At 38.6% G+C, this 72,089-nt stretch overlaps 1 non-coding gene and 1 pseudogene across 1 annotated transcript; both read left to right on the top strand.

Moving 5' to 3' along the window:
• The first annotated feature begins 19,205 nt into the window (after nt 1–19,205).
• LOC129249520 (U2 spliceosomal RNA) lies at nt 19,206–19,391 on the top strand (annotated as a pseudogene).
• Nucleotides 19,392–66,535: 47,144 nt separating this feature from the next.
• Nucleotides 66,536–66,642, top strand: LOC129249623 (U6 spliceosomal RNA). Its single transcript, XR_008582676.1, has one exon. It is a non-coding gene; the product is annotated as a U6 spliceosomal RNA (small nuclear RNA).
• The last annotated feature ends 5,447 nt before the right edge of the window (nt 66,643–72,089 follow it).

Raw genomic sequence — 72,089 nt, 5'->3', positions numbered from 1 at the left:
CGGCTGAACTTCGGCCGCCGTAGCCGAATGGTTAGTACGTGTCTACTATTCGGGAGTGCGTAGGTTCGAATCGCCGTGCATGAAACAGCGAAATGATAGAAAAAGCTTTTTCCGAGTGTATTTTTACATGAAAAACAACTTTAAGACGCACGCCACAAATAGGAGGAGGAGCTCGACTATAAATCTAACAGAAGTGAACGTGCCATTTATTTATTTTTTCATTTTAATTGATCTTTTTACAAAGTTATCTTAATATAAAATTCTATAGTTGCTGCTTAATAAGCGGAATAGTCTGTTCAAATGTTGACGTTAAATAATGTTTTTGTGATGCTCTCGATTTCCAATAAAATTTCAAGCAGTTGGTATTTGAACTGGTGAGGAGGGGCTGTAGGGTGATTGCCTACGATTGCGGACGATGCGGCATTAATTGTTAGAGGAAAGTTTATAGATACCCTGTACGATGTACGGGCAGCGGACTGCGGCTTATCGGTGAATCCTCTTAAGACGGAGCTCGGCCTTTTCACGAGGAAATATAAAATACCCAGAGCTCAACTCCTCTCGATGGGGGGCGCTCCGTTGGTGCTTTCTGGCAAGATGAAGTACCAAGGTCTAATCCTTGACAGTAAGCTAACGTGGAAGTCCAACATTGAGGACAGAGTAAGGAGGGCAACAATTGCCTTGTGTGGATGCAAGGTCGCAATTGGCAAAAGATGGCACCTCTCGCCTAGAGTTGTATTTTGGCTCTATAATACCATAATAAAGCCAATCTTAATATATGGAGTCGTTGCCTGGTGGAAATGACTGGGGAGGACGACATCAGTTAAAAAGCTAGAGAGAGTTGAAAGGTCTGCACTCATTGGAATCAGTGGGGCGCTTCGAACTACCCCTACTCTAGCGTTTAATGTAATGTTAAATGTGGTACCTATAGACATCGTAGGTAGAATTGCCGCTGCACGCATCAGAATTCTTCGATATAAAGATAATTTGGTTACCTGGTCACAGTGACATTGCAGGAAACTGCGAAGCCGACGAGCTGGCCAGTCAAGGGACCTGTGAGGCGGTGTGCCCGCGAAAGGAGAGGATCGGGATCTCCTTGACAACCTGCGTTCTACTCCTGGAAGGATGGGCTTTGCACCAACTCAGCGAGCGCTGGGTAAGGTCGCGAAGTCCTTCTGGCCACGTTTGGATAGGAGGCGTTCGAGGGATATTCTGAGGATGACAAAATCTCATCTCTCAAATTTCGTGAGTATCCTCACAGGGTACTGCCCGCGGGGTACACATGCCGTGAGACTCGGAATTACTTCGAGTCCTTTTTGCGTCAGCTGTATGGAGAATGAGGTGGAATCATTTCAGCACCTGCTCCTTAGCTGCCAAGCTCTGGCGGGACTAACATTCAAGCATCTTGGTTCACACTTCTTTTCTGCGCCTGCTGATATAGCAGGTATTTAAAAAACAAAAGTCTTCATCAGCACCATAAAGAGGCTAACACAACCGCAGACTAGTCACTGTTCATAGTCCACAAACACTCAACCTTCCCCATCCATTTCCCTTTCGTCCTTTTTTCCTTCACCTCTTTTTCCCTTCTTGTAATGGTATCACAAAGGATGAACCAAACTTCTTTCGTCCAAGTGGGCCCACTCTCTGGGCAACCATCACTACCTAACCCAACCTATTTGTTAGTTACTCACGCTAGGTGTTGAAATTTGTACAGTTTGTGTGCTAGAAGCTCCTTAGCGCTCCTCGCATTTCCAGCAGGGCTTAAACTCGTATGCATACGTATATGGGGCAAGTTGTGTGGCACGCTACATACTTACATATGTATGTACACTGCTTGTATATGACAACCGCCTAGCGAATATATTTTTCCCTTGCAAAATATACTCGAATCGTTCGATCCGCTGCGTTGGCGTTCGAGTTCGACTATTACGAGTACGCAGTGACCATTCACCGCATACAATGAGATACAATTTCAGCGCCATTGACAAGCCACAGCTTTTCTTCCTTACTTCCATGGCTCTCTTTTGGCCTCACCAATCTCGATTTTATTCCTGAGTTTTCTTATTTCTTTGTAGGTTTTCTTCGCCAATTTATTTTCGTGATTTACTAGTTACGCCGACTGACGCCACGTACTAGATGTGTGTGTGTGTGTGTGTCCACGCGTGTGTATATGTGTTTATGTATGTGCATATGCCAGTAAGTAACAGTATTCACCTATGTATGTATGTGCTTTCTGCACGCACACATATATTCGCTTATGCATGCTTACAATTCATCCATCTTGTATTCTGCGCCATTGCTTGTGCTCTGCTAGTTGTTTTTTTATTTTATTTTTATTATTTTTCTTTTTTTTATTATTTTTCTATTCATTTACTTTTCCACTCACACGCCTTGCGATTTCTTTGACTCGCCACTATTCTTTTCACATCTACCACACCACCCGCATACTTGTTCTTCTTCTTCGTTTTTTGGCAATACATAATAAAATTATTTATATCAAATAGTGGCATCAACGTACACGCACAATCACGCACAATCATACTCACACAAAACCATAATCAATTCAATTCAATTCAGCCAGACAAAGTGTAAGAAATAATACTCAAAGCCACAGAAATGCAGACACTTACATTTTGGCAAATTATTTCCAAAGACTTACAAATGTACGCATGTGTGTGTGTGAGTATGTTCGCATGTGAGAGGAAACACTCACACCCTCCACCTACACTCGTGCGTTTATATGGAAAATGTAGTGCATTTTCTCATATTTATCATGAAGCCACTCTGCTAATGTTCATTGAGTGTGCCTTAAAGCCTCAACGATTCCACTATTGAGTAGTGCCCATTGTGCAGCCAAATGCATCAATAGATTTCATTTATGATCTGCAAATTGAATTAGAAAGTTAAGTTTCTTTTCTCACTAAAAGTATTTCTCAATATAATTTTGTTTTACACTCAATGCACATCAGAATGAAGCGCAAGTTATGTAAAAGCTTCTGTTAATAACAGAGCTAATGTTACTAATGTGATGCCAATAACACAACAGTGATGTTAAACAAATGTTAAACAATATAAACGATGTTAAATGTTAGGAAGTTGAAGTTAAGAAGCGTTAACAGAAAAACAATGTTGGGGAACCTAAATTAAACAGTTCTTGTAACAACAAATAAAGACATAGTAAAAAGGAATGTTGGATGGAAAAATGCCATTGCAACTTTGCTTTTAGGTGGCGTGATGCTTTTTGTTTAACTGTTGTTAAAGCACAGCTTTGTTTTTGGTAATAATTAATTTGTTTTAGAATGCACAAATAAGTCTTAAGTTGACGTTGAAGAATAAAGTCATATACCACTATTTTATTTTAAATATATTATTCGCGCAAAAAAAACTCATTTAATATTTTCCAATAATAACCAACAGTGCTCGCAGGTGCAATACTAACAAAGTGAGCTCGCCATTCATAGCTAAATTTGGATTCTAAATTCCTACAAATAATTACCCACAGGTGTTAAATTAACAGAGATCTGCAAATGAGCCCATTCGATACTTGCTTTTGTGGTTCCACTGGCTAGTTAATAACATGATGGAAAGAATAATGAGATGGCGCCTATCGTTGTCCCGTTGCTTTGCTCTCAGCGAGTTTGACAACGAGTTACGTGATTTTAGCTCCAGTATGGCCAGGTTACCATTTTCGTAACTTGATTTAGCATTTTTGTTTTTGTTATTTCGCCTCGGAGTTTTAGTTCTTTCTTCATGACATTTTTCTAGCCTCTTCTAATTAAAAGTAATGTTTATAATTTTGTAAAATATACATTTTTTAAAAATTAGTTCAACAATTCACTCAGTTTTACTTAGCTTTATTTTTTTTAACATCGGGTCGCATTGCCCGCGATTTCAGTTGTTGTTGGTGTTCTTCTGCTTTCAGCAGTCAAATCTCTCTCCCGCTACTGCAGTGTTGCATAGCTTTGGATATAAAAACGCACTAAAATGCCCATTTAAAGAAAATCAAATACCAAATTTTTATTGAATTTCTTAACGAATTTTGTATGCGTGACAAATTGTGTTTAGAATGTGCGTTTGTTTAAATAAATGTGTTATGCTTATGTACAATTTAATTCATGAGTTTTTTTTGTTAAGCGAGACTCTTTTGCTAAGGAAACGACTTATTTGCTATAATTGAGATTAAGTAACTAGATGAGGTACTCTTTTTGAAAAACGTTAGTATGGTTTTTTAGTATTTTGTGGTATTTTGTGGCTTATTTTTACTGTTAATACACCTCTTGGTGCCTTATGTCCCACTAAGGATTGAGGACCGGACGAAACGATTACACCTTTATGGTTTGAGTTCGCATTCAGATGTGTTTTTAAAATGTATAAAAAGGTTTTCAATGTTAGGAAGAGTTAAGAAAAAAGACCTTTTAATATTCTTGCATTAACTTAAAAGGAGCAAAAAATTAAATTCACACTTTATAAATATCAAACTTTACAAGAATCACAAATTTGTATTAGCACTAAAATCTTCTCAGAGTGACCTTATTTAACATTCTTTTGTTTAATAATACAGTTTGTTTTAACTTACAGTTTCGGTAGCTTTAAATTGAAAACAAAAAGAAATAAACACTAAACTTAAAAATTTCGCATTTTGGTTATAAAAAAGCACTAAATTTATTGTGAAGAGTAAATGGTTGGCAATACTGCACAACTCGGGAAAACGGTGACGTCACGCACCCTTTGATGGGCCCAATCTTCTTTCTGTCATTCTTGATCTACATAGTTATTTATTACTTACTTCTTCTTCCATTAAGGCACCTTTCTAGTATAGAATTTCGAAAAAATCAATTTTGATTTTAATTTTCCAATAAACAGATAAACTAAATATTTACAATAGAATTTTTTTTGTTTTTGTAAATCTGCTACCCACCATAGCAACATATTTCCTGATGAATAATCGACCGATTTTTTTTTTTTTCAGACGTACCTGAACAGCCCAATCACTTACGCCAGTGGCATGTGTTACGTCTGAGGAAGCAATTTTTGAAGTGAAACTTCTTTACGCGCGTCAGAGTATAAGTTCAAGGCCCCTATACACGAGCTAACGTTACGGAAAACCGTCACGAAATGTATAAGTCTACGCCATACAAGCTATTCTCTTTCTCCGCTTTGTGCGGTGCTTCGTAGTCTCCCCCTGTGTTGTCGACCGCTTGCCACTCGGCGGTGCTTCGGTGAAAAATGTGTGCTACATGATTACGACGAACATTGATGTAGCCGATGGGTTAGCAAATAGCGCCGTTGGTAAACTAGTGCATATAGATTATGATAACGCTGAAGAAGTGAGTTTTGTATGGCTTGCCTTTCCTGATGCTCCGAAAACAGGACAAAAACTTCGAAAGAAATGCAGTGCACATATGATAACGATATTAGTAAAACAGCAATACCGATAGCTAGACGATCAGCTACAATATTATTAAATCCCAATAAAACTATAAATGCAAAACATACACATTTTCCTGTAGTTTGTGCCTGTGCCAGTACCATACACAAATCTCAGGGCGGTACATATTCTGAAATAGTCTATGAACATGATAAAAAGCAGTCACACTTGCAGTGTATGTCGCACTGTCACGTGTTACTTCCATTGATGGGTTGTTTATAATTACACGCAATGATGGTTGGAGATTCTACCATGGCCGGAGATCATCAACAACAAAGACATCATTGCAAGCCGAATTTCGAAGACTGTCGATGAATTCTTTGGAAACTCTTGATCAACAAATGATTCAATTTAGACAATAAAGAGAAGGATTGTCGATATACTCTTTTAATCGCCAAAGTCTACGTGCTCATGCTACTGACGTGTTGAATCCAGTTACGGAAAAATGCAGTATGGTAGTTTTTCATGAGACTTGGTTGCGTGCGTGAAGACGAGGAAATCAGTTTACCGAATTTTAAGTGCATCATCCAGTGTAAAAGAAGTTATATTCGAATCGGAGGAGTCGCTATCTACCACAACAAAAGTGATACCGTGAATGTCCTCACACCACATTTACGATTTACCGCTGTACAGCCAACAGCAAATGCAGCTATAGCAGAAGATGTCGGTGATATTTGTATTTCTGCGTGCTCTGCGATAAATGGACAAAACATAGTAATTCTGGGGGTCTACATAACTCCGCATTCACATATCAACGACATTATCGCATTTTTACATGGTTTGTTATTAAGATACACTTGTGATGGTGGTAAACTTCTTCCTCAACGCGACGAACTGAAACCTCTCATATTAACTGGAGATTTCAATGTAAATTTTACATCGGACACTTCCATGAAATTAATAGAACTTTTAGAACATCAACTGAATTTACAAATGAGCAATGACCGCTATATTTCAACAACAAAATCAGGAACAACGATAGATGCCGTATTTTCTCGCTATATCGTAACAATCGAGTCAAGAACATATACTTACTATATTATATATCCTATTTCAGTTACCACAAACCAATTGTTGCTGCTATTGCACCATCAATACAAAATGTACAGGCTATTGAAGCACCGACTAATGCACAAATTACACATTTCAGAAATATATGAATAATAATATTATCCACTATTATTGTATGTAATTTTATAAAAAATCACTTCAATCCTCATTAAAATGCTTAAATTTAATTCAGAAATTAAGAAGTTTCGCTTCAAATATACCCACATAATGCAGCTGACCTTTTGTTATTATTGTCATTGAAAGAAATATATATATATTTTTTTTTTGTGAATAAAGAATTCATCTAATGAATAAAAACGATTTTCAATTGATACCGATTGTTTTTCTTCAATTTTGAACGCCTTCAATTTTCATGTCTCTAGACCAGAAAGGTGCCTTAAGTGAAAAGCAAAAAATAAAAAAAGAGCAGAACACAACGCATGCTTCAATCCAATAAAACGTGTTGCTTACGAGCAATTTATCGTATTGTAACTGTTACCTCGCTCTGTACTCTGTACTCGAAAGCCAATGAAATTAGTTATAAGGCTCAGCCGTTCATGCTTTGAAAGAGAAGAGTGAACAACATTGCCCCTCAATTCTTGCTAACATAGAATTTGTTGTCCAGCGAATGTTGATCGTCTGCTAATCCGAATCAAAGCTACATCGGCAATCGCACCGAATCACTCTGTATGCAAAGGAAAACGAATGAGCTCGTGCTGGGGTTCACAACAACTACGATATTGTAAATGATTTAAAATACGGAAAATTAATTTTATATAATATAAATATGTATGTATTTAATATTAGGTGGTAAATGATATGAAGACAAAACACACTGCTTTTTATTTTATTTATTTAAAATTATATTAATTTTTAAAAGTGAGCGCAAATTTTTTTTATAAATAAAATAATATTTGTATATATTCAAAGCAAAATATGTATATATGTATAAGTCTACCAGGAATACTGCTTTTCCAGTACTTTTTTAATACATAAATATATGCATACAAATCTGATCAATAGTATTTTGGCGTATATTTTTTGTTTTTATAAAGGGTGGTTAAGTTTGAAGGGCCGGTGTTAATTCTAAATCAAATACAATTTTTTTTAAATTATTGTCATTTCTCTTTACTATGATAATATTAGTATGGCTCAACTATGTATAGAACAAAATATCGGCCAAATGGCCGCCGCGACCTCGGTGGCACACCTCCATCCGATGGTCCAAATTTTCGATGACGCTGAGGCATAATTGAGATTCTATGCCGTTAATGTGCCGAATTATCTCATCCTTTAGCTCTTGAATTTTTGCTGGCTTATCGACGTACCGCTTTTCTTTCAAATAACTCCAAAGAAAGAAGTCCAACGGTGTCAAATCACATGATCTTGGCGGCCAATTGACATCGCCGCGACGTGACATTATTCGGCCATCAAATTTTTCACGCAAAAGAGCCATTGTTTCGTTAGCTGTGTGACAAGCGGGACCGTCCTGTTGAAACCACATACCTTCCACATCCATATCTTCCAATTCAGGCCATAAAAAGTTCGTTATCATCTCACGATAGCGAACACTATTCACTGTAACTGCCTGACGGCCTCATTTTAAAAAAAAATACAGCCCAATGATGCCGCCGGCCCATAAACCGCACCAAACAGTCACTCTTTGTAGGTGCATTGGTTTTTCGGCAATCACTCTTGGATTATCATTCGCCCAAATGCGGCAATTCTGCTTATTGACGAGTCCACTGAGGTGAAGATGTGCCTCATCACTGAAGATGATTTTCTTCACGAAGTGCGCGATATGCATTTTGATTTGATCGCCCGTATTCATAATAAGCCTGAATAACTTTAACGCGTTACTCAATTGTGTCGAATTGAGTTAGTCTAAAATTGAAAACTGTGAAATGAAATGCAGAAGAAGCTTGACATTTAGGTGTGGTTTACATTCAACATCGGCCCTTGAAATTTAACCACCCTTTATTTCTATTTATTAACTCCGATGCTATGCACGCTTACTACTACTCCCATAGATTAATATAAAATTCGTTAAAATATTTAGAAGCCGAAGTTGATACCTTTCCTCAACTTGATAAAGTTATTGATTTCTGTACATACAAACTTGCATATAACAGCGATAGTAACAAGAGCAGAGAGGGCAATGTAAACAAAAGTAACAACTCAGTTAAAAGCAAAAAAAGAAACAACAAAAACGCACAAACGCAAACAAAAAGCAACAAAAAAAAACACACACACAACAAAAAACACAAAATGGGGGATGCTAGGGGTACTGGCAATATTTGTTTGTATTTTTAAATAAATGATATTCAGAGTAAAATAACAAAAAACAAAACATAAAAAAGCAAACGGTGAAACGGTGTGTCGATTAATACCAGCACAAAACGAGGCAAATAAGACGCGGTCATTGAGATGGTAACAGAAATGAGAAAATAAATGGGTGGGTGGCCAAAATGCAGGGATATACGAGCTGGCGAAGAGAAGGAATTTAGTGCGAAAAAAGAAAATCAAGAGATAGTAGAAGAGACACCTAAGAACTTTTGTTGTTGGCCTAAATTATTTATCTGACTTGTCCAAGTTCATCTTATTAAATTAACAAAGTTCAAACTCATAGCTTAACTATTTGAGAAACTTTAAAACTTTTGATAACTAAGTTTTTGATATTTTTGAGTCTAAAGCTAAATAAGCTTCATAACTTTTGACTGCTATTTGTATTTTATAATTTTTAAGGGTAACCACAATGAGCTCGCTTCATAAAAAAATTACCTCCTATTTTCCTTGTTTGCATTAGTTTCGTTAGTCTGTGAGTTTTAAGATGGGTAGGGTACTGACCTTCCGCATCCGAGCCGAATTCCGCTGCTGCCGACTTTGCCATCAGGCTGGCATGGGGGGCAGCTGGTTTTTCGATTATACCGCGATGTTCAAGCTCTGCAAGCATTCATCAGTCGTTGCCTCTGAAGGATTGTGCGAGTTTCCTGGCGCAACACCATCCCCACAATCTGGAGCTTGACGAAGTAGGTTTCTGGTTATGTCGATATTTGGGGATGAAAATGGAAATGGATTGGGCATATACTCCGAGATATTGCAAAAACAGCCTTAGACTCGTGCCCGAAAGGAAGTCGCACGCGCGGGCGACCACCCCACACGTGGAGACGATTAGTTGAAACAGAAGCGCTTCAAGCAGGCTGTTCATGACGACAAAGCAACTTTCTTGTATTAAATGAACCTAACTTTAATTTTTTTGTTGAGGTCATATGTTCTTCCTAGGAACCCGTAAGAAGGATGATCTTGCATTCTGCGCCAATTATCGCGGGATCAGTATTCGAAATATCGCCTATAAGGCTCTAGCGAGCGTATTGTGTGAAAGTCTCAAGCTCACCATCAACCAACTGATTGGATCTTATCAGTGGAAAGTCCACCATCGACCAACTATTCACAATAGGCCAAGTCTTAGAAACGTCCCATATAAGAAAAATCCACACACACCATATTTTCGTCGATTTCAAAGCTGCATTCGACAGTACGGAGTTACTTGTATGCCGCGATGTCTTAATTTGGTATCCCCACAAAACTAATACGGCTATGCAAGATGACGTTGCTCAACACCAGCAGCGCCGTCAGAAGTGGGAAGGACCTCTCCGAGCCGTTTGATACAAAACGAGGTTTCAGACAGGGGGACTCGCTGTAGTGTGACTTCTTTAACCTGATGTTGGAGAGGATCGTACGAGCTGCACAACATAATCGCTCAGATACAATTTTTTATAAGAGCGTACAATTGTTGGCGTATGCCAATGATGTTGACATCAACGGCCTTAACAACCGCACTGTTAGTTCCGCCTTCTCTAAAATGGATAAAGAGGCAAAGCGAATGGCTCTGGTGGTGAACGAGGACAAAACGAAGTACCTCCTGTCTTCAAACAAACAGTCGGCGCACTCGCACATCGGCACTCTCGTCACTATTGACAGTTATGATTTCGAGGTTGTAAAAGACTTCGTTTATTTAGGAACCCGCACTAACACCGATAATAATGTCAGCTTTGAAACCCAACGTAGAATCTCTCTTGCCAACAAGTGCTACTTTGGACTAAGTAGGCAACTGAGTAGTAAAGTCCTGTCTCGACTTACAAAACTAACACTCTACAAGGCTCTCATTATGCGTATGGCGCAGAAGCTTGGACGATGACAACATCCGATGAAGCGACGCTTGAAGTGTTTGAGAGAAAGATTCTGCGCAAGATTTTTGGACCTTTGCACGTTGGCAACGGCGATTATCGCAGGTCATGGAACGATGAGCTGTATGAGCTTTACGACGACATAAACATAGCGCAGCGAATAAAGATTCAGCGGCTACGTTGGCTGGGTCATGTCGCCGAATGGTTACAAACGCTGCGGCTCTGAAAGTATTCGATGCGGTACCAGCTGGTGGTAGCAGAGGAAGAGTAAGGCCTCATCTGCGTTGGAAAGATGACGTGTAAAAAGCCTTGGCTTTGCTTGGTGTCTCCAACTAGCACCGGTTAGCAAGAGAAGAAAAAGCAGAATACACATTTATGAGTTTCTTATTCTTTTTTATTAAGCAAACTCATCTCGGCATAAAGGAAAAAAGGGAAAACTAAACCTGGATAGTTAGTTGGGTATTCGGCTGCTTGGAATTGACTCGGCATACTTAATATTCCTAAATGTTTGCCATGCAGCGAATTTGCAAAATTACTATTTCTCCTACAATTAATGGCTGCCTAAAAATCAATTAAACTTGTGGAGCACTCTTTGTTAGTTAAAAGAGGCTTAAAAAAATTATGTACTTATGAGTGGTAGCAGAGGAAGAGAAAGGCTTCCTCTGCGTTGGAAAGATTAGGTGGAGAATGGCTTAGCTTCATTGAGATGTCCAACTAGCGCCGGTTAGCATAGAAAAGGAACGACCGACGCATTTTGCTAAACTCGGCCCACATCGCTTAAGCTGCTACCGCGCCAATCAAGAAGCACCCTGTATTTTGCACACGCATGGCTGATTTCTCATAGTTAAAACAAACTTTCAAATTAATTTCAGAATATTTCATAAATTTTTAAAAGCAAGCAATGGCTTTCATTCCCTCCCTCTCGCAATGTTCGGCTGTTGCGCTGCCCGCTTTCTGTAAACTGCTTATCGTGAGAACAGAGCAGACAATTGAATATTAGCGTGCCATCAAAACGTCATGTTAACAATAAGTAAAGTAATGTACAATAACAACTACAACAACAAAACTTTTGATGTACACAAATACGAAATGATATTTACATTTCCCCCTTCGCCACTCTGACAACATGAAGGGACGGCCTTCATGCTGGCAACAGCATAGCCACCAAGCCACCGCCAAGCTATCGTTATGTCAATTGCTCAGTCATTCAGTCATTCATCGATATCGAAATTACATTGGGGAAATTGAAACTGAAATCGAAATGGGGGTAATGAAATTGCTGTCATGAAACAAACCCCAGTGCGCGCAATGAAGTGCTGCACAGTATTTGTATTTGCGTATGTATTTGTGTTGTTGTATGTTATATAATACATACACAAATAAGGGCGAAGTGCTGTCTTATGCAATATATATGTGTGTGTGTGTGTGTGTGTATGCGCGAAATTTGTATCTTCAAACGAGGATGGCGTAAGGTATGGCGTAGAGGCACACCGGAAACGGAAACCGTACAAATGGATGAGAGCGGAAGATAATATGAATAGGCGAGCGTTTGTTCACAGCAACGCTCGCTCATACGCAGGGCTCCGCATGCACTGACGCACAAACACACGCAACAATTTCTAACTGAACCTGGCCCCACTTGCCATTTTCGGTGTATTAGACCGCCACTTCACCATCCTCCCTTCATCCATTCATTCATTCATCCATCTATGCAGTTATTGCTTTGCGCAAATTACCCACTAAACAATTGCTGCGACCTTTAGCGTATTATACTACGTATGTGCGCACGTATTGTGGCTGTGTGGGTTTCGTGCGAAATGTTGTGTTGTTCCATGAAAATACGGTATGGGTGTGCGGCATTCATTAAAAATATACCCCAACTTGGCAGCATCCGTTGCCAAGCCAATGTAATGCGAAGATCTTCGCAAAGAGATGCTTTCTCCACAAGCCCCATAGCACTCTTCTCCTCACCCCACCCCCTGCTTTGGGATATATTGAATTGATTTGTATCTGATTGCGTTTATTTGTTTCTATTCGCATTTTCGCTGGTTTATTAGCCTTTGGCGATTGAGCTGGAATTTGCGTTTACCTCAACGCAAATCTCTAACGCAAAGAAAACTTGCTCAGCATGTTTGTATGTGTGTGTGTGTGTGCGCGCAAATAACTGGGGTATTGACCATGGCGGAGCTGCGGTGAATTGCGGTGCGCAAGTGTTAAATTAGTCATCGGTTGTAAGTGGTCTTTTGTGTTTACAGGTAAGTTGTTTCCTCATTTCCCTCCGCTTTCCTCCCCTGTCTGCGGCCTTTCATGTCCTGCCTGTGCGTAGTTGAAAGATTATTCAAATAGTTTGCAAAGAAACGAAAATTGACTTTGATCTTTCGAAGTAAATCTGCATCTTGGTGGCGGATTTTCGGCAAGAGGTGATGACAAGCGGATTGGTTTACTGTTTATTTAGTTTGCTCGTTGACTTGTTGAAATCTTATTGGCCTTCTTATGTAAATAAGGAGCTTCACTTTGTAAATTCATCGCTGCTAGCAGTTCTTTGTACACAAAATAATTTGAGTAGGAAAATCTATTCATTTTACCGCCGGATAAGCATATTTGCTGTGTTTGTGTGATTTTGTAAAATATTAATGAAAGACGAGGCTATTACGAGAGCACTAAGGAAGTGTTGAAGATTGCACGAAAGCGTGGTAGGACACCCAGCGGCTAAAGGATCATATTTAAATTTAAAGATGACTTGAAATACCTGAAACTAAAATATATAAAATAAAAGACTTAACCGGAAATAAATTTTATATATTTTAGCGGGTATTTGGCCGAGTTCTTCCTCCTACATGTGGTGTGCATCTTGTTGCTGTTCCACAAATGGAGGCACCTAAAGTTTTAAGCCGACTCCGAACTGCAGATATTTTTCAAGAGGCGCCTTTTCATGGCAAAAATACACTCGAAGGTTTGTCATTACCGACCGAGGCCGCTATTAGAAAAAAACTTTTGGCTTGAAATTTTGAATAAGGTTGTGCAATGAATGCTTTAAAGAAAGCCTTTTTGCAGAGGAGAGGTTCAAACGAGACCTTTGTGCGCGCTGTTCAAAAAATGTGAGCCGTCGTGGGACGCCTGGCAGATGTGAAACATCGTGTGTGTACAAATAATATGCATAAAAGATAAAATTATTACAGGAATTAAATATAGCCTAATGAAAAAAAGAAGTATTACGAATTTCTTACAGAAAATGGTAACTCTATTTAATAAACATTTATTTAGATGTGATATCAAAATTCGATATTAATATCAAGCCACAATTTAAATATTTTCATCTGTGACTTCAGTAATAGTTATATCCGATGTTTCCTCTGCCGGTATTACTGTGACGATTGGTCGATGATAACTAAAATACGTTACAAAAGTATTGCATGAAATATTATCAAGATATTTCACAAATACAGCATCTATTGTTGTTCCATATTTGGTAGTAGATTCTCTTGGATTGTTGTTGATTTGCAATTGAAATTCTTTTTGAAATGTGATTTGAGTGCTGAAATTTTTTGAAAATTAATCATCCAGTCTTGTATTTGAAAATTATTAAATAAAATTTAAAAAAATTAATTAAAAAAATGACTTTGAGCGATGAAATTTTTTTAAATTTTCAGGTGGCGCAAAATTAATCATCCAGTTTTGTATTTGAAAACTATTAAATAAAATTAAAAAAAAATTAAATAAAAAAATGACTTTGAGTGATGAAATTTCTTGAATTTTCAGGTGGCGCAAAATTAATCATCCAGATTTGTATTTGAAAAATATTAAATAAAATTTAAAAAATAATAAATAAATAAAAGAATTATATTGAGTGATGACTTTTGACCTTTACGCCCGCCATTGCTTGTCTGTTTTTATACAGCAGCTCTACACTTCACAAATTTCAATTATGATTGATGTACTGCACTATTTGTAAAAAATATAAATAATCCGATAGCATGATTAATTTTGTGTCACTTTGTATGATAATCAAAATGTGTCTTTAAAATATGCCTTCCTCCATAAGCTTAAACTTTTTATTCAATTTCAAGTTTTGCTCATTACGAGCTGGCATATCCCGAATTTGCTATTAAATAAGTTTGCACTTTTAATTTCGAATTAATAAAGCAATAAATTTGGCTTTGCACAATAGTTCCACTTGGTTTAAATAATTGAGTAATGAAACTTCTTTCTGCTGGGGCTCTGCTTTCTGTGACCTTTTGATATTTTTCAACTCAAACACTGACCTTCGTCATTTCTTCGCACAGAGAGCGCGCCTCAAAGGTGCCCACTCTAGCCAGCCTTCCAGTTTCCGATGAATTCTCTGTAATCGAATTCCTATTATCTACATAGCAAATTACCGAACACATTCAAAAACACATAACGCACCAACATTTACTAAGCACTCACAAGCATCCAACTTGCCGCTCTTTAGCAACTCTACATTTGTCTCTCTAACATGGCACACATACTAACACACTTTAACCCACATCACTTGTGAGTTGTTCCTTTGAAATTGGCTTAGCACTTCTCATACTACTACACATAAAATATATATATGTATAGCTTAGTATAGCGTGGCGACCCGTCGCCACGGCAAGCGTCGCCACGCCTACGATTCGGTTTACAAGTGAGCCTATAGATGGTTCACATCAAAAGTACTATGCATTTTTCATTCCAGCGAAAGTACCAAAATCTGTTAAAATCATTTCCTTGAGTAACAGAATTGTGGGAGTTTCTCCACTAGCAGAATGCACCAGCTTACGGAACTCCAGTTGACCCAAAATAACGATAAAACCCCTCGGAGAGCTCTCTTTTCAACGGCGATTTGTTTCTGTTACCGCAACTAATTTACTACTCTGCGTTTTGAAACAATTGAAAACAAAATCGGCCATGTGAAAAGAGTTTTGAAGATAAGAAGAAACATTGGAATATTTGTGTTGGTTACCATGGATATTTCTTTGAAACGGTTAGTTAGTTGTGATGTTGTTTATTAAAAAAAAAAATATGGTAAGTAGGTAAGTTAGATGGCATAAGTACCCCAGGTACACTACAAGTAGCACTTACATGCCGTTTTGATAACATAATGTGAACCACTACCTGCGAAAAAATGTAGGGAAGATGTAGTGGAGGAGAGAAAAGGGATCTGGGGCACGTTAAGGAATGTCAAGCGCCTAGCCGCCAGAGCCGGACATTTGCAGAGACAGTGTTCCACAGTCTTTTTCTTTGCAGGATGCCCACAGCTTCTGCAATAGGGGTTGTACGCAACTCCAAGCTTCTCCGAATGAGTACCGATCATCCAGTGACCAGTGAACACCGCAATGAGTTTGGAAATTGAATGGCGGGGGATTCACACCACCTTAAGCGTTCTGTTTATATCGTATTGAGGCCATAGTGTTTTCGGAATAGCAGTCGATGAGACCTCCATCTGCCCTGCGCTTGTCTTAGAAAGAAATTTTGTAGTTTACCTTTAACAACAGTCAAGGGGACACCAATGTCTGAGAAGGCGACAACTGAAACCGGTTCTGTCGACCCCTCATTTCCCTCTACATTCCAGTGCCCAGGAACCCAGATAAGGGAAATGTTTCCAGCATGTTCGAGACGCTTGAGTATATACCGCTGGTGAATATTCGAAAGACCTTGAAACTTCCAAGTTCTTTCGCCTGGAGAATTTGAATAGTCTTTTTGAAGCAGAAGTTCTCGGTATAAGAGAAACTTGCAGGATAATTAAAAACCATCCACAACAACTATCGGAAGTATGTATTTTTTCAGTTAGTCAAGCAGCCATCTTAGCTTTAAGGTTACCTACAAACCAATTTAAAAATCGTCAGGCTATTCAAAGAAGAACTTAATGCTTTAGCGCGCACGGCAGACTTCACTCGCATCTGGATATTTGGTCATAGGAACGTAGAGGAAAATGAGAAATCTCATGGACTGGCAAGACAGAGGACATCCCACAACGAATCTGAAGCTGTATGAAAAGGCTATCTCCAAGGTTCGTGCAAAAGGGAGATCTTCTCGCAAATCTAGGTCGTTGACAGATGGACTAACACGAATGCGAGCAAAATAACCAAGCAAACGTGGCTAAATTTCAAGAAATCCAGAACTTACGAGTTGTGAAGAAAGCCACGAGCAAAGATATTCAGAAATACGCCAACAATAACCGGCCACTGACCTTTGGGAGGCTATGCTAGGAAGATCGGGTGGCCGTGTAACGATAGATGTAGAAATTGCAATCAAGAAGAATCTAAAGACACCGCCTTTCACAATTTGCGTCAGAGCCCAAGTCTGGGAGCTCTGCGACATAGAATTCTTAGGGAATTCTCCATGGTCAATTTGAGAGAAGAGGCAGAAAAGAAAATAGACAACATAGGTAAATTCATAGTCAAATCAAGATGGCTCGTCTAATAAAAAGTAGTGGTTCTACAAGTGGTGCATCAAAATGGCTTCTTTTGTGCTTATTGGGTCTGGGCTGTGTCACTCGGCAGCACCTCCAGAGTTCAGGTTCAAAAGTTTTATTATAAAATGCAAAATAACCAGAACTTGAGTACGCATAAAATACCATTACCGAAACGAAAATCGGGTGATTCTAATTTAACAGCAGAGTCCTGAGAAATCAAAGGTGTTTTATTCTTAAGATTGGCTAAAAACGAAGTTATGAAAACAGATAAAAATTCAGAATTAAAAGCATTAAGAGACTCCATATCTAATAGTAGCGAGATATCCTTTCAGTTTTTTTACTCAATGAGCGTCGAGGCGCACAGTCTCCTCAGCAAGGATACGCGGAAGCCCGTGACTGGGTAGAATAAAGCACCACAAGACAAAGTACATCTGTGCTCGGAGTGTCTGTAGATATTGCAGAATCTGTTTCGCAATGAATTTAATAATTCAATCGATTAAAATAAACAAATTTCCACCCCACGAGTGTCGATAGATGGTTCCAGGGGTTCACACTAGTCAAAATAAATAGATCCAAAATGCAAGTGCGTGCTTTCTGCCGTATAGAAAAAGTTGCGAGCATTCGTTATTGGAAAAAGACACCCAAAACCGCCAGAAAAACAAAGATTGTCTAAAATCAATACGATTTTCGAGGTACGTCACACTTGCACTTTGTTATTCCATTATTCAATGCTATATAGAACTGAATTACAGAGTCTACGATCCTCCTACCCTCAAGGGAAGAGTGGGAACGGGACGACGTGAGACAGGGCGAGTCCATCCATGTTTACACAGATGGCTCAAAGCTCGAGGGCAGGGTGGGCGGAGTTGTCTACTCCGAACACCTGGGGATCTCCTTCAGTTTTCGGCTCCCAGACTACTGTAGTGTCATTCAGGCGGAATTGATGGCAATAATGAAAGCTGCGCCACTGAAACAGTGTCATGCGATAACCGGAAATGATATCTACATTTTCACTGACAGCCAGGCGACGATAAAATCCCTCACAAAACAGTCGACAATCTCCAAGGTAGCTATGAAATGCCGAACATCTCTTAACGAGATGGCAGAGTCATTTAACCTAAAGGTGACATGGGTTCCTGGCCATCGCGACATTGAGGGTAACTGTAGAGCCGATGAACTAGCGAGACTCGGCACCAAATTGGCCGATGAGTGCATAGACAATGACATAGGATACCCTGACAAACATGTAAGTTACTCATCCTTGAAGAAATTCTAAGGAAAGCAAACGAAATATGGCGTCATGAAGCCACCGGAAAAATCGCCCGTCAACTGTGGCCGACTCTAAACGCTAAACGCACAGAATCTCTGCTAAGCCAAAATAAACACAGTCTTAGCACACTGATCTCAGTCATAACGGCGCACTGCCTAATAGGTAGACACGCCCAAAGGGTGGTGCAAAATTAATCATACAATTTTGTTTTGCAATAACTTTTTTACAAAATAAAAAACTTATATTTGATGCTTTTATTCCTATATGGAACATAGGGTCTCAACAAATTGTTTCCACTGGTCCCGACTTTGTGCCAGTAAATAAAAAAGCTTGATTTCGAGAAAATCTTTATTTTGACCTTTAGGTAGGAAGGAAGAAAAACCATCTATAGCCATCTAGTGTTGTTGATGTAGTGGAGGAGAGAAACGGGATCCAGAACTGGCTTAAGCTATCCCCCAAAATGCTCACTAGGGAACCTCAAGCGTCTAGCCGTCAGACCCGGACATTTGCAAAGAAAGTGTTTAATAGTTTTTTGAAGTGAAAACTTCTTTAGAATCGTTGGGAGTGATTTGGGAAAAAGTGAAACGAAAAAAGCGACCAACTTGTCTACGAAGCGTTATATTATACATATGTTGATATAAACGTAGCGACGAACTAAATAAAAATAACTTTTATTTTTTCTTTTTCTTGTGATTCGAACCAAGGATTTTGGATCGGAAGCTCACATTGCTAGTCGCTCGGCTACCGCGTCATGCTGTAGGTGCTGGCCTAAAAGTTATTTAGTTACGAAGCGTTATATTATATGTTGATATAAATAATTTTTGTGAGCGTGTAATTCTCAAAAGGTTTATTAGGTTTATTATTTAAAATGTATTGACTAGGTAGTGTGGTTATCAGCTTAACATCTGATAGATCCTCCATCGGAGGACAACAAATGTTAAACTAATTTTTGGAAATGGGCGGAGTGTTTTAGGGGCTTGCTCTCCACCTCTGCCACGGGTTGACCCGGTATTGCAGTACCGCCGGGATTTCAGCCTTGAATAAATACAAGAAGAAATATACTAATACATTTAGCTTTGGTGGGAAGAGACATAAATTTTTATATGAATACAAGTAGACGAAAATGGAAGAAATTTGTAAGTCTGTTTCTTCGGTCCGTTTGGGTATTTTTTTTTGACAACATCGAAACCAAAGCATTTGTATCATATTTTATCTATCATAAGCCACTCGTATCATTTGTTGAAATTGAAAACATTGAGGATGAATAATGATAAAATGAAGAAAATAAAATATGAACTTTATAGCAATATTATAATGAACCTATAATTATCCCGCTCCTAATGCTGCTTTCGTCTTATTCTCTCTCAGTTTGTTTTACGGAAGGTTTCACTTCTATCAAGTCTAACCGTTAGACTGGTATTTTTTTTTTCTCTGAAGAATCCCGATGGCTTCTGCAATAGATGTTGTACGGAAGTCCAAGCTTCTCCGCATGAGAAAAAAGGATTTAAAAAGTAACACCTTGGGTTGAACACCTCAAATACGTCACATTTATGACTCAATTTTAAGTACCGCAGGAATATATTTTTAATATCTTATTTCTTCATTAGTTTCGGCATGCGTTGAGAGATCTACAAAAGCAAAAATAATTACTGAAAATATTTTCGTTTGTGAAAAATAGAAATTTTTGCTTTGTTCGCTATTTTGACTCATTTCGAAGAAGGTTGGATAAAACCAAGTTGCTTACAATGGAATTTATGAAATGATATTTATTTGTGGATCCGGTGTATAAGAGATTTTTGAGCGCTGTTGACAAACTGGATTCTTGACTACAATACAATAGAAACGGGGTTTTCGATGAAGCCTTTTGCCTCCTTGTAGACAAAGACGACAATCTCTCTTCGATGTGATTGTATGGGCTCTGATGGGTTGGTTCACTAAAATACCTGGGATTGTAATTTGTTTCTTGAAAAATTATTCCATAGCCAAACGAGTAGTGAAGTGAGAAATAATGGCTGGATTATTCATACGATTTTCGATGCTTGCAAGGACCAATGTGTTCGATAAAGTCGTCAAAAATCTCGCCTCGCATGTCTAAAGGTTTTAGAAGAGGTTTCCAACGGAGAGTTACGCTTATCGCTTGACGAGTTGCCTATTTACAAGCGAGTAAAGTTTCCAATTTCGACTTTATGCGTATACCTTCGAGAGCAGATAACTTTTACTCGAATATTGCGATTGCATAAATTATTAATGCCTTGGAAAACTCTTTGTATGTGTCATATAACTGCTTTAAAAGAATTAAAAAAAATATTGTAAAAATAGAAAATTTCATAACCAAAATAAGACAAAAATATTCTGGTGTTTTAGATTTTTTACCAATTCCGACATCGTCGAACGAATGGAGGTGCAAATCAAGCGATAATGGAAAATTTCACCCAAATCCGGACTCCAATTTTAGTACGAATATCACATGTTAGCCAAAAACTCCTCTCTACTGTAAACCCATAGTCAAGTTCGTGGGTTTTATCAAACTGATAAGACAGTGAGAGTAAGGGTTTTCATAAGCGCATCGATACGTCATCAATTTTATCTTCGCGAAACGCGTGAAAACACCCAAAACTTTCTACTTCTCCAAATATTCATTTCCTGCTGCATAATCAGAAGATTCCATTTAAAATGCACTAAAATTTTTAAAGCGCATTATTTCGAACTTTTTATTTTATAAATTTGAAATATGAGCCACAATCTTTTACATATTTTTCAATGCACTTCTCACTTTTTTCTTCCTTAACTTTTTATGTTGGAGTTATGTTAAATAAATTTTTACTTTTTTTCTGCAGGCAGTCTTCGCTTCTCCCCCTTCATTAGTTGTGCATTTTTCGCCAGAAATGTGTAGCATTAATAATTAACAGCACTTTTTGGCTGGCCTTCTGCATTCACTTTTAATGGCTTTTTTTACGAAAGACAATATTTTGGCAACGGAATAATGCGTTTTGTGGCAGCCACAGTAAAGGCGTTGTCATTATCGTTGCCATTAACGGCAGGCTCTAAGTGGTAACTGCAGTTTTAGGAAGTGCTTTTGTGACGTACGTACGTCTCCCAGAAAGAGAAAGGGTAAATTTATATAAAGATCTCTTTGACTAAGCGTCACCCTCCATTTGGAGTGCGCGTCTTGCTGTTGTTTGTGCTGTTGCTGTAACACGAATGGAGGGAAGAACTTACAGCTTTACGGAGGAAAATGAATGAACTAGTCCCCTTACAGTTTTATTTGACTTCGTTTACTTGAAATTAGGTCTACTTTAGGTGCCTAAGCTTGAGTTGAGAAAACAATGAAAATCTTGCTCTCTGGCAAAGCTTTGCTCTTTTCGTAATTTATTTTAATATGGATTCAAATACTTTCGAATGGGAAGCGGTTACTGATATTTTCAAGTGTACTCACAGCACTCCCCTCACCATCAGTGATCCACGACCGAAATTTCTTTTTGAAAAATATCTTGGTTCTGAACGCAAATTTCTTTCAATTTAAATCTGAAATTAAATTTCTTTTCATCAGAAAAGATACCCTTTTAAAAATTGGGAAAACTTATACAGTTTTTAAAAGCTGTTTAATGCACTTTAAACTACCAGATTTCTATTACGATTCATATTATAACGAGCGAAGGTTTTCCATCTCATTTTCTGGTTAGCAATGAGTCTTGATGGTGATGAGCTGGCTTGCCAGGGAACCCCGGAGACTATTTTATTGCAAAACGCGTGCATTAGGGCTCTCTTGAGAACCTCCCGACTAGAAAATTTGGTAAGGCGGTGATTAGGCGCAAATGAGGCAGACCGCATTCCACATTTGCGCCTCGTAAGGTAGCCAAACTAGGCCCAAATCCCGAAAGGTATCGCCACACATGTGCCTCATTAGGCGCAGGTTCGAAAAACCGAACTTCGGTAATACTTCGGATGCCCTTCTACAAATCAGTTAGGGATTCCAATTTATGCCTAAGTGAGACACTGCCACAGATTTTCGTGATTTGTCTTGCCTAACGTGGGCCTGGTAAGGTAATAGTGAGGCCTGCCTCAGTAAGGCCTACCTAATTCGGGCCTAACTGATTCTTCGGCATGCCTCACTGTAAGTCTAGTCGGGCTGTGGTCTACATGGGAGAACCTGTAGCCTGGAAACATGGACCTCGCGTCAACTCAGCAAGCGCTGGGCTGATGCGTAAACGTACAAAGTCACGAAATCCTTCTGGTCACGGGTAGATCGGGGGCGCTCGAGGAAACTTCTGCGGCTAACAAAGGCCCAGCTCTCTAATTTGGTAGGTATCCTTATCGAACATTGTCCGTTCTATGCTTCATGCGGTAGGCTTGGGATTGCTTGAAGTCTTTTTTGTGTGCTAGCTGCAGAAGCCGTCTGGAGGATGAGGTTAGCAATTTCTTCCCACCTGTTCTGCTCTCGACGCGCAAAGATTTAGACATGAGACAGGACTCTCACTTTTTTGCTACACCTGCGCATATTGCGGGTTTAAATATCTCACACCTGGTGAATTTCATCAATGGCTTGAAGCGGTTAATCGCAACGTAATTAGCCACCGTTGGTCGTCTTCCTGTAACTCAAATCCCCTTTTTCGTTTTTCTGTCTATTTAGTGTTTTTCCTTCTATTAGACCGTTACGGTGCGGCACCTATAATCGTTTTCAATGATACCAATATTTTTGATCAGAACAGCTCATTGCTATGGTTATGGTTAGGGCCATGGTGCGGGACCACTAATTGCGGCTTCAGAATGTCGAAAAATGTCTAATAAAAACTAGAGTATTAGTAAATTCCCCTATATGCGCTCGTTTCTATGCGCTCGTCTTGTATTTTTGATTTCTAGCCTGGTCAACATCTGTCACTTTGACTATGCTTTTCTTTCAACCTTCTTCACTCACTCTTCGCCCTTTTCGCTTTACTGTCCTCTTCTTTTTTTATTTTATTTTTGTCATTCCTATTTGCTGGCGCTTCTGTTGTCGTAATAATTGTTGTTTATGCGTGGCGTAAACTTCGGGCACACTTGTCACGGCTTAACGTTGGCCATTCACTGTGTCATTACAGTCCTACTTGATTGCCTTTTTGACAGCTTTGTTGTTGGTTTTGGCACTAAAATACATAAAGACATAGGCGCTTGTAGTTATTTTCAGGTTTTGTCATCACTGCCGTTTCTCAAAGCCATATAATTTTTTCCACATTAACTTTCTCTTTACTGCGCACTCTGCGGAGTGTCGGTGGTCAAGCAGCTGGGCAGAGGAAAAGCATTAGAATGGCTGGTGGTATTAATGTTCATAGATTGGTGCGCTGGAAATAAAAAGAAATCATTTTACGAGCTGGCCATATTGTTTAATAACTCTATTCACTTAAGAGGTGAAAAAGGTATCGACATCAGGTAAAAGGGCGCATGAAATAGTGCATTGTAAAAGTGGGCGTGATAAGAGCAGCAGATACAGGAGGAGCCGCAGGAGTGGTGAGGTGGATGTTCAAGGGTATTGATATTTCACTATTAATCGCAGCGTCTTAATATTCTGCTGAAATGAAAGCGTTTTATTAATAATAAAATAATAAAATAGTAAAATTCCAGATTCTTTACCGAAGAGATCCCGCTGTAACTGTTCATATGTGTGTGAGCGTCTTTAGTAGAAGGTGGCGCAAAATTAGTCACCCTATGCGAAGATTTATAATTTTTGCAATTGACGTCGTATGTGAATCACATTTCACATTTGTGAGCTAGACAGACCAGAAATGCAGCGCGTAAAGGACAAAGTAAAGATTTGCATCACTCGAAATAATTATTTTTTTTTATTTAGAAAAAAAAAAAACAACAAAAAAAACCAAAATTGGATTACCAATTTCTCTACCTTGTAAATATACTATTGGAAAAATTCTGAGGTGCGTGTTTCTCAAAACTGAAGAAAAAATAATTTTCAAGAAAATTTGTAATAAAACACCAAAATTTCTAAAAAATTTTATAGAAAAAATTTTAGTAAGAAAATCGCTCAAAATCATTTTCCAAAAATTTTAGTAAAAAAAAAATTTTAATAAAAAAAATTTTAGTAAAAATAAATTTTAGCAATTTTGAAAAAAATTTTTTTTTTTTTATTTATAGTATCATTGGCTCACCAAGTTGCTAAAAGCATTTTCACCACTCCACTAAACAAAACTGTTAGTAAAAAAATTTTTTATTAAAAAAAATGTGTAGTATCATTGGCTCACCAGGTTGCTAAAAAGATTTTCACCACTCAAAAATCATTTTCCAAAAATTTGTAATAAAAAAAGTTTATTACAAGCAAAACTTTAGAATATTTTCTTCTATAAAAGAACAAATACCCTTACTACCATTACCTCACCAAAGGTTTCCATCACTCAAAATCATTCTTTTTTTATTTAGTAAAATAATTATTCAAACACAAAACTGGATGATTAATTTTGCGCCACCTTGTATATGGCCTAGGATATTATACAGTGCACACAATTTTATTTGCACAAACGGAATTACCATCATCACCAGAATAGTCACCATCAACTGGGCTCCAAGGCACAAAGGAATTGAAGAAAACGGGAAAGTGGATAAACTATACAAAGCAGGCTAGCCTGTAGCCCGCACAGCCGATATAAAACCACCTCTCGGCAAGCAACGACTGGATACTAATGCAGCAATGACTCAAGAAGCGGACTCAAGATAGGAAAGAACCAGCTTATGCAGAATCGCGAGGCACAATCTCAGGTCAACAAACTATATTTTTGTCCTTCCCGGGAAAGAGTATAAACTTGTAGTGGGAATACTGACGAGAAACATCCACCGTACGCGGCCAAACCGAAGCTGGTGCAGAACGACACATGCACGATATGTAACGAAGTCAAGGCGAGAGAAACTCTGGATCGCTTACTCGTTCGCTGCCCTGCACTAAGCGCAACGCGAATAGACTGCTTAGGTTCTTCTTGATTTTCTGATAGGATTAAAAGTGCGGCAGGTCATAAAATTAGCAGCCTTTTTAATTTATCTAATTTATCTATTCCATTTGTGGAACAACATCAAGACGCACACCACAAATAGGAGGAGGAGCTCGGCCAAACACCTAAAAAGGGTGTACCCGCCAACTATATATGTACATATATATAGACTGAATATTAAAGTCGAAATATAAAGATCTTAAGCTCGCTTGAGCAATCGACAGGATCAGCCTTGTCTAACCTAACCTAATCTAACTCTGATACGTTATGTATTGAAATCAGGGTCATTCAAAATTCATTTAGTAAAAAAAAATAAAAATTTTCGGTAGTGAGCCCTTCGCGAATTCATAAAATGTAAATTATTACCTTAAAAAATAAAATAAACTAAAATAAAAAATAAATTTAAAAAACTTATGGAAATTCAACTTTTCGCACTGTATTACATAAAATCTACGATTGCCAAATACTTTCACGGCATACGAGTAGAGTTAGGGGCTTTGCAACACCACCAATGTTTAAATTATTAACACAACAACAGGAATTAATTGCAAAAATTATGCCACACTCCATGCATCATGCGCTAGAGAGGCTCTTAATGGACTGACACATATTATTCCGATAGATCTGCATATTAAGAAGATGGCCACAATGAGTTCATTTAGATTAAATGAAGCATGTCGCTGGAAAGAAAAAAGGTATGGTTATGCCAGTCAATTATTCCGACAAATTCACTACACCTCGAAGAGGACTGACGGTGACATTCAATAGGAATTTTGCCACTCTCTTTTTATCTAAGGAAGAATAAGGGACTCTCACTAAACAACTTCGGCATTACAGTCTATACAGAAGGCTCTAAAATGGATTGAGGTGTTGGAGTAGATATACTAGTATATTCTAATAGGCCTGGAATTGAAAAATCTGTGCGAGGATATATATATGAAACGAAGTGATACCTGCAGACTCACGTCAGTTATAACTGGCTGCAGGTCTATAGGACAGCAAGTAGCTAAAATGGGTATCCTTTACAATTCCTACTGTCACAATTGTAAACAACAACAAAAGGAACCGATTTTCCATTTCCTCTGCGATTGCTCTGTCTGTTAATAAACTGCACAGACTGGATATACTGGTGGGGAAGCGCAAGTTGGAATCGGGTTGAATCACCACTTCAACCAACTAACCAGCCAACACTCCAAACTTTCTACTAAAAAATATCTAATAACTAAACAGAATAACTTCGAAATTGATATGTTAGAACAAGAAAGTCCTCTAATTCTTAGCGGCCTAGCCTTGGATCTCATGTCAGCTGAGCAATAACTAGAACACTTAAAGTTGCAAGATAAAAGTAGATCATCTGCGAAACATGTATGTATGTAGTTTCATAGGCTAAGGAGGATCGGAGTTTAGAGCGGGTAATACTAGTTATAATAAAAAACTGTATTGAGGGGAAATGAAGAGGTATCTATTGGAACTTCCATGAATATCTCGAAGACCTTGCCTACGCTGATGATACGCCAGAACAAAATAAAAAAACAAAACAGATCTGCTCAACCTCATTGAATGCAAGACTAAAAATAAATCACGAGAAAACGAAATCACATGAAAATACGGTCCACAATCAGCCACCCGTTCCTCTTAAATCGTGATCAAATTGAGAACGTTGACACTTTAACTTACTTGGGTAGTATCATTTCCGTTAAAGATAGCGCGAGACTAGACGTTATGGGCAGAATAAATAAAGCGAACGGCGCATATGTACAGCTCCGATCTATTTGGTCATCGAGCATCGTCAGCGTACATAGAACATTAAGGATTTTTAAGTCAAATGTACTATCAGAACTCTTGCAAAGCTGTGTGAACAGATATTCATGCAGGATATTGAAGATTTGGTGGCCTAACATCATAAGTAACGACGATCCATACGAGAGGTACAAAATTCAACAGGTAGTTAACTTGGGCATACGCTTCAGAAGGGCGCAAATGAAATCTTACGCCAAGTACTGGATTGGAATCCAAAAGATGTTAGCAAGGTTGGCCGCCCAAAAATATCTTGGACGAGAACGGCCAAAAGGAAGTTAAAACGTCAGGAAAAACTTGGAACAAAATCAACCTTCTTGCAAAAAACAGAACCAGATGGAGGTGCTTTACCAATAAAACCTGCAACACATGGTGAATACAGTTCAGGAGATATGGCTGATATCAGACCCTTAACAGACTCTCGCGAAGTTTTTCACCATAGCTGAAGGCCAAGCCTGGCAATCTCATGTTCTTGCCTATAACAGATAACTCGACTATTACGAAATTACTTAGATGAGAATAGCAGAACTGCTACTCAACCCTACTCTTTCCAGCACAACTTATAACGGTTGTGCCTTCTCAGAATTCTCCCAACTCTTTCAAGCGTTTGGGCTTTTGCGGATACGCACTTGCATCTATTTTTTCCCTCTCTCATTTACCTTTCGCATATAGTCAAAGCAACAACAACAGCGCTCACAATTCATATGACCAGCTCGTTTATTTAAGTGCGAGGCAATACGGCCGGTTATATGATATCCGAGGCCAACTGACTGGCCTGACTGATGGTGTCAAACAATAATGCAATGGATGAGACGCAAAATTATAAGAGAGCGCCCGCAGCAACAACAGACAGCAGAGAGAAAAAAAAAACCACTCAATATGCAATAGCAGGTCTTCCACTGGCTGTTTGCGTACAAGTGGACAGCAAAGGGATCAAATGGCTAAACGAGCGCCAATGCGCGTACGTGCATGCGTTTGTTTGTTTGTTTGGCTTTGTGCGACAGCTAATAATGCCAGCCGGCGTTTGGACCGCTGCGTAGCAGGCAAAAGCAATGGCAGTGTAAACAAAAACGTTGTCACACCAGGGCAAAGGCAAACAATAACTAATTTCCAATTGGATTTAGGGCAAACAGACGTGCATGTGGACTTAGGCACATTCACACATACAACTGGACATATGTACGTGTGCATGCACTGAAGTGTGTGCATTTCTGTATGCATTTATTCGATAGCATGCGCTATGGCACCAGAGCGGCATTAATGAAACGAATCATCGATGGAAAGGCATACACTGGCAGTTTCAATGGCCTGATGGACATGCGATCACTTCGCAGCCGGGACTTTGCGCTGACCTCAAAGTGCTCAGAGCGACAGAAGGTCTGTAGTGCATGAAACACTATGTATTATCGAGAGCTACCTGTGTGCGTGTATGCGTGCGTGTGTGAATATACAATGGACACAAATTTAATTGCAAATATTTATTTAGATATGTGTGGCTATGTGTCGTCTATACGTACTTATGGATGCATGCAATTGAGCAAACACTTCAACTATCAATGTCGCATATTATGTGGCACATGCCAATGGGCGCTTATTTAATTTGGCTTCCAGCCGCTCAGCTGCTGGCGAGGCGCACTGTATCAGTCCCAAAAGCATGTAAGTTTGAATGTAAATGTTTTTGCAGCATATTTCGCGTGCGCTGTAGCAACGCTTTGGGGCTGACACAATGAAAACCCTGTGGCATCAGCATTAAATGGTGCTTAAATTATGATATTTAAAACTTACAACAACAGCTACAAAAATTGACAATTTAAATGAAAGTGCAGAGCGAAAATATGCGACAACTTGAAGTTCGTAGTTACACGGTTACAGTTACAGACATATGTATGTAGTGCAGGGTCGCGCAAAATTAATCACTTTATCGGAAGATTTATAATTTGTGCAAAGGCGTCGTACGTAAATCATATTTGAGGCTTGTGAGCTATACAGCTGCAGTATACAAACAGACAAGTAATTTTTTTATTTAGTAAAAAAGTTATCCAACTATTAAATTGGATGATTAATTTTGCTCCACCTTGTATATATCTCCTTCTTAATTGGCGCTATAACCGCTTATGCGATTTTGGCCGAGTTTAACAGAGCTGAGACGTTTGTCCGCTGGATCTTTATTCGCTACGCTATGTCTATGTCATCGTAAAGCTCATACAGCTACAGAGATTTACGACCTTGTATACCTATATACTACTGGAAAAAACTCTGAGCTGGGGGTTTCTCAAAAAATGGCCTAATAACTATTTTCCAAAAATGTTTATAAAAAAAATAATAAAATAAAAATATAAAAAAAAAAATTAATTTATAAAAGTAGATATTAAAAAAAAATTTCGCCAAAAAAAATAAAAGAAATTAATCAAAATTGTCAACTGATGGATGTTTGTTGATAAAAAAATTACACAGAAAATATTTCTTAAAACTCTTAATAAAAATATGTTTAATAAAAAAAGAAATTTAGTAAAAAATAATACAAATTTGTTTAATAAAAATGAATACTATACTATTTATCTATTTAACTACCCCAACAGCTGGCATGGAAGCACTCCTTAATCTCCCACCATGATGAAAAATATGAAGCCATAAAAATATTAAAAATTTAAATAAAAAATGGAGAAAAAAAACGAAAGTTATTATATGAAATAGGAATAAATGTGAAATTATAAAAATTCTAAATTTTAAAAACTAAATATGATCAACGAAAGGATATGAAATTATAAAAAAAAAATATATCAGGTGCGCAACTAAGTTCTCACTGTTTTTTTGATGAAAATACAACTTTATTCTGAAAAAATAGTTACAAGTGAATCATTGAAAGTATTGCCCATCGCTGGCTACTACTTTTTCCAATCTTTCTGGTAGATCTCGCATAACGTCGCCGTAAAACTGTTCATCTTGTGAGGCTATCCACAGATCAAGCCATTTTTTGATGTCTTCATGGAACTGCTGGTCTGCTGGTCAGCTAGACCATTTGCCATCGATCGGAACAGGTGATAATCGGATGGCGCAATATCTGGAGAATGTGGCGGGTGTGGTAGGATTTCGCATTTCAGTGTTTCCAGGTAGGTTTTAATGGGTGTGGCAACGTGAGGTCGAGCGTTGTCATGCTGTAGAATCACTTTGTCATGCCTCTCGGCGTATTGTGGCCGCTTCTCGCGCAGTGCTCGGCTCAATCGCATCAATTGAAGTCGATACTGATCCTCATTGATGGATTCTCTTGGTTTTAACACTTCATAATAAATAACACCAACTTGGGGAAGAAGTCTTCGTACTACAATTGAAGAGCAGGGATGGCACAAAGGCATGAAGCCTGGCCATAGGACTTTTCACATCTATACAGACGGCTCTAAAACTTTAGACGGAGTGGGAGCGGGGATTTACTACTCAAAGCTAGGGATAAGGCAGTCTATCAGATCACAGCAATATTTTCCAAGCGGAAGTCTTTGTTGTGGGGAAAGCCGCAGAGCTGCTAGCCTACACTAGAACTAGAAAGAACTCAACAATTAATATATACGTGGAGAGTCCAGCAGCAATAAAAGCAATAAGCTCTTATTGTACTAAGTCCAAAAATGTTCAACGGAGCAGGGAGGCCATAGAAAGACTAGCCGCAAACCGTAGGCTGTATATCTATTGGGTACCTGGTACCTGGGGAACGAAATAGTATATGAGATAGCAAAAAGTGCTGTTAGACTATCATTTGAACAAGAGCGGGACATACCAAAACCGCTAAATGCAATATACAATTAAATCGACGACTACATGAAAAGGCGAGTGGAAGCTTGGTGGACTAATCTGACCACATGCAAAACAGCAAAAGTTATGTGTAGAACTAACGACAAAAAACTGACTCAATTCGTACTTACGCTCTCGCGAAAGGACTGCAGAACTATCATAGACATGCTAACAGGTCATAATTTATTGGCTGCACATGCGTACAACAAGGGGATTCCAAACACGGACAAATGCAGGAAATGCCGAGAGAATGTTGAGGAAACTTTAGAACACATTCTGTGCGTCTAAAATGCCTGGAAGCCCCATTGTTTGAGGGTCTGGAGGACGGTTCAAAAGTGGATCTCCCAGCGCTGCTTAGATTCGCCAAAAGCGCTGACATCCTACATGATGTCTACTTTCAGTATTCATAAAGGTCGGTCTCCATATGATAGGGACCGAAAGGTCTATGCGTGGCTTATTGCCAACCAGGCTAACCTAACCTAACAGCTCTAAAATCCTGTTCGCCAGTCGCTCAGCATTCTTCGCGGTAATTTCAATAAAGCCAACAAAGGTTTCCTTCACCTGCACTGATTTTTATTTTTTTTTTAATGTCCACGAACCTCACGACTTCTGATCGCGATGGGCACTATCGGGAGTTGAGTCGAACATGAGACCATAATACTTAGTCACATGAATGCTTTTAAGTAAACGCTGGCGAACAGCAGATGCCATAAAGTGAAGAAATTCATTCTGAATGCGTGGGCCAAAATAAGTGATCATGGATATCATATAACAAATAGAAATACATTCTTCGATAAAAATGAATACTTACCGAAATTGCGGTTCCTTACACAATTTGCATCTTTATGTGAGTTAGTTAGTTGCATGCAAAGACGTAAAATGTCCAGAAGGGGGTCGGTGCTTCGCTGCTCACCTCGGTGTTTTCTCTCGACCGCACATACTGCTTTCTCCGTCGCACTCGCGCCCCTCCACGCTGTTCGAAGTTTTTCAAGTCACCAGCAGTCATTAGCTAAACCGGCTTTGACTTTAAACAGCGTAGAGGGGCGCGCGGAGAGATTACGTTTCAGTTTTTATCATCGCTGGTGGGTATACAATTTACAGAGTCTGACTTCTTCTATCCTGACTTCTTGTATCTTTATTTAAAACTGAGGTACAAAATCGCGATTGAATATACATTGAACATACAAAGTTGAGGTGTCACTTTGCGCCCCTCCTAGAGTAGCGTCCATGGCACGTGCCCTGCTTGCCATGCCGTAGTTATGCCACTGACTGGGCTTTACTGGCTTTAAAAGGTCAAGCGGACGTATTAAAGATATGAGGCAAGTTGGTCTCTTCAAAACTACTCGCCCGATCACATTACCCGAATTTACAAGTGATTCGTTAAAAACGCGTCATTTTTAAGCCAGTTTCCCCAGGCTCCTACTAACTTCCTCCTTTTTTCAAATTGAAAAATGAGTCATGAGTACGCAGATCGTATTCGGATAAAAGTGAGATGAAGTTGACCGTAGGAAAGACTACTTCACATTTAAACCTAAAAAATACGTTTACAGTGGCATTATGTATGTATAGAAGGTGGCGCAAAATTAATCATCAACTTTGTTTTTGAATAACCTTCTTCTTTTTCACGTACTTGTGAAGTTTTTCTTGAATAAGCTTGGCTGTGGCTCGGTGAAATTTTAGAAAAAAATTGGAGGAAATATGATTTTTGAAATCTTCCTACCTCATGCAACACCTTAACCCATTAAGCAGTTCAACCATTAAGCCAAAAATATATAATAATATTTCATATAATAGACCATAAAATTAGTCAAATTTCAGCAAATGAGTTTGAACTCCTACGAGTACTAACATACAAAGCTATAAAGATGCAAATTGAGAAATACGTTTACTGCTAACACACCTACGCACACACACACAACCATACAGAAAGCTCTTTTCAAAAACTGAGGCCAACTAAATAAGTAATTTGTGCGACATACAAACATACAAAACTCGCACACACTTCCTTACACAACAGGCCACAAACAAATTCGCCTAACCAACTAGACCAAGCACTCACTCCTGCTTCAGCGCACAGGATTTCGAAAAACAGGAAAATAAGACGAAAAAATGGACTACAGGAACCTTTAAGTTAAGCTCAATAAATTTATCGCCTGCGACAATTGCTGTGCGTTCAAAATATATTTATTCCTGCGATACAGCAACAGCAGCGGCAGAAGGGATAAGAAGGCAGCGAAACTGGTGTGAGCGTGTGTTCTATGCCAATACACCGACTGAGGCTATTTACCCATACAACAACAATAAATAATTTTACTGCTCGCGCAACCATAAAAACAATAAAATATTTAACTCATTTTAATGCGCTGCGGGTGAAAGAACGAAGCAACATTGGAAGCAAGGAAGCCATTAGTATGAATCGACGGAAGGTGCTGGGATAAACGCACAGGATGTACGTACAGTTAACGCTACAGCAGCTGGGTGGTTGCGAAGTGGTAAAAGCGACCAGTGGCAAGAGCCACGGGAGCGTTGCGTAAACGGCAAAGTGATGAAGTGCGACAGGAGTTGTAAGTTTGGCGATTGAGCTGGAGGTCAGCAGGAGGTGCGCACGAAATTTGCTGTACTACGCCACTGGACGAATGGCGCGCTTCGCTTGTTTGTTTCTCATGCCGAGTGCTGCCTCTGCTGTTCGTGTGTCCGAGAATGGCGTTGTCCTGATGAAATATTTGAATGAGCTGTTTAATGTTTGTTTTAGCTTATTTTTCGCCATTATTGGGTTGTTACAGTTGCTAGTGCTATTGTTGTTATTGTTGTTGCTTTTGTTGCTGCCTTTGTTGTTGATATTGTGTAACCAGCGCTGCATCATTAAGCCAAAAAATTACATGAAGGATTATGATGGTGAAAATGCGCGTAAAAAAAGGATAACAACTTCAGCTTTGCATCCGTTCGTTTGCCCAAATATACAAAAGCGTGCGTGTGTGTGTGTGTGTGTGTGTGTATTTCATTACGCTTGTTTTAGCTTAAGAGCATATAAATAATTACCGAAAAGGTTCACCACTGACATCCTTCTCCTTCGATACTCGACCGGCGACCTGCGACCGGCGACGGCAGCGAGTGTATGAAGCGACTGTAATCCGAGTTAAGTTGAAGCAATGAGTGGAAGTGGCGCTGAAGGGGGTTAGTGATACAGTGTTGCATAGAACAGTTGTGGATGTTATTCTTCGCGACTGCCCTTTGGCGGCTCAGTGTCTCATTTCAGTCTCAGTTTCCTGTCAACGGTGTCTCATTATTTTTTGATAGTTCAAATTTGTGTTACGCTATAGCTTCCATGGCATTGCTTAATATTTATGGTTTATTTTTGTTGTTTTTTTTTTTAATTTTTGTTTTCTTTTCTTAATTTTTGTTGTTTTTTTTTCTTTTTGAGTTTACGGTATCTCGTTAATTTATACAACCATTAATGTCTTCATTTTTAATTTTTGTGTGCAGCGACTTTTATTACGATCCGTAGCTGTAATTATTTTCCCAAAATGGGTGAGTAATTTTAAATGGGCGGCATTTTAATAGGTCTGCGAAAATATTTGATTACATTGTGATGGAATGTTTTTGCATTTAAGAGGTAAAAGAGCGGGCGGATGACTAATTGACAACATTAGAGTGCAATTTTATTCTTATATCACTAAAGTTTTCCGAACAAATGTTTCTTTAATTACTTTTCAGCCACTAGAGACCAACTCTAACAGTAGCCTCCGCTGAAAAAAAATGCATGCTATATCTGAAGCCCGCCTTATCATATTAAAGGAGCAAAAAATAATGTTACAGACCAGTAGGTGACCCATAGGAGAAGGCGGGGTAAGATATAAGAAAGTCTCACTGGGTCTTAGGGGCTTGGCGATAGCAATAACTAATAGAAAAATTTGGAAAAAAAATCCTTAGCACTTACTTTACTAGCATCATTGGGCCTTTTTTGGGTACATTTTCTTTTGCTTCTTCTTGATTGGCGCGATAACCGCTTACGCGATTTTGGTCGACTTCAATAAAGCGCGCAGCCATTTCCTCCTCGTGCTAACCGGCACCATTTTAACGCATCATGTGAAGCCAAATCTTTCTCAGGCTGGTCCTTTCAATATAGAGGAGGCCTTTCACTTCCTCTGCTACCATCAGCTGGTACCGCATCCAATATTTTGAGAGCCAGAACGTTTTGTGTTCATTCGGTCGACTCGACCCAGCCAACGAATCCACTGCTGCTTTATTCACTGCGCTACGTTTTTGTCGCCGTAAAGCTCATACAGCTCATTGTTCTATCGCCTGAGATAATCACCGTTGCGAACGTGCAAAGGTCTAAAAATCTTGCTCAGAATCTTTCTCTCAAACACTCCAAGCGTCGCCTCATCGGACGTTGTCATCGTTCACGCTTCTGCGTCATACGTTCGCACGGGCATGATGAGAGCCTTGTAAAGTGTTAGTTTTGTTCGTCGAAAGACGACTTTTATGATGACAATATCATCGGCTTACGCCACCAATTGTACGCTCTTATAAAAAATTTTGCCTGAGCGATTGAATTCTGCAACTCGCACGATCTTCTCCAGAATCAAATTAAAGGAGTCGCACGACAGCGAGTCACCCTGTCTGAAAGCTTGTTTGATATCAAACGGCTCGGAGAGGTCCTTCCAAATTCTGACGGCGCTACTGGTGTTGAGCCGTATAAGTTTTGCGGTTATACTAAATTCATACATCGCGGAATATAAGCAAATCCTTTTCTTACTGTCGAATGTAAATTTGAATGCGACAAAAAGATGGCGTGTGTCAATTTTCTTTTCATGGGTCTTGTTTAAGATCTGGGGTATTGTGAATATTTTGTCGATGGTAGACTTTCCAGGTCTAAAGCCAAACGGATAAGGTCCAATCAAATGGTTGATGGGGAGCTTCAGTCTTTCACACAACACGCTCGCTAGGATATGATGGACTATGATAGAAGACTTCCCTTCTTGTGGATTGGGCAGAGCACATTTAAATTCCAAAGGGCAGACATGATTTTATCGGACCATATTTTGCATAAGAGCTCCATCTCCTCGTAGCCATGGTGGGTCCCAAACCCAGCGCACATTCACATATCCTGGATTGCTTCACCTTTTCACATTAGCTCGCTCTCAGATGGGTGTTCGGAATCTAACCAGAAGATATTTGGGCTGTGAGCTGCTTGGACCACATGCAGAAGAATCGTCCTTCCAAGTGAATGGCGATCAAAGACTTTGCCCAATAGCGTGGACTTCTACATAAAGAAACATACTCCATTGGGTACAATTTACCTCGTTTTTAATAAACCTCCAAAAAGTCTTGTTTAGTAGCTTATTTAAGGCCCGAAATATTATACGAAAATAATTTTTAGAAAATTTTACTGGGTGTTCCCGAAGAATAAGAATCCGTCAATATTGAGTTTAACATAAAACAGTCGCGGATGAGAGTTCGAAACTCTCATACCCACAGTAATTGATCAGTGTGTATTTATAAGTATGTGCATGCCGGTACGAATCGATCCTTCTCCATTTCCTTGAGGAATGTGCAGCATATAGCATCTAGAAGCAGAGGCCTGTAAAACTGTTTATGGATGATTCAAAGTTGAAGAAAAAGCTGGTGGACAAATTTGAGCGGGAAGCTTACTTTATGCTTAAATATTTTCCAAATAGTGGTTGCTGCCATTAAAGAAGCAGTCGATTGGTCTAGGACAAATATGACGCTCGAAGTTAGTCGGCGAATGCTTGACCTCACCTTCAGTTGGTTTTACGGTTTATGGGTTTTTTATGGGTTTGGAGTAGAGTTTTATGTCTTTCCTGCTGAGGTATAGTATTTCTTCTACTTTTCTATGTTCTGGGTCAGTGAGTTTTTTCGATTGCCACATTATCGTTTGGGCTCTCCAGTATTCGATTAGGCCTCGTTGTTCCCGCCCACTTAGAAAGGCACTCTTGAAGCTATTATTTGCCACACAGAAAGGTTCAGAGGATAAGATGACTCGGACGCCTGTTTAAAATGTCCAAAGAGAGAACAACTTGAAAGACAGTTGAATTACGCCGAAGAAGAGGATGCCTCGGTAAGAGATGGCTTGAAGACGTGGAAGTTGACCTCGAAAAGCTAAACGTATGGCGTTGGGAGAAAGTAGCCTCTGATAGTGACAGATGGCGCAAGGTTGTGAATGAAGCAATGGTTCACCAAGGACTCTGATGCCTTGGTACTTTGTACCTTTTTTTCGCTAAAGTGTTTGCAATTTCATTCTCTTCGTTTCCCTCATGTCCCACATCAGAGTAACAAAGTTTCTTGAAGCTAGAGTTTCGAGAATTTTATAACATTCCCAGACCAACCTGGTTCAACTAGCGATTTTAGAGTTGCTTGACTGTCAGAGGGAATGTTGATATTGGCAACGCACGTGCCTCTACGAAAAGATTCTCTTGTGCATAACTCTAAATGGCGTAGATCTTCACCTGGAAAATGGAAGTCGTTTTTCTCATTGCAATTGCCTTCTTGAAATATGGTCCAACAATTCCAGCCCCCACACTGCCGTCTTTCATTTTGGACCTATCAGTAAACCACACCTGCGCGCCCTGCTTTAAAGATATTTCATTGGTGCTCCACGCTGAGCGATCACTGATGGCCACCTTGAGACTCTTGGAGAATTCTAGTTTTATTTCCATCATAAGGAGTTTAAAATTTTGTTCAAAATTTGTTGGAAATTTTTCTTAATTTTCACAAATATTACAACTTCAGTTTATATGGATTTCGTTGGGGGATGAATTATATTTTAACAAAAGAAAAATTATCAAAATTTAACGAGAAACAAATAAATTGCGAATAAGTCTCTCTTTTATTTATTTATTGTCTTTGCATGGATACATTCTTACCAACTATACCTATTAAGCTAATGTACAATAGTTTAGTAATTACTAAGAAAAGAACGATTTAAGATGATTGACTAAGATGCCACACGGCCATGTAAAATCAGCACCAGAAGAATTGAAAAACATATTTAAAGCTGAACATGCCCTAGGAATCGGAGCATTCACCCCATAGTTGGATCTCGAGAAGCCAATTGTAAAGGTTTCGTACTGTCGCAGCCTCATATTGGGTATATTAAATTGAATTTTACTTAAAAGGGAAGGACAATCAATAGATCCAGAAATGATACGAATAATAAATGCGCACGATAGAATAGATTGTCTGCTATCAAGTGGTTTTAAGTCAATCAATAAACATCGAGAGCCGTACGATGGTACAGGTTCAGAAAAGTTTAAAGATCGGAGCCCAAAACGAAAAACAAAACTTTCTGAACTCTCTCAATCCGATTAAACAGACCTATTTGGTATGGTCTCCAAATAACAGCGGCATACTCTAATCTTGATCTAACAAAAGCACAATACAATGTTTTGAGAGTGTGTGGGTTGGTAAATGCAGAACAATTTCGGCGTACGAATGCTAACATCGCATATGATCGTCTCATGTCGTGGTTAACGTGGCTAGTGAAATTCAGCTTAGAATCGAAAATAACGCCTAAGTCTTTAATTTTCTCAACGGATTGCAAAGGTAAGCCAGCAATACTATACGAAGTATGCAAAGTATTGTTTGATTTAGCATATTTTATGTGAAAGCATTTGCTTATATTTAGTGACAAACGGTTTAAATAGCACCAGTTCCGGAGATTGTGCTAGTCGGTTTGCAACTTTTCAGAGTCATTAACACTGTTAATCACCGCAAGAACCAATATCGTTAATAAAGAGTATAAAGAGAAAGGGCCCTAGAATACTTCCCTGTGGGATACCAGAGGACGCAATAAATGCACGGGATGTCGTATTATCAACGGCTACAACGCAGTGCCTGTTGGGCAAATATGATTTGAGCCACGACAAAAACGTGGAGTGTATACCCAATGACGCAAGCTTCGACAAGAGTATTCGGTGCGATACTTTGTCAAACGCTTTAGAGAAGTCTGTATAAATTGTATCAACTTGAGATCTGTTCTGGAAGGCTGAAATGCAGTAATCATTGAAAATAGACAAATTAGTGACAGTAGAGCGACTTGCAACGAAACCATGCTGGTTGGTAGATATTAGGCCTTTGACAGCAAAATATAACTTATCATTCACTGTTATCTCGAAAAGTTTTGAGACAGACGAAAGCTTCGAAATCGGTCTGTAATTGCTAACATCGTTTTTATTTCCACTCTTAAATATAGGCGTAACGGCAGTAAATTTCCAGTCGTCAACAAAGATACCGGCGGACAACGATATATTAAATATAATTGTAAGAGGCTCAGCGAGACACAAGCAGTTCTTCAGCAAGATGCCCGAAAGGCCACTCGAGTCAGTTTTCGTTGCAGGCTTGAACTTCATAATACCCTGGATGACATCAGTTACAGATAGGCACAATGTGCCAAAATTAAGAGGTGAAAAACTATTAGAGGGCAAACTCGAATCGAAGTCTTAGTCGGGTTCAAGATTAGAGCAAAAAAAGTCGGCAAATAAATTGGCAGATTCCATGGCAGAATGTGCATATTTACTATTATAAAAAACATTGTTTGGCACCGTTGAGCAAGACTTTTTTGATTTGCTGAATTGCGAAAAGGCCTTCGAATCCGAAATAATATTGTTTTCGAAATTCAAGATGTAATTTCCATATAAGAACTTGTTCAAACAGTTAAATTCTTTTAAATGGCATTGAAATTTTGAGTAGTGCATTGGGTCTCCAGACCTTTTATACAGTTTAGAAACTTTGTTTTTTAGATTCTTTAGATGCCTAAGCCGTTTGGTATGCCACTGTGGGCAAAAAGTAAGGTGAATTTATTTGTCAAACTTCGCGGGATTAAAATTTCGCTCTAGCTATTTTTTTCATGAGTTGGCAACACTGTTAATAACATCTGGGCCAAGTTTCATGTGAATGTCATTATCAGTAATATATTTACGCTTGTGTTTACCAAACGACCAAGAGTGCATTTTTCGATTTTTACAACGTCTGATTTGATTGAGCAGAGAAGTGCCATCAAATTTTGTTTGCGGAATGAAATTTTGGCTACGGAAACGTTTAGCATGTGTCAGAAGGCATTTGGTGATTCGACCATGTCGCAGAAAACTGTTTATAAGTGGTACAAAGACTTCAAAGAGGGTCGAGAACGTGTGACTTGGAGCGCTCCGGACGACCATCGACGTCAACAGATGACCAACACTTCAATAAAGTGAAAGAGTTAGTGCTCAAAAATCGCCGGTTGACTGTTAAAGACCTTACTGATATGATCGGAATATCAGAAGGATCTGTGAAAACCATTTTGAAAGACCATTTGGGCCTACGAAAAGTCAAATCTCGTTTGGTACCGAAAACTCTCAATTTCTTGGAAAAAAGTCGTCGCGTTGATGTGTGTGAAACAATTCTTTTAGACTATCAGGACAAGCTCAAATGTATCATTACGGGAGATGAGACTTGGATTTATGCCTACGACCCTGAAACAACCGACCAATCAAGCGAATATCGTGCTAAAACCAAAAATAAAGGTCATGATGGCAGTTTTTTTCGATTTTCGTGGTGTGGTGCACTATGAATTCCTTCCACCTGGCCAAACTGTTAATAAGGAATATTATTTGAGCGTTATGCGGCGTTTACGTGAAGCAATTCGTCTAAAAAGACCAGAATTATGGGTCAACAACTCTGGGTTTTTGCATCACGATAATGCACCGTCTCACACTGCACTCGTTCTTCGTGACCATTTCGCCAAAAATTCCACGCATATCGTTCCGCAACCACCGTATTCGCCTGATTTGGCTCCGTGTGACTTCTGGCTATTCCCAAAACTCAAGAGACCACTCCGGGGAACGCGTTTCGAGTCGATTGAGGAGATAAAAGCTGAATCGAAGAAGGTGCTGATGGTTATACCGGAAATGGACTATTTGGCATGTTTCGGGGATTGGAAAAATCGTTGGCTTAAGTGTCTTTCATCGAGAGGGGATTATTTTGAAGGGGATGAAATTGATTTACAAGAATAAATAAAGATTTTTCATTTTACAACCAAATTAACCTTACTTTTTGCCCACAGGTATATACTTTCTTATGATAAATAGGAATGTGCTTCAAACACAGCTCAGAAACCTTAGTCTTAAAAAAAATGAAAACAAGAGGTAACTTCATTGTCGTGGAAAGCATTATCTCAGTCAATACTTAATAAAATTTCCTTAAAAATTGAAAAGTCGCCTGAGTTGTAGTTAAATTTGATGTTAGGCTCATCGGATACCTCAGAAAGTTCATAAAATTCCAACTAAAGAGAAAGAGGAGCATGATGCTTATCAGTTAAAGATGTGGGAGCAAAGGCTTCCGACAATGTGCAGTTGATGTTATTTGAAATAAACACTAGATCTAGGATTCTATTAAGGCTACTATAAAAACCATTAATTTGTGATAAATCAATGCTTAAAAAGCTATCAATGGCATGAATTTCTGCTGAAGAATTTACGTTAGAAGCCATAAAAGCAGCCGAGTTTCTAAGTGGGGGCCAACTCAAGCGACAGAAATTAAAATCACCGAGGACACAAAGATGACTGTCTCCAGCTATGCTTGATGCTAATGACATGACATTTAATGCGCTGTATACCAATACTAATACCTATGCATGCATTCCTTTTTGAATCCTTTACCCTTTTGCTATTTATAACTTAATTTTTTGCGCATCGGCTTCCCAGAATTCCATCCTTTGATTGTTAACGGTTCGACCTTATGTTTTAATTTTGCTTTTATCCATTTTTAACGACCTTCATTAACTGTGGCATACAGTTATACATACATACATGAGTATATATGTGTATATGTGGTTAATACATTTACGGACGAGTATAAATTTCTTCAAATTTCATAAATTATACGAAAGGAGTGCAATTCGTTATTTTAAGGTGGGCTATATTTATTTTAGTGTTAATGAGAATTTATACTAATACATACGTAAAAATTCGTGCTAATCTTATATGCAGTGCAAAGTGGACCCGGAATATCTCCGGAAAAGAATTTTCGCTCACATTTCAGAGTTACGCCGCATAACGAGAAAACATAAACTTGAAGAAAATTGCTGTAATTAAAGCGGATATTAAAATGTCGTAAGCGGCTCGGAACATAAACTTGGGTAAAACACTCTCTTTATTTATGTATAAGTACGAGAATGCGCGTGTGTGTGTGTGTGTGTGGTGAAAAATTCGCATAAGCATCTTTTCACATTTTGTCAGCGATAATAGACTAGTATATGATTTTGTTGGTGCACAGCATTACGCTATTCTTATACGTGTGTGTGTGTGTGTGTGTGTGTGTGTGTACGAGGGTCGTTTGGATGTAGAAATAAATTAGTAGTTAATGAGTTTGGAAATTACTTAGCTCGATGAAGCGCCTTCTAGTGCACGCACACCCGTAGGTATGTCTCCCTGTGGCCACTTGCGAGTGCCTTGAATTTTTTTTTGATTTACACATATGTATCTATGTATGTGCAGATATGCCCTGTAGGGAAAATGTAAACTAGTGAAAAAATATTTTATTATAATAATTAGAGGTAAATCAAGACGGACTGCCGGCTGAGCCATTCAAACATGGCGGCGAGGAGCTGATAAGGTGCATGCATCAGCTCCTATGCAAAGTATGGACGGATGAAAGCATGCCTGTAGTTTAAGTGGGCTCTGCTCAATCCGTAAGAATCCGGGATAAGTCTTCCAAATATCGCCCACACGGTTCTAGCGAGTGTATTTTGTGAAAGGCTGAAGCCCATCGTCAACCAACTGATTGGACCTTATCAGTGTGGCTTTAGACCTGGCAAGTCTACCATCGACCAAATATTCACAATACGCCAATTCTTGGAAAAGGCCGATGAAAGGAGAATCGACACGCACCATCTTTTCGTCGACTTCAAAGCTGCATTCGACAGTACGAAAAGGAGTTTCCTATATGCCGCGATGTCTGAATTTGGTATCCCCGCAAAACTAATACGGCTATGTAAGATGACGTTGCTCAACACCAGTAGCGCCGTCAGAATTGGGAAGGACCTCTCCGAGCCGTTTGATACCAAACGAGGTTTCAGACAGGGTGACTCGCTGTCGTGTGACTTCTTTAACCTGATGTTGGAGAGCATCGTACGAGCCGTAGAACATAATCGCTCAGATACAATTTTTTATAGGAGCGTACAATTGTTTATATCGACATCATCGGCCTTAAGGGGGGAGCCTGCTTTAAGGGCTTCAAAAAATCGATTTTTTCGTGGACTTTTTTGGGAAGGAAAGAAATATTCCATTGAAACGACACTTTCTGGTTTTATTGTTATATATTTCAACAGTCTTCTCAAATTTTTTTATTAAAATATTATGTCATATTATGCCTGGTACAAGCATTTCGCCGAGGCGCCTCGAGAGTGCTTGTATCGTGCGGCGGGAAAGGTGCAGGCCACAATTTTCATCTGAAACCAAAAACCCAAAAAGTTTTTATTTTGGTATGGTATAGCTTCTAGTTAAATCAAGAAAATTAGACAAAAAGTGAGAAATTCAGCAATTTTTCGCTAATTAAAAAAAAAATAATCACTTTTTTGGGAAAACAAATTCACTTTAGATTGTTTAAAAAGTGGGTTAATCATAACTTTCTTAAGGTTTTTAGGTTCAACCAGAAGATAATTTAATTCCGAATACAATGAATGTTATCTCGTTTCGATAGGACGTTTAACTTTTCCCCTATTTTTCCCGCCAATTAGGAAAAGTCGCAAGCATAAAAAACCGAGAAATCGCACTTCAAGGCCGCTCGTATACCTGCTCGACGCCTGCTCACAATTTCTTCTGTAAAGAGGCAAAGCGAATGGATCTGGTGGTGAACGAGGATAAAAGGAAGTATCTCCTCTCTTCAAAGAAACAGTCGGCACACTCGCGTTTAGGCACCCACGTCACTGTTGACAGTTTTAATTTCGAAGCTGTAAAAGACTTCGTATATTTAGGAACCAGTATTAACACCTATAACAATGTCAACCTTGAAATCCAACGGAGAATCTCTCTTGCCAACAAATGCTACTTTAGCCTAAGTAGGCGACTGAGCAGTAAAGTCCTCTCTCGATGAACAAAACTAACACTGTAGAAGGCTCTCTTCATGCGTATGGCGCAGAAGCTTAGACGGTGGCAATATACGATGAGGCGTCCATTGGAGTGTTTGAGAGAAAGATTCTGTGCAGGATTTTTGGACCTTTGCACGTTGACAACGGCGAATATCGCAGACGATGGAACGATGAGCTGTATGAGCTTTACGACGACATAGCCATAGCGCAGCGAATAAAGATCCAGCGGCTACGCTGGCTGCGTCATGTCGTCCGAATGGATACAAACACTCCTGCTCTGAAAGTATTTGATGCGGTACCAGCTGGTGGTAGCAGAGGAAGGGGAAGGTCTCCTTTGAGCTGGAAAGATCAAGTGGATAAGGATTTGGCTTCACTTGGTGTGTCCAACTGGCGACGCTTAGCACGAGGAGGATATGGCTGGCGCCAAGTAAGAAGTAGAAGAAATCGAGAAAATTAAAAAAAAAATAATAATTTTGAGATTTATTCAGTGTCGAAAATTTCGGTAGTTTTTCGGTGCTTTTTAACTTGTAAGCAATTTTTTTATTTTAATTGTTTGTGATAAAATATACTTCTTAAACATTTTTTAAAGTTTTTTATTTATTTTTTGTTTTAATTTTTATGGGGGAACAAATTATTTGTCGTGTTACATCATCAAAAAAACAAAAAAAAAAAAAAAAAACAAATTCAAAACCTACATGTCATTCTAAAAACATTTAAATAAAAAAAACTTGTTAGAGGTTAAAGTGAAATATCTTGCGTGATTTTTAACATTTTTGTAAATTTAAAAAATATTTTAGGATGAAATATACTTCTGAGTTTTTTTTTGGTAAACTGTTTTATTTATTTCTTAAAATTTCAAAAAATGAATGTTTCCAAAAATTGATAATAAACATTTGTGGGCTGTTGAGCTTAAAGTGAGCTTAAAGGTTAAATCTTGGATTCTGTTTGACGTTTTTATAAATTTTTTGAAACATTTTTAGAATAAAATATACTTCTTAATAGTATTTTTTTTGGTAAATTTTTTTATTTATTTTTATTTATTTTTTAAACAAATTATTCTTTGGTTAAAAGAAATATTTTGTTATATCTAATTTTTGGTAAATATTTCTTTTTTTTTTTCAAAATGCTTACAAGACGTCAGGTCGAAGTGCAAACCTCAGAAAAATCTCAGACTTGTGGACTGTGAAGGGATAGTGAAATATATTGAGTTGTTTATAACATTTATATATAATTAAAAAAAAAGTACGTGCGAAATATACTTCTTAAATTTTTTTATTTTTGATAAAGTCTTTTACATATTTTTTTTTATTTTTTTGGGGAAAAACTTTTTTTTCATGTTTGTGACGAAAAAAACATTCTCAGCGTGCGTTTTATCCTAAAAATTTAAAATAAAAAAAATGTATACACATTTTAAAATGAATCGAAAAGCTTTACCAAAATTTTCAGCATTGAATAAATCTGAAAACTATTTATTTCCTTTTATTTTTTTAACTTTACAAATAAGCCAATTTTCAGAAAAATCAATGGCAATGTCCAAACCTTTGGACCACTTGACTTGGCGTCGCTTTAAAATCTGTGATTCAAACTTAATTTTTTAAGTTTATTACTTAATTACTTTTGACGGTATTAACAGGGGTATTGCTTTAGAACTATTGTTTATTATTTTTAGGACAATTTTTTTTGTACTACTTTTTAGAACTACTTTTTTAGTACAACCTCTTATTATTACTTCTTAGAACTACTTTTAAGTGCGACTTTTTAATACTACATTTTAGTAATACTGTTTAGTACTACATTTTGGCACAACTTTTTAGAACAACTTTTAAGCACTGCTTTTTAGAGCACCTATTTTGTACTTCTTTTTAGAACTAATTTTAAGACCTATATTTTAGTACTACTTCTTTAGCACTAGTTTTTTGTACTACGTTTTTTGCACTACTTTTTAGTACTACTTATAAGTACTACCTTTAAGTACTACTCTTTAGTACTACTTTTAAACACTACTCTTTAGTACTACTTTTAGGTACTACCTTTTAGAACATTTTTTATGCTCTGCTTTTTAGAGCACCTATTTTGTACTACGTTTTAGTACTTCTCTTTAGAACTAACTTTAAGACCTATTTTGATTACTACTGTTTTGGCACTATTTTTTAGTACTACTTATAAGTAGTACTTTTAGTACTACTTTTTAGTACTACATTTTAGTACTAAATTTTAGTACTACATTTTAGTACTAAATTTTAGTACTACTTTGAGGTACCATTTCTTAGTACTACATTTTTTATAACCTTGTAGTACTATTTTCAGTTCATTTCATTTATATTTTTACTTAGCTATGTTAAAGCATCTAAGTGGCACATAACCTTAGAATATATTGATATTTTACTCATTATCATGATTTAAAAGTCAAAATCGCAGTACTATACAGGTACCTATCGAAATCAATTATAGCAGTGCGAAATTGCATTGCAGTGATGATTGAAATTCAAAAAACTAAGTGAAGTTGACCCCTCTTCTGAAATATAATGCCGGCCTTTGAAAAATTACAAGAAACACTCACTCACTTAAAATACAATTAATTTATCTTATTGCACTATGCACAGATGCAGGCGGATGCAAGGCGGATGCAGTACTCTCACAAATTTTAATAAAATTGCGATAACTGACACTTCCTAGCATATCGCCGCTTATATAATATTAAATATGAGTCGAATTCCACTAACCGCAACTAACCGCAACTAAATTTCAACTAATGGCTTTCCCTACCGGGTATATAAGCAAGAAGCCACAGGGTAGTAGATTATTAATTGAAACGAAGAAAATTATGTTTTATTCATGGGCGTGTTTTCGTGTTATTTTCTTTTCTTTTTTGATGCATGAAAAATATGGCAAGTGACGGAAACGATCTTAAGAAAAATAAGTGTTTGTTTTAATGACATAAAGGCTGTAAAAGTACTTATTAGTCATAGTTGATAACTGCATTATAAAGTTATAATAAGGCTATCCAATAATACGACAAGATTTGCTTATTAAATATTGTGGTGATACACATCGAATTATGTATTGACTTTCAATCATCTCCATAAATTTATAGCCTGCCATGAAAAAATTTATTGCTTCATTCCTTAAACAGCCTGCCTGTGCTGCGCTGGTCTATTAGTAGATTTCTGTGTTTGCTTACGTAATAGAATTTAGAGCTACTGTACATATATGCGGGTATAAACACATTTTACAGGGTGTTTCATAAAATTGTGTAGGTTATTTTGGCACTGATAGCCGTTCTTGGCTAAACTGATTGTCCAGGGCTTTTTCCTCGAATTCTTCCTGTGTTTGGATCGTACCCTGGGGATTCATTTATGTATGTGAATTTTTATCTCAATTGCAATGCGTATTTGTTTCGAAGTCGTATTTGTAATTGGTGTATTTCTTGTGAGTTGAGCATGAAATTCAGAGTTATCAGTCAATGGCTTGGTTATTATGTTGATCTGTAAATGGTGTTTTTTTTAATATACCAACAGATTTTTTTTAGTTTTTTTTTTAATTTTTAAAAATATATGTATGCACTTTCATGTTTACTACCCTGTATGTATAATATAAATAAAAACATACTTTTATTTATGCCAGTTTATGTTCAGCCAAATTATTTCCATTTTAGTACCACCATAAACTTTCATACCTCCACTGAAGCTAATATGTTTTTGAAACACATCCATACACCCAAGCCATTTATTCTTCATACGTAATGTCTGTTCACCCAAAACCGGCAAATCAAGGCACCAACACATATACACCTGTGTGTACAATAATAGCAGTGCAAGGTATTGTAAAGTTTTGAATATTAACTTATTTTCCATTTGAGTTTTATTTTTTATTTTTATACAACGAAAGCTTGAATTTTTTTTATATGAAGAAAATGCAAGAGCGCAAGCAAAAAAAATTGTCAAAAATCAACAAGACTTTCGAGCTATTTTAACTGTCACTTTATTGCTTCAAAACTGTGTGGACTACAAAACTGCACACCCAGAATTTTTCTAAAGATTCTGCAAAAAGTTTGATGTTACGCTAAATATTTGTTGAATTTTTTAAAAGTTTCGCAAAGCTTGAAAAATTAAGTCATATGATTCTTTGTGGTATAGTATAAACTTGTTTTTTATAAAAAAAAAAGTAAATAAAACGTCGAAACTTTGCAATATGTCGGTGCTGCTTCTGTGTTGAACACAGGTGTATAACCAATAAAGCTTCATATAACCGCTGCAAAAGCTGCTGCATACCTAGAAATAGCATAAGTCACCCATGAAGTTATATGCTGCTATAATTCTATGTGTGTGTGTGCAAATAATACAAAGGAAATTTTCAGAATTATGACACAATTTGGTTAGAGATACGAGTGAGAGAAAAAAAAATGTCTTGAAGTTGTGAAATTGTGGAAAATGCTGAGATAAATTGAATGTAACTACATGGCGTTTAAGAAAATATTAGCCGAAATAAGCAGACAGTTAGACGGAAGAGTTCGTATAGAATATTCTGCGAGGAGCTACCCCTCAAGCTCAATTCTAGTCTCCCGTATCACTGTAGTGTTTTCCAAGCGGAGGTAGCCGCAATTAAAGATGCAGTGGACCGGTTGCTCACTTCAGTAATTGCAGTAAAGGACGTAAATATCTACTACGGCAGCCAAGCGGCAATTGGGGCCTTGGGCTCGGTGTTTGTGCTTTCAAAATTAGTCGGTAAATGACTGACATCTCTTTCTATTGCCTTCGAATACTTCAATATTAGACTTATTTGTGTTCCCGGTCATAGCGACATAGAAAGAAACTGCTAGGCTGATAAGCTGACTCGCCAGAGAACCTTGAAGACAGTTTCATCGCCAAACGAGAGGAGAACCTGCGGTCTACTTCTGGAAAGATAGGCCTCACATGAACTCAGAGAGCGCTGAGCTAGTGCGCAAACGTGCGAAGTCGCGAGATCCTACTGCTCACGTGTCGATCGGTGGCACTGAAGGGAACTTTTAAGGCTAACAAAGCTGTAGCTCTCGCATTCGATGGGTGACCTTACCGAACATTGTCCGTTAGATATCCATGCGGTGAGACTTGGGTTTACTTTCTGCAGAAGCTGTCTGGAAGATTTGATGGTAGAATCATCTCAGCACTTTCCTCTCAGCTGCTCTGTTCTCGTCGGGCAAAGATTGAGACATTTTGGCTCTCACTTTTTTTACTACACCTAAGGATATTGCGGGTTTAAATATCATTCACCTGTTGAATTTCATCAGTGGCTTGAAGCGGTTAATACAAACGTAATTAGTCTTGGTCGTCATCCTTTAATCCAAGGCACCTTTTTCCACCTTTTCCAACCTGTTTGATTCTTTTCCTTCTGTTTCCCCCATTGTAAGGTATCACAACGGACGAATTTGGATTAGTTGTCCAAGTGAGCCCCTCACAAGGTCAGTCATTTGCCCTATCCTAGGTTCTGTAAAAAGCGCTGACTATTTTTCGGTAGATATCTTTAGTGCTTTAGCTCAGGGTGTATACATTGAATTGGATAAGGTTATACTATCTGTCGATTTAAAGCTGAAAGTCCACTTTAATAAAAGTTCTTTGACAGCTTTATAGGTAAAAAAGTATAAAATTTATTTATTCATCAACACAACTATGAACAGGATTAAAAGTTAATGCAGGCAGCTAACAAAATGTGTACGGTTTCGAGGCCCAATCTATTGGCGAATACCATGGCAAATCGGTGATTCCAGCGTTTTCATTCCGGCGATGAACGTCAAAGATAAGACAATAGTTTCTGTCAGGTCAGTCGCTGAAAATGTCGTTCAAAATTATGGAAGTTTTGGGCCGTACAAACATGTGTGCACTTCTTCCATTTCCCAGAAACTAAAGAATAGCTGGTTTCTCTAAGAAGAAGCCTGCCCTAAAAACGAAGGTATTCAACAGTTCTTCGTCACCTCTGAACGGCAGATGGTTTTTTATGGGACACACTTTACATGGTTTGCGATTGTCTTCTTTCTGGGATGACGTGCGAGTAGACGAAACTCTCATGAGTACTGCTATACTGGCATATCTGTATGAACGACTTGTAGCCTCACAGCTTTATCTACCTACTGAATACCTCTTCACAATTTACCACTCGCCCCGCGGAACTGTCAAAAAGATATTACCTCACAGGACTGGCTAGCTCGAAGGCTCCTTGTTATTATTGACGTCAACGAAACTCCGCGTGGCTTAAGTTCTACATACGCGCAGATTTTTTTCTAATTATTAGCTGCTTTTAGCAAAAAATTCGCAATATTTCCCCCGCTTAAAATTTTAAAAGTTTCGGGAGGATAGCGTTGGTATTGGAACAAAACGTGATCAGATTCTTCTTCCCTCGCTGTGCAGTTTGGGCAGTTTGGTGGATTGGCATGACGACCAAACCTACGGAAGTATTTTCTAAATACCCCGCGCCCTGAAAGAAATTGAGTTAGGTGGTAGTTTATTCCTCATAGTTCCTTTCTAACAACGTCGAAAGTATGGGTATTATCTCATGGATCCAAGGACTCTTAGGAGATTTGTTCCACCGGTCCTGCCAGTGGGCGATCGAACTACGCTTTTGTTTTGCTGTGATTTTTTTACGCCTTGCTCTACCATTGAATGTTTGGATAACCTTATAAATAATATTTGCATTTCTGTAGCCAGAATATCTACATCTGCAATGACAAAGGCTGTGTCATCAGAAATTGTACGGAAGCAGATAGTCCGCAAAGCGCTTAGCCTATAGACGACTATTAGCAGCTGTTTATGTTCAATGCATCAGCGCAGGTCGGTGCCGTGTACAAAAGGACCGAGCTGACTACCCTGCAATATAGTATTCTTTTGCTATGTCTAGGGCCACCGTTGCTTGGCCTTGCCATACAGGTCCCGATGCCTACCTCACAGCGTATTTAGCTTAGATAGTTACAGTCCTAACATTTATCTTCATGAACTCTACTGCCTCCCTGCTGCTTATTAGGACTACATCAGTTTTGTGCTCAGTTAACCCATGCATATGTATATCAGTCAAGCCTTGATCCTAATAGCTGGCGATCCTATCAATATGTTGGAGGTGTTTAGCCACTATATATTAGCACCGCGAATACTTGCGAGTGCCTGTCGCAGGAAACTGTTAGCCGTTTCTATAATCAGTGGTTTCATGTCCACACTAGACGATGGATCCCAAAACAACCAAATAGCAGCCACACACAAATCTGTTCTGTCGCGGCGAGCGCCAGACCGGTATAAAATTAAATCGACAGACTCTCAGCTGCACTGGAAAAACAATGAAAATTATCGAGCGCTATGTAGAAGAAATGCAAATACGCCTTTGTTGTTGTTGTTGTGGTAATACTTATTACAAAACTATATAAAATGCCTTCAAAGAACAATAAGTAGCATTTATGTTCTCAGGCACTTAGAGGGCAATTTTTGGGCGTGTAAGCAATGAAAGTACACAAAACACAAAACAGAGCCAGTGAATGAATGTATGAATGTATGTATGTGGATATGTGTGTGTTTGTGTGCCTGTATAGGTTAATTATTTTTGGAGGGAAAATGCGTTTTAATATTTAACTTGTTACACACAATTTTCCACACTTACACATATCATCACTAATAAATATATGTATACACTTATATTAGGGTGGCTCGTAAAAAAACCTAAATAAATATTTAAAAATTAAAAAAATATAAAAAAAAATAAAAAAAAAATGCAGATTCTCTATCGAAATAATGAAATCTAATATATTCTAAGACCTTCGTCAGAATATTGTGAAAAAATATTAAAATTTACTTGAACCCAATTTGCAAGAACGTCTAAAAATCGAGGTTAAAAAAAAATTGTTTTAAAAAAAATTATTTTTAAAAAAATTATTTTCAAATAAATAAATAAAACAAATATATCCTACTGGAATAATAAAATCTAATATATTCTAATACTTCCACTAAAATATTTTGGGAAAATAATAAGGTTTGCGTGACTAAATTCAAAGAACCTCTAAAGGTCAACAAAAAAAAAAATTTTTTTTTGCGTGTTAGTTTTATTTTCTTTTTTTTGCTTTTAGAAAGAGGGAAGTAGATAAATTTGGAAAAGTGCGAGGACCGTGCTTTACATGGGATTCGAACCCACAACCTCTGGGATGGCAGGCTAGTGCACTTACGCTGGACTACCGAGGCCGAGAATTACTAGTGATAAAAGTGTATTTCGATAAATATGACAAATTATTTTCTCTAACAATCAACATACGTCGAATACACTTCTGGAATCTGGCCTGCGTACTTCGTGCCATTCGCTGGAGAAGTGATGTCGGGATACCATTAACCTCGCAAATTATATTTTCTTTTAGCGCTGAGATGATCGCTGATTTTGCCTAACAAACTTTACTTTTGAGGTATTCCACCCAAAAAATTTGATGGGGCGAAATGACTTATCAGTTTATTAGGGAAGACACCACGCAGCATCGCCAAGGCCGTGTGCGGCGTGGCACCATCTTGCTGAAACCATTGTATCTACTGAACGAAGGCTGCTCTCTCATTATTGGCGAAAAATAATCAATCAGCAGGCGCCTATAAAAGACACGGTCTACAGAAGTTACTTGCACTCGATATTTCATATTTTCAAAATGAATGTGGTATAATTTTTCCACTGCTTAACAATACCCACCAAACCGTCACTTTGCGACTATGAAGGGCGGAAGCTCCCCAGACAACGTGTTCTTCAATTATTTCTGGCTACTGCTCAAACGTGGCTCCTTTAATTTGAGCCATGAAATGTGCAGTCTCTTGCAATCAACTGAAATCAACTAGACAAAAAATTTGTATTAAAAACAATATAACGAAAGAAAATAAATGAAAATTTGAAGGGAAAAAATTTAAATTAAACCTTTTTTATAAACAAATTGATCAAAACAATATTTTTAGTGATAATTAATAGAAAATTTGAGGTGTATGCAAAGGTCAATATGTTAAAGAATATCTCTGTAAACTTTTAAATTGATATCTGGATTATTTTTTGAGTTATATCCGACAGCGCGGAAATTTCGAGCGATTAAAGTTTTCGTTCTTATTCATCCTTTCTTCGACGCTCATCACTTCACTGACTTTACGTGAACCGTTTAGACTTTCTATTAAGCTTAAAACATGGAAAAGGTATTCTTTATATTGTAAATGAATTTTTAAAGCAAACAAAAAAAAAAAAAAAACAATGGAAAATTTGAAAGCGCTGGAGGTGCCGGAGAGTTTTTCTTTCCAACAAGTACTACTTAGGACTAAGTAGGCAATTGAGTAGTAAAGTTTTCTCTCGACGAACTAAACTAACCCTCTAACAGGGCTCTCATCATGCCCATCCTAACATATGGCGCAGAAGCTTGTACGATGACAACATCCAATGAGGCGTCACTTGCTGTAGTTGAGAGAAAGATTCTTCGACCTTCCCACGTAAGCGACGACGAGTGTCGTAGACAATGAAACAAAGAGCTGTATGAGCTTTACGACGACAAAGACAGTGCAGTGCATAAAACTCCAGCGGTTTCGTCGGGTAGGTCGTGTCGTCCGAATGGATACAAACGCTCCGGTTTTGAAAGTATTCGTTGCGGTACCAGCTGATGGTAGCAGAGGAAGAAGAAGACCTCCTTTACGTTGGAAAGATCAGGTGGAAAAGGACTTTGATTCACTTGGCGTATCTAATTGATTAGCCGGCTAGCACGAGAAAGAAACGACTGACGCACTTTGTTAAACTCGGCCAAAATCGCGTAAGCGGTTATCGCGCCAAGCGCGCAAAGAAGAATGAAATGAAAGAATGAATGCCTTACAAAAGCCTCGATTTTTTTGGAATATTACAATAGTATTTTTTGGATCTTATATATTTTGTAGCGGAAAGAAAGAAAATTGTACAACAATGACTGATCGGTTTTCGCGATGCTGCCAGATGCTTAATCGATGACAAAATATAAGTCTTGCCAAGTCTTCGCATGATAATACTGCCATCTTTCTTAAGATCTGTTTGGTTCAAATTGAAATTGAAAATTGAGTTGGTTGAGCCAAGGAGTACCAAGAGATTTGGTGGCTCCCAAAACACTCAGGACATTCAGGCTAAAAAATCCATTGTGTTTAGGGATCTGGAAAGAGGGTAGATAGTCAAATGGGAAATGAAAAAAGTATCAGAGAAATAGATAGGAAAGAATAGAGACAGAGACAGAGGTAATTAGTCCTGTGTGAATTTTCCAGATTCTTTGGTAAATCTGTAAATATCCTCCAGTTTTAGAGAACGAATATTACTCATTCTCATGACATTGGAACCCAATACTCGTAGTCGCGCTCTAGCAAAGGCAGGACACTCACAAAGAAAGTGCTCAGTGTTATCCGCCTCCTCCAAGCACGACAGGCACACTGCGTCCTCCTGATTTCAATGGTGGTCATATGCTGAGCCCATCGGTTGTGTCCTGTAATAATACCGACCATCAACCGAACGTGTTTCCTTCCAGGTTTTAGTAGAAAGTTTGACAGCTTTCTGTTCGGACTTCTCACAAAACACTTTGCAGTTCTGCAGCGTTCTAGACCGGACCATCGCTTTTTATGTAGATTGCTTACATAGTCGCTGATCCACTTCATGATTCCTGCGGAACTGATTCCGATTATTGGCTCTGGCCCCTGTGGGAGCACCGCTGATCCACGGTGCTCTGGAACCCATATAAGTACAAGCCTGTTTCGTCTTGCGACAGAATTGAGCTTCTTCTTACATTCTTGAACAATCTTGCTTCGCGTTCTCTAGGGCCTTCGGTGTAGACTGACTGTCACTGAAAGCTCCAATCTGTTTCCGGAGGTTGTCTGTAAAGTCGGTTTACTGACGATAGTTTAACGTCACAACGTCATAAGAAAATATTGATGGAATGGTTGCAATTTTCAAAACAAAATTTTAATTTTATTTGTTTGATAGATATTTTGTATGGATATGGAGGAGGTAAATGGAATTGCAATGGAATAGGTCAAGTTACATTTACACAAACGTGCAAAATGACGAAACATTTATCAAATTCATGAAATATATCTTCAATTTCGATTGTGCATCAGACGTTAATAAGTCAACAACACTAAGAGGCACCATCATCGATTTGACTTTTTCAAGACTCATTACTCTCGAAACACTCCCTTTCATTTCCTTTCCTTTCGTCCTATTCTCAACAGAGAAATGGTTCATTACCATGCACACAGGAAGAAGACATATGCAAATACAAGTATGTGAATTTATATACAAATGCGCATATACATACATATACATAATATACATATATGCGCTCACTTAAGTAGGAGAGAGCAAGATGTCGAACGTTGCCGTTCGTTTGCTTTGTTTGCATTGTCGTTCGATCCGCGCTTTCGCTTGCAGTTCATTCAAAGTAACGGCAATGAGCAAGGTAACGACAAATGAGCAAGGTAACGACAAATGAGCAAGGTAACACTAATGAGCAAGGTAACGACACATTTTTTCGTGCGTGCACCCGGCTAAATCGAATTATAAGACGTTATCACGTCAAAACACCAGAAATAGCATCAAAACCTTTTAAAAAAGTTTATGCAGACTACTTAAGCTTGAACTCTTCTATCATCTGAGAGAAAGGTTTTGGAAAAAAATATTTTTAAAAACTAATTTTTTTAAACTCGATTTTCGAAGGACCCTTTAAATCAGTTCAGCTCACATACATAAGTCTTATATTTTTCTGAAATATTTTCGCAGAGGTCTTAAAATATAATAGAGTTTATAACTTCGTTGAAAAACATCACCGATTTTTGTTTTGTTTGCCGAGTGATGTACCCTAACGTATGTATGTTTGCATATACAAGAGTATGTAGATATATATTTTCATCTATACATATTTGTTTGTGCGTATGCTTCCAATATTTAAGTTCAAATTTTCACCCGTGTAATATGCAGTGTAAACAATGTTGTGTACATATACGCTTAGACGCTTAAGTACGCAGCCACTTGTTCTCCAGCCATCGCCCCCAATTGCATTGGCGTGTTTCTTGCAAGCAAGTGAAAACTATAACGCCCAATTGCTTGAACGTTCCCTCCACATAGCGCGGCCCAGTTGGCGGACCAGCATGCGGGTTCGTTCGCGCGGGAAAACTACATCCATAAATGAGTATCCATTTGTATGATTACTGTTGGAACTCGGCGTACTACTGCTGCTGGTGTTTGAGGGTGGAAAATATTGTTGCACACATATGTTTGTGTTTATTTACGCTCACTACCAACAATGAGTGGGCCATTAAATTTTGTTGTCATTATCATCATAACTATGATACATAGCTGCCGTCAAATAGCAGCGATAATAATGCGTTTATGAGAGTAAGCGGAACACTCAAATGATAGCGTCAACTATGTATGTATGTATGCTTAGGTTCACTTCATTATTTATCTGTATGTGTGCGCGGCGCATGTGAATGTTGAAAAGTCGCACAAAACTCGCAGATGCCGAAAAATATATCTACTTATTTTCTAACCCTGCATGATTGCTTTGCCTTTCAATTATCTCAGTTTTGTAAATAATTACTTGTATGTGTGTGTATGTGTGTGCATAAGAGTTTTTTAATTTTTGAAAATTGGCCACCTAATTTTCGTACTACAGATTTTTTCTGCTACACGCTTTAGTAAGAATAAAATTTCTCAGTTACTCAGCAGCACAAAATACCTAATTTTTTTCACAAAATATGTAATTTTTTTTATTTTCTTATTTTTTGTGTTTGTTTTATTTACTAAGTTTATTTAAGTTTATTTTGTTGTTAAATATAATAAATAAAAATAAAATTTTCCTGAATCCTTTTGAATTTAATTTTAGGCCATTCAAAGTGTTTCGCTGGGGAAGAGCACTTATGCCAGCGTTTGATACAGCTCTCGAAATATTTCTGGATCTCTATTTTCGGTATAACCATTTTCGATTTTTCCTGTACTTCCTTTGGGCTCTTAAAACATCGAAATGTTGGTTTTTCGACTCGCTCACACAGAAAAAAATCACCGAAAACGACGTGGTTTTTGTGGTCTTCTTGGTTCATTCGTTCATGTGGAGCTCTTCACTCACTCGCCTAATGTCTGGATTGCGTGTCCTACTCATAAAGTCTTGTCTCCGGTAATGAAGCATTTGCCGAATGTTGGCTAGGATTCACCTTTGGAAATTATGAAACGCAGTTGCTTTGGAACCAACTTTGCAGCAACAGGGCGCAAACTGAAGTCATTACGTGCAATGCCTTGAATGAAAACATCAGCAATGCTCAAGCTTTCTGCCGGCTCTCTGATGTTTAATTTGCGGTTATTGCTTAACCTTTCTTTCACTTTATTGACATTTTCATCAGTCTTCGATGGCCTGCCACTACGTTCGTCATCTTCGGTGGACTCGTGAACTCTTCCGAGGCGTTCATGCCACTCGTAAGCCGCTGTCAGCTATTTTAGAATATCATAACCGAGTGAATTTCACAAAATTTCTAAGGTTTTCGCACCATCCAATCTATTTTTATCGCAACATTTAATAAAAAGTCGTGGTTGCAAATTCAAATCCACATTTAAAACTGTAAAAAATCGAAAGCGCATGCAGAGGTAAATTTACTCAAGACGGCGTAACTTTTACAAATCTCAATTTTGGTAGGAATTTTAATCACAGATATGGAAACCTAACAAAGAAATAGAACTGAAATCAGAAGAAGAGGAACTGAAATCAGAAACAGAACTGCAACTTAGAGCGTCTCCTTCCAACACCGTGTGATCTTCAACAAAGAGCTCTCAACAGACTATCAATCTGGTGCAAAAGTCGAGGACTAGAAGTAAATCCCGAAAAAACGAAACTGATACGGTTCAGCAGAAAACATAAAACACCTGCTCTTCAACAAATATTTTGAGGGGCAAAACCCCCTTAAAGTAACAGAAAGCGCTAAATATCTAGGACTCGTATTGGATGGGAAGCTAAATTGAGGGCTCACAGTCGCAGATAGAGTACGCCAAGCTACGACGGCGCTATACGCCTGCGGAAGGCTCATTGGGAAAGAATGGAGTTTGAAAACCAGAATGTTGTATTAGTTGTACACAGCAGTGAGTAGACCAATTCTCTACTACGGTATTACAATATGGTGGAATGTCCTTGAGAAGGGCGTGAACATTAAAATAGTTAATAAGATCCAAAGACTTGCATCTGTTCTTATAACCGGTGTAATGTCAACCACACCTACGTAAGCGATATTAAACTTCTTTCCGGTAGACCTGCAGGCCAGGTACATTGCACGCAGTGTGGCACTAAGACTGAGCACTTTCAGTAAGTGGTCAAACACAGACTATGACCACGGTAAAATGCTGGAAGGCACGTTGCGGCTTCGCGGAAAGGTGGACTATACAGTCCCGCTTATACTTGCCATTACAACGTTCACGATCCACCTACCCTCGAGGGAAGAGTGGGAATGGGACGAGGTAAGACAGGGCGAGTGCATCCACAGATGGCTCAAAGCTCTAGGGCAGGGTAGGCGGTGGTGTTTATTCCGCGCATCTGGGGATATGCTTCAGTTTTCGGCTTCCCGACTACTGTAGTGTCTTTGAGACTGAACTGATGGCAATAATGAAAGCCGTGACACTGGCCCCCTGTGATGCGATACCTGCAGATGGTATCTATATTTTCACTGATAGCCAGGCGGCGATAAAATCCCGCACAAAACAGTTGACAACCTCCAAGGTAGCTATGAAATTCCGCGCATCTCTTAACGAGATGACTGAGTCATTTTACTTAATGATAACATGGGTTCCTGAACATTGTGACATTGAGGGGAATTGCAGAGCCGATGAACTAGCCAATAGACAATGATATAGGATACCCTTGTAAACATGTAAACTACGTATCCTCGAAGAAATTGTATAATAGGAGTACCGAATGATATATGGCGGAATGAAGCCACTTGGAAAATCGCCCGACAGCTGTGGCCTGTCTCTCGGCTCTGTCGAAATTAAGGATTTTACAAATTTTTTTTAAATTTCACATTGGTTTTAGGAGGGATAAGGGCCAGTTCGCCATGTGGCATCCGAATGGGTCATGAGCTTGAGTGTGTCCCACAGTGGACAATCGCTTCAACCTAACCTAATCTAAAGCGTCAGTTGGTTGTTGTTCTGACAACTTTTTGATCAAGAAGGTATTCAAAGCAATAACTTGGTGAGGTGGTAGTGCTGCCACCTTTATGAAGAGTGTTAACGTCAATAAGTACATCTTTTGTGAAAAACTTTCAAAGTGAAACTACGATCTTTGAAGTACCAGTTCCTAGAGCTTAATGAAGATAGAAGACGAATTAGTTTAGCTTACTGGTGGTAAGGTAGGCAGTTCAGCCTCATAGCATTGACTGCAGAGATATTGCAGCTCCACATTTTACAGTTTAATAAGCGATTTTCGCTGCTTAGCCGCAGCTTGGGTGCTTAGTGCTGCATCCGTAATGAAACTCATTTAACACTAAACCATGTGGGAGTTGTAGTTAATACACTTATACATATGTAAATAAATATTATATTTGTACACATGCGCATGCATGTATGTATGTATGTATATACTGGAGTGCACTCACTAACGCGCCTACACGCCTACATGAATACCCGTAGCCTCCCTTGTGAATAAGTACATATGCGCATACATATTTTATTTATAAAGTGCACGTATTTGTGTTGTTAATATTAATGCATGCACGTATGTATGCGTGTGTGTATGCATTTACATGTACATACATGCGGGTAGGAAATCCACAAAGACTACCAGCCGGAGAAACTTTGCCGCTTCCGGAACTACAGAAACAACGAGCTTAGCTAAATAAGTTAGGCAGCCAGTCAGCCGGGCAGTTAGTCTGTTACTTTATGCACAAGCAGACGCAGCCTGAGTGTGCCTATGTGTAAGTGTGCGTGTTTATATATGCGTGTGCAAAAACTAAAATAAAACAAAAACAAAAATGATAAATGCTAATGGAGGAGAAATTTTTTCACACCCCGCTTACGTTAGCGGTGAAAATCAGCAGTCAGGCAGGAGATGGTTAGCGCTCAACAAATATGAAAAGCGGTAAATAGAGAGAGGGAATTTGTAGCTGCAGCCGCCGCACTTGCTGGGTCGGTCATAAATCTTAATTTATTTTTGCATTACGAAGAGAAAGCGCAAATTCCGCTAGTTGGAGGGGAAGAGTGAGAGTGGAGAGGAGGCAAAAGCAAAAAAAAAAACAAAAAAAAAAAAGAAACAAAAAACAAGGCGAGAATTTGTATGGGTGTTAATGAAAATGAGGCGCACGTTCATGTCAGACAGACTCGTGTTGTATGTATGTAGTTGTGTATGCACTGTACCTTAACTGACGCAGACGGGGCTCCACTAGGACACAGTACAGGTATAAATTAACGTGTTTTACATTAACACTCATTTAGTGGCGGTGACAGTAGCTGTGTGTGTGTGTGTGTGTGTGTGTGTGTGTGTGTGTATGCATGTAAGGCGGGGGAAAACTGTAATGATAGCATGTATATGTATGTGTACAACAAAAACGGTTAATGCTGACAACAACACTTGTTATATTTATTAGCCAGCGCAACAAGACAGGCAACGAGCTGACAGCAAAATTTAGAAACTGCAAAATGGCAATGTCGTTCAACGTCGAAATGCCTCTCGTACAAACACCTCTTCCGTTGCGCACGCCCCTTGGGAATACCAGCGAAGCCAAGCGACGCCTATTGAAGGCAAGACAGCAGCTACCTGGCATGTACCGTTGCGCTAAATTAATGCGCGCGTCTGGCTGCTATAGGCGGGAGTGTGCCGTTATGTTGGATAGAAATGTGTGTATGTATTAGTTTTGTATATGTACCACACATGCAAGTGGTTATAGGTGGGCGTGTGTTCATGTGTGTGCGTGCGGAAACATTGTGAAACTATTTAACGCCATGCTTGGCAAACGTGTGAAGCGTATAATTATAATACTCGTACATCATTATTGCATCAACACGCTCTAATCCTTGTACATTAACTCATTACAAGGATGTGACAAGCACGCATACACCCAAAACCCAAACAACTACAGGGATAACTAAAGCAAAAACAGCAACAGCATCACTAATGCCTCACAGCAGCGGCACGAATATGACTACCACGCATTCTGCAATATATAAATGTGGATACACCTATAAGTAAATATGAATATAGAAATATGTATGTATGTATGCATCTAAAACACCTTGGTAAATGTGTGAGTGTGTGTACTTCTTTGGCTCATTACTACGTACCCGACGCCATGACGCGTTTTGGCAAGAGTCGCTTTACTAAGGCATTTAAATTTAATAAATTTTCTGCAACGTGGTGAATAATAAATAGTTGATTGGTTGGTTTAAGGTTAGTACTACTTTCAAAGGTAAGTACGCTGAGGCTGCTACTGCTTTTCAACATACAAATTGTGCCTGCACAATAATCTATTGGGTTGTGGAATAAGTTCGTAGCGTTTTTACCGAAGATTTTTATTCAAACAAAAAGCAATAATTATATCAACAAGTTAATCATTTATGCAGGGTGGGTAAATTTTAAGGGCCGATATTGAATGTGAACCACACCTAAGCGTCAAGTTGTTTTCTGCACTTCATTTGACCTTTTTCAATTTCAGACTAACTCAATGAACTATGGAAAGCTACACAATCGAGCAACTCGTTGAAGTAATTCAGGCTTATTATGAAAACGGGCGTTCAAATCAAAATGCATATCGCGCACTTCGTAATTTTTTCGGTCAATTTAATCGTCCAAATGTGCGTATAATCAGAAAAATTGTGCAAAAATTTGAGCAAACCGGGTCTGTGGGAGATGTGAAAACACCAGTGCATGCTCGTACAGCTCGGACTGCAGAAAATATTGCTGCTGTTCGCGATAGTGTGGTTGAAGAGTCGTCCACCTCAACTCGTCGTCGTGCCCAACAATTGCACCCCTCACGCTCGTCGTTGATGAACATTATGCATAAAGATTTGCATTTACACGCTTACAATTGACTCAAGAACTAAAGCCTCTTGACCAGTTCAAGCGTCGCCAATGGTCAGAATGGCGGCAGGAAATGGCAACAGTGAATGACTAATTTTCGAAGAAAATCATCTTCAGTGATGAGACACTTTTTCAACTCAATGGATTCGTCAATAAGCAGAATGGCCGCATTTGGGCGAATGATAATCCAAGAGTGATTGCCGAACCGAAACCAATGCACCCACAAAGACTGACTGTTTGGTGCGGTTTATGGGCCAGCGGCATCATTGGGCCGCATTTTTTTCAAAATGAGGCCGGTCAGGCAGTTATTGTGAATAGTGTTCGCTATCGTGAGATGATAACGAACTTTTTATGGCCCGAATTAGAAGATATGGATGTGGACGATATGTGGTTTCAACAGGACGGTGCCACTTGCCACACAGCTATAGAAACAATGGCTCTTTTGCGCGAAAAATTTTATGGCCGAATAATCTCACGTCGCGGCGATGTCAATTGGCGGCCAAGATCATGTAATTTGACACCGTTGGACTTCTTTCTTTGGGACTATTTGAAAGAAAAGGTGTCAGATAGAGGTATGCCGCCGAGGCCGCGGCTGCCATTTGGCCGATATTTTGCTCCATACGTAATTGAACTATACCAATATTATCATAATGAAGAGAAATGGCAATAATTTTCTAAAAAAATGTATTTTATTCAAAATCAACACCGGCCCTTGAAACTTAACCACCCTTTATATTTGCCGTTGCTGTCGCCAACATCCTCCCACCTCTCGCTCGGTTGGTTGATGCCGCTCGGCTAAAAATCGCCTAGTCTGGTGTCAAAGAAGTTTTCGAGCCAGTTTTTAATAACCTCTTTGTTATCGAAGGCAACGCCTTTCATATAACTTGACAGGAAGAGGAAAAGATGGTAATCGGTTGGTGCAAGAACCGGAAAATACTTTCCATTCGAGCTCTTAGAAGGCGACGTTGACGACTTTTGCAACTTGCGGTCTGGCGTTGTCGAGGAGGAGTGTGGTTTGGCCATGTCGATCAAGTTTTTTCAGTCGAATAGCCTCATTCACGCGGCGTAGCTTAAGTGTAGAGCTTCTTGTTGACCGTTGCATTCTTTTCGAGCATTTCCGAGTACTCCATACCCTCCACGTCCCACGGCCCACCTAACACATATCACAATCTTCTTTGGATGAAGCTCCGGCTTGACTCTCTACTTTGGCGTATCTCCTGAAGCCACCCATTCCCTTCTTTGCTTCGTATTGTTGTATAGGCCCCATTTCTCATCTCCCGTGACGATTCGGTACAAAATGCGCTGTTTATCACCGCGTGTTGCTCGATGGCGGGCGAGATGCTGAGAAGCAAGTTGAAGCCGATTTTCTCTGTTTTTTTTTTGTTGAGCTCGTGAGACATCAGTAAATCTCATTGAATGAAGGTGATTGAGAATCGTTTTATGATCGCAGTTCATTTTTTGCGACAACTCACGAGTGGTGTGGCGACTGTTCTCCTTCAAAGGTGACTTGAGTCGTTCTTCATCGAATTCAGAAGGCCTTCTGCTGCGGTACTTGTCATCCACGTCAAAGGCGCCATTTTTGAAGTTTGCAAACCATTTCCGTGCTGTAGACTTGCCTATGACACCTTCCCCATACACGTCGCATATGTCTCTGGCTGCTTCGGCAACTTTTTGACCTCGATGAAAAGCAAAGAAGAGCAGGTGTCGAAAATGTTGATTTTTGCCTCTTGGGTACTCCATTTCTAAGCCTCAAAACTAATAAAAAATTGCCAAACAGTGAAGGAGATTTGTTGGCAGAAATATTTAGCAAAGTTGGTGGGCACACGTTGGAACTCTATGGCTTGATTCCTTCTGTAAGACACGGTTAAGACCTAAAGCGCGGGAATACTTTAGGACGATGTGGAGTTGCATTGCAACCAGGTGCCGGGACTCATACGGCAGAGGTATGGGTAGACCTCGAGCCCTACCAAGGCGGCGGTTAGTGTATCCATACCACACTGCCAATTGATACCTAAGTTATTTGGGTTGTGATCAATAATTAAATTGATCCGTGTACCTTTGGGTACTGTGGGTTTGAGATGTCGCCAGCAGGTACTCACGTAAAAAACACAGGACGATGTACGAAGTTGGTTAGACAGACGACATGGAGATGTGGATTTCCGGCTTACTCAAATATTGACAGGGCACGGTTCCTTACAATTTTATTTACATAAATTCGAACATGAAGATGACCCATACTGCACCTTCCATGCAAATGTCGTTGTTGAAGACACAGATCATTGCTTTTTTGTCTGTCTACAGTTTGAAATCGAAAGGATTGAAAAATAAGGTAGAGAAGCTAGTGAAAGTTAAAACCGGTTGATATTATGATTGAGTCCCAAGAAAACTGGCCTGCTGTTTGCAATGTAGCAAATAAAATCATCACAAAGTTGCGTTATCTCCGCAAATTTTCATACACAGGCAATAGGCCACCACCCCTCCGCGAAGTAATGCCTAACGGCAGTTCCACGGACAAAAGGAAACGGAGCAGGGGTGGGTTTTAGTGCGATGAGCCGAAAGGCAAGTCCCACACTTCGGGTTTCAATGCCTTGTGCCACCTCGGATTTTAAATTGAGATAAAATTGAGGCAAAAATTCAAATTCATTGGGCAATATTTATTATTGCCAATTAATTTTTAAAGATAATCCTTTGCAATCCGTAATTTAACCAACCGTAAACATCAATTTTTAATGACTCGCAGGAGAACTTCGGTCGGTATCTCGTGAATCACTTTAGTAATGTTAACTTACAATGCCGCAATCGATGGCGGTTTATCCACAAAGCATTTAGACTTTACATACCCTCACAAAGATAGGTCCAAAACTGTGATATAACACGACCTTGGTGGCTAATCCACTCGTCTAGTACGAGAGATAAGTTGCTCACCGAAACGCCGACACAGTAAATCCATTATTCCACGGGCTGTATGGCAAGTTGCTCTATTCGCAGTTTTGTGGGAACCAAATGTTGTGGAGGCCATGCAATTCAATTTGCGGTATCAAAAAGTAGTTTATCATGGCGCAATAGCGTTCACCATTCACTGTTACATTGGCGCCAGCCTCGTCTTTGAAGAAATATGAGCTGGTGATTCCTCCAGCTCATAGGCCGCACCAAACGGTTAGTTTCAATGGAGGTAATGAATTTCTGCTTGTTCAATGGTTTCGGATTACTCTTCAGCCCAAATACGGCAATTTTGCTTTTCGATGTAGCCATTAAGCCGAAAATGAGACTCATCGCTGTAAAACATAAATTGGCCTAAGCGCGCGATGAACACTTTTAACAGAGCGTCGATTTTTGTAATGCAATTCAATGTGAAATGTGAATAAATACAGAAAAAAATTTAATATTTAGTTTGACTGTAATCACGCGTGGTCTGTCAAAAAAATCTGGTGGAAAAATTAACACCAATTTGAGCATCCTTTGTAACTATTTTGCTTTATGCATAAAAAAATAAAAAATAAAAATTATTCCATAAATAATAACTCACAGGAAGTTAAGCGTTAACTAGTCTCAAATCAGCCATGTAAGCGAATTGAACGTTTCGCAGGTTGAAGCTTAAATTGCGCTTGTATGCGTGTGCAAGTACCAAAGTTTCCATGCCAACGGCCAGACACTGCCTTAAGTCCCCATTCGCATTAAGTCCCCATACTCCTCAATTCACCACAGCTCAGGATTAAATTTCACTATAACAAAATATAGTACGCACATATACATACACATATACATATGTATGCATCTATCGATGTAGTCAGTAGTGAAGTGCTGGAGGCTAAACAGAAGCTGGATAGCCTTCGTAGACAGAAAAATGGTGGAAATTAAGCGCTAAGCGACTGATATGAGGTGGCGCGCAAAGGAGTATTTGTATGGAAAAGCTGATCATAAGTCGAAAAAAATATGTCTAATTTCATCACAGAAACAATTTTCTTCAAGGTATATAATCGGTTTATCAAATAACAGACAGACGCCAGAATTTTCACAGCGTTGGTGCCTGAGCATTGTTCATTCGAACCTAGTCATTATTTTATCCATACATATTTCTTCTCGTCAATCTTATATTTCCATAATAGTTAGTTAACTGTGCTTTTGTTTTGTGAAGTGAACGAAAAAATCTTTTTTGACATGGAATGTACTTTATGATAACAATACATTTTTTTTAGTTTGTCATCTAACTTGAAAGATTGCACTCCAAGTGAGGATTTTTAAGGCCTAGTAAAAAGTATTTCTTTTTTACTAATATACAATTTAGCAAACAATAGTGTTTTTAAATATGTGACAGACCTTGTCAAGTAAAATTGTTAGTGTGATCATAATATTTGGACCCTTGTCAAATATGAATGGTAATAAAATTGTCCCCGCATGTCCACACATTTTTTCCTCAATCCTAAAAGTATGCACTGCAAAAACAGGTTTCTTGGTGAAAATCACTTGTTTTAACTCTAGCCCAAGTTCCTAAAAGTGTCTTCACAACCGACTGAGTATAAATACTCAAAACATAACCTAAAAAAATGTTCTTGCTTCGGCAGAACATATACTAAAATTGGAACGATACAGAGAAGATTAGCATGGCCCCTGCGCAAGGATGACACGCAAAATCGTGAAGCATTCCACATTTTTTCACGAATCACTATTACCAGCGCGGAGCTAGCAGCCATACGATTTGCAGCACACCATGCAGCAACGAAACATAGTTGCGCACTAATATGTACCGACAGCCTCAGCGTAGCTTTATCTCTTTTTAATGAAAACAGCGAGCAGTACACATATCTTACAAAGGGTCTGCCAGGCCAAGCAAACATTACAGTGTTATGGATACCAGGTCACTCAGGGATAAAGGGAAACGAGCTAACCGATGATGCCGCCAAAAATGCCAGCAAGTTGCCGTTAATATCAGAAGTTCCATGTTTAAGAACGATTATCACAAATTATTACAAAAAATATGTCCAAGAGAATGAAAATCAAAAATGTTCTCTATCAGAATCCTTTTTGAACAAACACAACACCGGCATCGACCGACCCAAATACAACCCAAACTTTTCCAGAACAGATTGCATAATCATGGCTCGTATGAGAGTTGGCGTAACAAAGTTCTCATCCCAACATTACTTTCAACAGTCATGGCCATTAGAATGTGCATGGTGCTCAACCATCCTCAGCGTTGAACATATACTCAAACAGTGTCCAGTATCAGGAGACCAAAACATCAATCTAACAAAAGCCCTAGACTGTAGCCAGGAAAGTGCTATGGAAATCCTTAAAGACGCTCTTAGTGTACATAACTTACTTCATGAAGTGTAAATCAGTTTTCCCTGGGGCAATATGGCCTTAGTTGCCCAGCCCCAACGTATAGTTTATAAATTTATTTATGAAGCATAGAATAAATAAATAAATAAATAACCTAAAAATGTTGTTGTGTTGAAATCGGGCAAAATTTGTGTACATTTTGTAGCTTTTGGAGAAATTGCATTAAATTATCAATTAAACATATAATTTAATAAAAAAACGAGCTTCGTTTTAAAATTAAGTTTTAAAAATCACTTTTCTCCTTTTCTCGAAAATATCATTAGGTTAGGTTTTTGTCGGTTGGCAGACCTGATTTTCATTGAAATATCAATGAATACATTTATTCTTAAACGGCATTGTCAAAACGTCAACTTTATTAAAACAAGACAATTTGAAGACATGTGTTTTTGCAATGTGGATAAACATTTTTATTGATTTTTAAATTGTAATGCTTTTACTTTGTTTTTTAACAGGGACCCCGAAAACTGTCTTGCGAATGAGCCAACGTGAATTATATAATAATATAATATTCTGAAAGAATTTAAAGGTATAAAAATAGAAGAAAAATGTACCTTGATGGTAGAACGACTCTTTGGCTTCCTGTCCCAAAGAGGAAATGAGTGTCGTGAGGCATTTATTAAGGCCGAATTCAAATCTAAATGGATAGCTGCTCAATACATGGAAGAAAGGTTTTAGCGGTTTAGGTAATAGCGGTCACCTCTCGGCAGGCAATGACAAGCCTCCGAGGGCATTTCTGCCATGAAAAAGCTCCTCATAAAAATATGTGCCGTTCGGAGTCGGCTTGAAACTGTAGGTTCCTCCATTTGTGGGACAACATCAAGACGCACACCACAAATAGGAGGAAGAGTTCGGCCAAACCCCTAAAACAGGGTGTACGCGCCAATTAAAAAAAAAAACAAATTAAGGAGCAATTCCATGTAAAGTGGTCTAAGTATTTGGCACATTGTCGTTAAGATCACTAGCCAATGTATACTCATACTATGTTCATTTCCAAATCGAAACGTCGCACAATGAGGACTTATTGACCAATTTGGTTCAAAACCCCTAGAAAGGCAATTTTCGACTAATTTTAATATTTGTTTTATTTAAATGCTCATAAATGATTTTGAAAGAGACTGTCTGACCCGAATTTATTTTATTTTTTTTTTCTAAATCAAAACAAACCTTTGAATAGGGTAAATTTTATGAGCGACAAAAATGCATTGTTATATGCAACGTAACAAACAATGAACTGAATATTGTTGACAGATGACAGACGAAAAAAATAAGACATTTGGGAAGTTTTAAAAATACTTCTAGCGACATCTATAGTCTAATAGCTGAACGTCTCATTTCATAGGTATCCACCGTACTTCCTATTATTCTCACGCCGGCATACAGCGAAATTTTCAAAAAAATTTATTAGAAACATTTTGAGCAAAAAATTAAAAGCCTTAGAAAAAAAAAATTTTTTATCTATTATATGTTGAAAAGAGCCGAAGAATTTTCACTTTAAAAAATTCTGTACCAAAATTTTCATGAGTAAATAAATTTCAAAATTATTAGCATATTTTAAATTTTTTTTTGGCTTTACACCCGTTTTGGGTGTTTGGCTGAGCTTATCCACGTATTTGTGATGCACGTCTTGATGCTATTTCACAAATGGCGGGACAACAGTTTAAGCCGACTCTGAACGGCAGATATTTTTTTATTTGGATTTTTTTTTCGGTATACTTCTTAATATTCTCAAGCCTGCAAAAAGTCCAATTTCCAGAAAAATTTATGACAAACATTTTGCATTTAAATACTTAACAAAAAATTGTTTTTCCATATATTCGATGTTAAAAAATTAATAAATTAAAATGTTAAAAGACAACACCTACTAAGGCTCTAAATACGTTGCTTCACTTGTTCCCTATCGGTCTGGCTGGCAAAGCGATTGCAGCGAAAGCAGCGACACGCATGAATGCCATATCGAAATGGAATAAGTATCTTGGCCATTCGGCCATACTGAACAGGAACACTGTTATCTCTTCCGACATAGACTATCATGTAAGTCGTCCATCACCACCCTTGCTATTCTCCTGTTCACTCCCAACTAGGGAAGAATGGAAGACAAATCTTAGCGAAATCGATAGCCCTCTGATTATACATACAGATGGTTCAAAACAAGACGGTAAAGTGGGATTTGGAATCTTTTCCAATTCCCCTCACATCAATCTATCATTTAGATTACCCGACTACTGAAGTGTATTCCAAGCGGAAGTATGCGCTATCTGTCATGCTGCGAAAACTCTCTTAGAAAAGAGAATACCACTAGAGAATATCCGCTTTTTCACTCCCAGTCAAGCGGCCGTTCGAGCACTCTGCTCCTCTTATACCCACTCAGATGTGGTTCGATCCTGTCTCTTATCTCTTAACGAAATAAGTGTTAAGAATTCTGTCCAAGTTATCTGGATACCGGGTCACAGTGGATTCGAAGGTAACTGCAAAGCTGATGAGTTCTCAACATGTAAAATGATCATTGATTGAGAATTTCACAGCATTGCTGATGGTGGAGGTGGCGAGTGGAAACTACTTGCGTTACGACCAGACAAATCTGACCATCCTACAATCTGAAACAGTCAAAAACCCTTATAAGTCTTTCGAAACACGAACTAAGGCATACAATATCTGTTATCACCGGCCACTGCCTTTTGGGCACTCATGCACGTCGGCTCGGGGTTCCTCGAAACGGCCTGTGCAGATACTGCGAGGACGAAAATGAGGAAGTATCGAGCAGGCATTTGCTGTGCAGTTGTCCTGGTCTAGCCAGAAGTCGAGTCGCTCTTCTAGGCTCTCCAACAATTGACAATCTTTCAGTACTCTCGGTCCTGAAAGTCGGATCTCTCATTAAATTCTCGACACGAATTAATATCTTTGACTAAAATCTTTAATAAAAATCTCGGTTAGGTGGGGAAATCATATAATATAATGAGCTCTAGGACAACACAACAGACCCAACTTACGGTCTATGTGGCACTCCGATGCGGGGTCACCCTTAAACCAACCAACCAACCAAACTGTTATTGTATAAAACCCAAGGAATTTGGCTTCAAAAATGCTTTGCCAAAATTTTCAACATTGATTGAGTAAATATCATAATTATAAATATTTTTTCCAAATATTTTAGTTTACCTCAAATAAATAAATTTTCTGAAAAATTTCTAATAATGTCCAAAGTACTTCAATCACCTGACAAGGAATCGCCCTTACCTGCCATGTGCATATATAAAATTATGAGTACCGTTATTCTCTTATTTTCACACAGCTATTAAATATTAAATTCCACGTAGTTACTTGCACAATTCCATATTTTTGTGTGCGGTCAATTATACGACACATGTTTTCACACAGAAATACGTACTTACATATATGCCCCCCTGTATGCCAGAGTATGTAAGTATGTATGTATGTGCATCTGTGTATGAGTGTGCATATAATTCGTTGTATTGAAATATTGAGGGATTTTGTTTACTGACTTTAGGCAAATGTTTTTCTACCCTTAGACTTAATTGTGCCTTGGTCGAACATTTTTCTCTGCATGCAATTCCGCTTTGAATTTTTAATGAGCGTTAAATTGCAAACTGAAACAATGGCAACAAAGGATTATCCTTCGTTAAGTTGGCAGACGTGCAGCAGCAACCACTCTGACAGACAGTTTCGTTAAGTAGAGCGAGCACACAATAAAATGTAAGAGATGCGCTCAAATTTGCAGCAAAAAGGATAGCACAGGTGCTTGCACGCGCAGGGCGATAAATTGGCAATTGCCTCTCCGCATGAATTGCTCTCTCTCTTGCTGATGTGGAGTGCAGGAGAGTAGTTGGTAGTTTGCTGCTAGTGAGTCTGCTCTAGTCCGCTTGCGAGACTGCTAAAGCGCAGACGTCCTATGGAGGGTTAGAGCAAATCGCACGAGCTGTTCAACTGATGCCCACTCTGCAGTTGTTCTCACGCTTGAAGCTGTTCATAACTTTCGAGAGAACATAATCTCATACGCTCTTTAACTTTACTTGAGTACACAAATCGCTTTCCAGCTGCAGAGGAATTTTGGGCTTACAATTTCGTGCTTGCTCATAATTTTTAATAGCTTTGCAACGTCGTTGCCCTGAGAACTTCTAACACTCGCTCAATATTGCTGCCACCATCGGCGGCTGATGGCCAACGAATGCAGGTGTTAAATTTTGTAAATCTTCATTGCTCATTGATCTTCAAAGCGGATTGTTAATTACTAAGTAATTGAATGTTTAAGTTGTTCTTACTTTATTTCGCTTAATTAGCAACTATCTGTCAAAAAAGATACACGTCGAGTCGCATGGAGCTTAGTGTAACTGCATGCAGCAGGCCAACTAACGGCCAATGTGAAGTTACAGTGACCCTTCCTTCCTCATTCACGTTCTATAGTATGCATCATGGGAATTTAATGACAAAGCGTTAATAGCCTGTCTACCTGTCTGTCGCGCACGCCTTACTACGCTGCACCGACAAATGCATGCCCGTCGGCGCAGAGCCGCAGCAAAAAAGAGGCGAAGAGCAAAGGAGATTTACTTGCTTGCTTGATTTTTTCCCCTCTTTTTTTTTTTTGTTCTTTTGACTCACTTAAGAAGTTTTTATCCGACCTGCCCATGCGCTTCAAAGATAGACGCCGCATTGCCGTGGGAAATGTAGCACTGCCACTGCCTATGAGTGGTCGTCACACACAAGCGGAAAAATATCAATTCTCATGTTTTATTTCACTGCGCTTC

The sequence above is a fragment of the Anastrepha obliqua genome, chromosome 5 (assembly GCF_027943255.1).
Source record: "Anastrepha obliqua isolate idAnaObli1 chromosome 5, idAnaObli1_1.0, whole genome shotgun sequence".
Taxonomy (NCBI): Eukaryota; Metazoa; Arthropoda; class Insecta; order Diptera; family Tephritidae; genus Anastrepha; species Anastrepha obliqua.
Note: the sequence above shows the minus strand (reverse complement) of the source record. Positions and strands in the feature narration are given on the sequence as shown.